Genomic DNA, 72,089 nt, shown 5'->3' with positions numbered 1-72,089 from the left:
TTTGGTCTGCCTTGTGACTATTTTGAGTCCCTTTGGCCCTTTGAGGCTTGGTTGGCATGGTCATGGCTTGAGCCCCTTGGCTAGCCTTGAGCCTTGGACCTTGTTGCATGCTTTGCTTGATTTGTTTAGTTGGTTTGGCACCTTTTCTAACATGATTTCAGAGCTTACAATGTATGCCATTTGTCCATGTTTGTTCCTTTTAAGTGTGCTTAAAAGTTGCCTCTTTATGCTTAGGTATTGGACCATGTTTGCATGCATGTTTGTATGTGCATTTGCCTTCATTTCCTTGGCATATTGGCCACTGTTTTGGACCTAGTAGAGAGCTGTCCATCTTGCTGTAAGTCCATCCTTTGCATGTTGTTGCATGCTCGCCTTGCGTGTTGTTGCATGCTTGGCCTATCGCATGTCGTTGCATGCTTAAATCACTTTGCATTTGGCATGCATTTTCTTTGTTAAGTTGCTTTACATTTTTCTATGCTAAGTCCCCTTCACATGTTGTTGCATGTTTGTCATTAGCATTGTTGTTACGTGCTTCGCATGCTTGTTTGCTTAGGTTGTGTGCCTAGTGCACATTGCTTGTTTGCTTGTTCATGTTGCATACTTAGCTTGCATGCTTAGGACGCATAACATTGTGCATATCATGCATGCCTTGCCTCTTGATCAAGCATGATAGAGGTTGGGTCCTTTATGTGTTTTTGTGTGCATTCCATTTGACATCGAAATTGCACACTTTGGCCTTTTGGGCCATCATGCATTGACATGCGTGATTGGTAGCCCGAGGGTCGAAGACCAAACTCCCTTAAGTCCATGACATGATAGGGAGGCTGGTTGTGCAAACATTGGACATGAAATGCATTGCCATGTCCTGTCCGCCCTCTGCTGCTGTCAAAACAGGGTTCTGCAGGAAGATATGGTCGACCGACCATTTTTAGTGCCGATCGACCAATAATGGATGGCCGAGAGCATCATAGATGGTCGATGACCACTTTACCATGGCAGGTGACCATTCCTCTTGGTCGGTGACCTTCCACAGTGATCAGGGAGTGATGCTGAAGCATCCTTGGGACTTGTGCAGTCTTCAGAGATGCAGAGCAGTATAAATAGAGGCAGCTTGTGCATGGTGGTGGATTTCCCAGCGGAGCCGAGCACGCATGCATGGGACCCTCTTCCCGAGGCTGTTTTACTGCTTTATTAGCTTAGTTAATTTGCTTAACTAGTTAAATGGTCTGTAACTATTTAATTAGCTTGTTAGTTAGTTAAATTTGTATTATTCTTTTGGTCCCTCCGAGAGAGGGCGAATTGTGTAATAAGTGTGCGTGTGTGAGATGCATGTCTTCCAACTCCCACTTCTTTCTCCCCTTTACTTACTTGCTTTTGATGGTTAGTATTAGGACATGTTTTGATTAGCATACTTATGATAGCATGTTTGCATCCATTCATTTGTATTGCATGCACCGGGCTCGGCGCATCATACTAATTGTATAGTATTTCAAATCTAACTTGAATACATGTTATCTGTTGCATTTCACATGCCATCCATAGATTAGCCGTGCCTATTCTAGCTGCATTTTGCCTGTGATGCATTAGCCATCTTAACATGGACTTGGATCATACATTTGATTACTAACATGTTCCTTGTTTTGGCTTGGAGTACTAGGTGAGTGTTTATGCTTTAGCATCTCGCATGAGTGTGAATGTTAACATGAAAGCATGCTTTCCATGAGGCTAACCGCTTAGTTGATTTACTGCCTGAATGCCTGTGGGTGAAGGTTGGATTGTTTGAATTGGAATAATTCATTGAAATCCGTATTTTAGCCTACTTGCGAGTGGCAAACCTCAAATCATTTCCAAACAACGGATATGCGATGCTTTGTTCCAAATTAGGCAATATAGTCTATACTTTTGTGTTGTGCGCATCACATAGTAAGATTAGCTAATTAATCGGATTAGGAATGCATAATGTTTTCAAAACTAGATATCATGGTTAGTAGAGGCCGATCTTTGATCGGGTGAGCAGGGGTGCTCATAGCTGACCTTCCCCAATCGTACCCAAGTTCCCGAGCCGAGGCAACTTTAGTGATGACGGACACGTGGCCTTAGGCAAACAAGTCGGGGTTTCCTAAATTCCCCTATAAAAATATTTTGGTGGCGACTCTGTATCTAGCAAAGCAGTCCATGTTTGGCACTTCTTTCTAAAAATCAATTTTCCAAAATGATTTGCCGGATTTGGACTATTTGGTGATTTATCAGTCTTGCATTGCACTTTGCAAGATCAGATTAAGAACCGTGACAAAACGAGTCTGAACTATAGAAGAGCAACAGAGCCCGAGGGCGCGTCTACAGCCAGCAACGAAGAGGTCGATTTATCATCTAGTTTCCCTAGTTAAGGCCTCTCTCGTAAAGAAGGCAGTGATCCTCTAAACGAGGATATAGAGCAAGAAGTGAGGTAGGGGCTTCTTTGAAGATAGGTCCAAGGATGTATTCTCCTTAAGCATTGTGACGAGGAACGAAGATGCGTCCATCAATGGCACTGGGTCCACCAGTTTTGTATTTGTCTATCTCTTCATTGATACACCTTCTTAAAGCCAGAAAAGGGCTTATACGCTCAATAACTGGTACTTTCGAAGAATAAGAAGCCATTTAGCGAAAGGTTGAAAGAAGGGTGTAAAAAGTGAAGTTGAGAAGGGTAAGAACTTGAAATTGACAGCAATAGGAGTGAAAGGGAAATACTGGACAAGCGAGTAAGTAAGATCGCGAGAAATTGGAGTTTTAAACCTTTCTATCCAAAGATTACCCATTTAACATAACGGGTCATATAATAAAACTCCTAAAAACACAAGAAAGAGAGCTACCTTCAAAACAGTATGTGGATACCTTATGAAGGAGGGAAACACATTTCAAATACTCAGCTTGGCTTCAAAAATAGGTTGTTGGCTTTGATGCAAGTATTTTGAATACTCAGTTTAGCTTCGAAAATAGGTAGTTGGCTTCGAAGCCAGTTTTATATCTTAGACTCAAGTATATTTGGGATTTATTTACTTCGAAGGTTTTGAGGGTATGCTCTTAGGCTTTCCATAAAAAGATAGTTTCCTTCGAAGGAGTCTTTGTAGTATTCTGTGTTTAGAATATGGTTCTTGCCTAATTTTTTGGATTTCGAAATAAGTAAGCACTAATAGTGTGAAAATTTCAAAGGCCAGAGGACTAACCCATACATTAAAGTACTTTCTTGGACTTTCTGTTGAGGCAAATCCCTTCAAAGACAAATATTGTCACTCTTAAGAGAAACTCCATGCTTTGAAATACCTAAACTAGGCTTCAAAGCAAAATTGGTTAATTCGAAGTTGTTATTTACACAGATTATATGAACAGATAGCTGGCAGAAATTGGACAACTGGCTTTGTTTGAAGATATTTCCAACCAAATTGACTCAAATTCTATAAATAGGACCGCCCACTTCAGATTTTAAGGTTAGAAAAACCTTCCAAGAGGCTTAGACATTTATGAGAGCTTTTGGACCTTCAAGTTTCCTTTGATTCTTCAAATCAATTCCCACCCTCCATACACCATTAAAGCTTGGTTTTGAAGCTTTCTTGTAGAGAATTCAAGGCATATTTTCATAACCTAGAGGTTAAAGAATTGTTCTAGGAGATATTTGTAGGAGCTTAGACATAACTTCCATATAAAAGCTTTCTTCATCTTCAAACCTTTTTGAACAAATACATACACAATACATACATATTAGAGCTTGTTCTTGGAGCCTTTTGTTAATTTCCAAAACTTAAGGGTGTTTAGAATCAAGTTTGTTTAACTACAAGCATCCTCCCTTTTCAAGAGGTACAACTTTGCACCTTTTCCCTTACTTCTCTTTTACTCTTTTCCTCTATTTTTATTTTCTTTATATACTGATTTTTAGTGTTTGAAAAGGCTGAAAAATGTGATTTAAATGTTCCAAAAGTGGAGGCGTTAGCCACCCCTCCTTAGTCTTGCTTGCTAGTTTTGTATCTCTTTGTTTTTCCCTATCTTTTGTGCTCTTTTAACATGATTTTGGCCACTTTTTTTGGGCTGTTCTTGTACTATTTTTGGACTATTTTCAGAGGCTAAAATATGTGATTTGAAGTTGTAAAAAGTGGAGGGGTTAGCTACCCTTCCTTAGGCTTGCTTACTAGCTTTGTTCTCTTTAATCTTTGCTTACTTTTTCTAGCTTTTCAAACTATTTTTAGCTTGTTTTTGGGGTAGTTTTGTCACTATTTTTCTTTTATTATTTTAGGGGCTGTTTGACTTATTTAATTAATTGATGCTTTGAATATCATGTTTGTAGTGCAAGCTTGCTTGTCTATCTTGTCCTTTCCTATTTGTGTTCACTTTCTTCCCCTTTTTGAAGTAGTTTTGTCACTGTTTTTACACTTTAGCACCTATTTAAGGGCTGTTTTAAGTTATTTAAATAGCTTATGCTTTGAATATCTAGCTTGTTGTGTTGTAAGTCCTCATAACTTCGGTTGTTTAGGCCTTAGACACTGTGTCATTTGAGTTGATGGCTTTTCTTTACTTAGTTTTGATATCAAGAGTCTCATCCTAATAATCAAGTTTGCATGATCATCTCTGCAACCTCCCTCTTTTCTTCTTTTGTTTGAGAGTTATTTTAAACGATCGATGGTTATTCAAAGCATGAAAAAGAAACCTATGCTCAATGGCTTAATCTCTAGGGAGGTTCATCGTCAAGGCATAGGCACTCTTTTATGCTTAGGATCACCTCTTGTTTGACGTTCCTTCTCGTTTAGTGGACTTAACCATCACCTTGGACCAATGGATTAAAGAATGGAAAGGACTAATAGAATTGACCTAAAATCAACGAAACCAACATAAAGAAAATATTTAGAGTTGGTTAGATTCGGCCGGACATTATGCCGAGTCCATTGTTTCGAGAATCGTCACTTATCAATCCATTATACGATGATAAGACTTGGTGCGCGTCTACTTTCCTCTTTGAGCCATCATGATATGAGGGAATGGTCGTTTATTTTCATTCCATTTATTAAGTTTTGTCCAAATGTGCTCGAAATCATCAAGCCATCAAACTGTGCTTATTGGTGGTTTCGGACTCGAAATTGTTCTTCTCTTGAATTCCCCATGACAGAGAAGTGTAAAAGGGACAAACAGGGCCTAGAAAGGCTCTATCTGCATTGTTCTCACCTCAGAGCACAAAAACACTTTTGGTATGAAATTAGGGTACAGCTGGCTCTTTGTGGATCCGGCCGAATCTTATTAGGGGCCGGCCAACTCCCAATGTTGGGTAAGCAGTGAACTTTTTGCAGAAATAGAGGGCAGTGGCTGAAGGTGAGGCAGAGCAATCTGGGCAGATGGAGCAGCTTCCGGTCACTGTGCATGCAATCATTGTGCCTTATCGATTGGTTGTATTAAATATTATTGTTGTAATTATTATTGGTGTAATTATCATTGTTGTAATTATTCTTGTTGTAATTGTTGTTGTTCATATTACCTTGATGTAATTGTTGTAGTACCCTTGTTGTAATAACTTAGAAAGCTACTTGATAGTTAGTACAATTAATTCATTCATTTGGTGCTGTAATAGTTAGTTTAATCCGGACATTTGGACACTTATTCGGACACTCTTGCACGAGGGTAAAATATGTAATAAGGGTGTATGTCTTCCAACCCCCATTTCTTTCTCCCTTTTACTTACCCACTTAAAATGGTAGTGTAGAGCATCATATTTACTTAGCATTCCCATGTTTGTATACACTCGTCGCATGCATTAGGGTTCGGCTCATCACACTAACCAATGTCAATTTCAAATTCATTACTTGAATACGTGATTTATCGCATGCCTTGAATTGGTTCATATACCATGCTCATAGCCGAGCCTATGAATTGCATAAATGTGTGCGTTGTATTAGTCACATTGCATTGTTTAGGAACATGCATATTTCTCTAATCATTTTGCTTTATTTTGACTTGCCTTTGAGTACTAGGTGGGCCCTTTTTGTTTTAGCATACCATATAAGTGTGATTGTTTCCATGCCAAGCATAACACCATGAGGCTAAATGCTTAATTGATATAATTGTTTGAATGCCAGTGGATGAAGGCTAAGTGCGAAAATTTGGATGCTTTGATTAATGTCTATACAAACTCATCTTTTCAAGTGACGCGTATTTAGAAAAAAATTTCAACACAAACATGAAGTCAAAGTGTTCCAACTTTTGTATAATTAGTCTATACTTGTGTGTACAATAGATAGTAAATTAGTTAATAACCGGAACAAGAGCTTATAATGTAAATAAAAATCACGTCATGATTAGTAGAGGCCGATCTTTGATCGGGCGAGTGGGGTGCTCAATTCATGACCTTCCCCTCTCGTACCCTAGTTCCCGAGTCGAGACACTTTGGTGATGACGGATAAATGGCCTTTGGCATGAGTCACGAGTTTCCTAAATTTTCCAAAAATATTTAGGTGGTGACTTTGTATTCTGGCAAAGCAGTCCATTTTTGGCATTTGATTCAAACATCAATTTTCTAAAAGAATTGCCGGATATGAACTCTTTTTGTGGTTTCACTGTTTCACATTGCACTTGTGAAATCAGATTCAGAACCACGGGAGTCCGAACTGTAGGGATAATCATGTCCGAAAGGAGCACAAAAAGCCAGCGACAGTTTCTAGCGACTTCGTTGGGGATTTAGAGAACTTGACTTGAAATTCATGATGTGAAATTTTATCTACACTTGTATATTCTTTGCATTGCATTTGCCTTGGTGCTTATAAGTCACTGTGTTTTCCATCTGTTATTCCTAGACGGTTTGCCGGAGGCTTGCCTAAAAAGCTTGCCAAAAGGCTGGCTAGTCATAGGCTCTGCCATGTTGGAAACACAACCATTGGATCTGGATTATCGCCGTACCGATTGATCCTCCTTTGACTTCTCGGTGTTAGGTGTGAGAGGTATATTACGTAATCTTGTCAAGGTACCCTTTTGGACCAATTGGCCTAACTGCATATAGTAAAACTCTAGTGACTATTTCAACTTAAGATAGGATGCTCCCCTATATGCAGGATGATGTGATATCGCGTGTTTGAAATAGTAAAGCTATAGTCCACTCCAAAAGTTTGGACAGGGAAACCCTAACCTCTCATAGGGTGTTTTGAATACTTTTGTGCAAAATGTGAAATCTTTGGAAATGTGTGATATGACCCTTGGAGAGTCTTAATCTTGAGGTGATTTCTTTCAAACTTGAGGGTCATATAAGAATTAGAATTTTGGTCAAAATTCAGGGGTTTGTGTTTGATATGGGTGAATTTTCAATAAAACCAGAACCAGGGCCAAATATTGTATCTTGCTTTGTTTTTGACGAGCATACCCGTTATCCCGATCTGATAGGGCATTTGTGTTTAAAATACAAGGTTTGCTTGAGCCAAAGAAGAAGCAGTACCCAACTCAGTAAAGGCCAAACCCAATCCAACCTGGAAAACCTTAACCCATCACAGTCCATCCAATCCCAAAAAAAAAAAAAAAAAAAAAAAAAACCCACTCAACAAAGGTCCAGTCTATCTGATCCCCAAAGGTCAACTCAGAAAAGATCCATCCAATACCAAAAGACCCATTCTAAAAAAGTCCAATCCAGCCGAACCTGTCTAGGCTAATCCAGTTCAGATACATCAAGTATGAACCGGGTCAAGATCCTTGTTAGTCAGCTCTCAACTTATATCCATCCATTTCCCCAATTGCCAACTCAGCAGATCGGTGATGGCTTAGAGTCCAAAAGAAGTTGTGGCCATGATAACGGCCCTAAACCAGGGAATTGCTATGCAAGATTAGACCAATACTGAAATCCAACGCCCATCTTGGGCATCTACCACACATCCAGTCTCGGGCACCCTATCGAACTTTGACCCACCTCCACCAGCTGAAGATTTGCAAGGTCCAGACCCTCGAGAAGGGTTGGCTCAAGCTCAATTTTTCAGACCCTTGGTGCAGCCTGATGAAGGCTTTTTCCCCTTGATATTAATAATCTCGACCAACCATGTTGAAAATTACTAACCTTGAAAAGCAATTAAAAAAGGCACAGGAAATTAACTCCATTCCCGACATTGAGGATGGGTATATCAAGGCTGCCATAAGGCTCCCAGATAGATTCAAAATGCCACACATTGACCATTTCGACGGGTCTGGAGATCCTATGGTACTTATCTAGCTTTTCTTGGACGTCTTAAAACTGATGGGTCTGACTAAGCCTCAAAATCTCTCTCTGTATATAAGAACTCTATCGAGTATAGCCGCCACTTGCTACGCCAAGTTAGAGGATAAAGTGAAGCAGAACTGGGAAGATTTGGCTGAGGCGTTTGTTATTCAGTATTTTTACAATACCCAAATTGAAATGACCACCCAAGAGCTTGAAGCAACCCACCAGAATCCTAAAGAACCTTCTGTGGAATTTGTTGCAAGGTGGAGAGCAAAGGTAGCGCAAATGACAGATCGACTTTCTGAGATAGAAGTGTGGATAGTGGCGTAGAACCTTAAGCCTGATATGTTACAAAAGTTAATAATGGCTCCACTGTTCACTTTCAAAAAATTTCATGAATTAGGGATTTAAATTGAGAGCGCATTTAACAAAGGGATTATGCTTAGAACAAGCAAACCAAGAAGGAAGGTGTTTTATGGGAGTACCAATGTTAAAAGTAGCACTATTCCCAAATTCACTGAAATCAATACCGTCGTCACTTCTAAAATTGCCGACCTTTTGTCGATACCAACCCACAAACAGCCGGTCCAACCCGAGCTCAAGGCAGAACTTTCACTCCCCTCCATATGAGCTTAGCCGACACACTAAAAGTCCTGATGGAAAGAGGGTATCTCAAACCCCTTGATTCCCAACCTTTTCCTAAACCACTCCCTACTAGACAAAACCCCACCAAATACTGTGTTTACCATCAACAGCGCGGTCATGACACCGATCGTTGCTATTGCCTTCGTTATGAGGTTTAGAATCTCATCGACAACCAGACAATAGCTCCACCTCAAGAACCCAATGTTACCACTAACCACTTTCATCCGTAACCAAGTACCTCCTCATCACCTTAACATCATCCACACGCTGCCTCCTTCCTTCGACCTCAGTACATATATCATTCCATCCCATCTGCCCAAGCCAAAGGTGTTCATTGTTAAAAGTATTGATTTGGGCATGATGGATACACCCACCCCAGTTCGAATACACCAAGAGCGCCAAATGGCGGAACCCACTGCTGCTAAGATGTTGAGAATGATTGAAGACCTTCAAGGAACGGTGGCAGATTTAACCTTTGGGGTCCTTACCCTGCCAAAGGATTCTTTAATCTTGGGACAAGTTAAAAGTGGAACGAGCCAATCAAAAAAAAACAAGCCTTGCCCAGCTATAGTCATCCGACTCTGTGACAAGGCTGAAACAAGTAGCAAAAATGAGTCTGGGGTGACTATTGACCCTTGGGCACATCTTCGATGGGTTGTTGAAGTTCTGAAAACCAAAGGCCTGAACAAATGTCAAGTCCTTGCAATTGTTGAAAGGGTTGTGGATGAAACTTTTGCCACTCAACACACTAATGCCCAAGTGGGGGTTACTACGCATGAATTCAATGAGAAAAGCCAAGTTGAGGGTACTTTGAATCACATGTTGGCAAACAATGGAAGGTCAAACAAAGAGGAGAGATGCTTACCAAAAACATCCCTCCTGACTCCAATCCCAAGCTCATAAATACCCAGCCAACACCCGCCAACCCATTTGCCAATGTTTCTAACACTAATGCTTCCTCTTCCCAAAAACAAACCTTCACCCATCTCCATATGAGCCCAACCCTCGCCTTGAAGGCACTGATAGAGAAAGGGTATCTCAAACCGCTCAATCCTCGACCTCTCCCTAATCCTCTCCCACCTAGACATGACCCTACCCAATATTGCACATTCCATCAACAGTACAGTCACCATACTGACCGTTGCTTTCACCTTCGCCATGAAATTCAAGACTTTATTGACAATAAGGTCATCATCCCACCTGCAAATCCCAAAGCTATCAATAAACCTCTCATTGATCGTAATAGATTGCCACTCCATAACATAAATCCCATCCATGGCTTGCCAACAACCAACCTTGACTCCAACCAGCACAATCAAGGAGATGTATGTGGACAACTAGGGGAATTGTGAGGCTCAATCTGTGAGACCCAATTTTAAAGTCCGAAATCAATCCTATTGGGTGTGGATGTTAGTATTGCTAAATTGAAGGCAGATTTGGACCCTTTTGTGGGCTACTTGAAGTTGTTTTTGAAATCTGTAGATGGACTTGGAGAGTGAAAACCCCTTTTTTGTCTCAAGGATGCTGATTTTGTTTCGAGTCGTGTCTTGTAAATAGTTGAGTTTAGAGTTTTATTTTCTTTGTCTTTTCTTGCGTTGTTGTGTCAGTTGAGTCTCTTCCCTTGAGTTGCTCTCATGTACCCTTAGGTCTTCATTTTTTTCAAATAAGAAAGCGGGAGTCAAGTTTCTGATCATTTTGTTGTGCCAACAGTAATGCATGTGTGACCTTTTAAAAAATAGAAAAAGCTTTGAATTTTTTTTTTTTTTTTTTGAATAAGATTCTGTTAATAAGCTCGAGTATTGAGAAGGATCCCCCAAATGGTTTGAGTGGATTCTGGATTATCAGTGCAAAGTCCTTCATGATTTCCAAAAGTTTAAAGTTGTTTCTTTTGCAAACTTACGAAGATAGATTCAGAATTGTGCGTGGTATTCTACACTGTCTTGGGGATTCTCTTCACCTTTGGGTGATCATTTTGGCGAGTACAAGGCGACTTTCAGACCTCACAATTATAGAATGTCTTCCCCCTGATGTGTTCATTGCTTTAACATGAAACGAATGAAAGAAGCCAAAAAAGAGAAAGGAAAAAGAAAAGAAACCAAAAGAGAAACCAAAAAGAAAAAGAAAAAAGAAAAAAGAAGAAAAGGAAAAAAGAGAGAAAAGAAAAGAAGTCAACCATCAAGCCAGGGGTATCCATTGGATTGAAATCCAATCAACTGTGAAGAAATGAACTGTTGTCTAAATTCGGGGAAGCCAATGCGAGGAAGTACCACATTGCAAGAAGAGCCAACTCTAAAAATGGAGCGGAAGAAAGAAAGAAAACATGCATAAGAGAATGGAGAACCAAGCTCAAATCAAGGTGAACCCAGTTTCAGTATTTAGGCAAGGATTACTATTGATCAAATTCACTACAAATGTTGTAACACTATCCTTGAGAGGCTCGCTAGGCCAAAAACACGACAGGGAGACCTAGGCAAAAGTTAGAGCATGAAAAATGAGAAATCAAATAAATAGAGCTCGCAGGGTTGAAAACCCTAAAGGGACGACTTTGGCAAAAGTTAAAGCGCAAAAGGAGAGTGTCAATACCCGAGTGAACCTTAGCTATGAACTATGTTGACCTAATTCCTATTCTTAGGATACGTAGGCAACTTCATCATGAAGTTTGGTCTCAACCATATCTATCTCATCCATCTCGACTCAATCACCTTATTCAATCCACGTCGTTAGCTTCACATAAATCCATGAGCTACACCGACTGTTATGCATATCATATACTTGCGTTGGGTAAGGAAGAACTAGCTTGAATCAACAAGTGGAGCAATTTTCAATACTCGAACTTATCAGTAGAATCTCTAACTTGAACAAAAAAGTGAATCAAAACTCGAGTTTTGCGAAATTGAGTTCTAAAGGGAACAAAAGTAATACTAAGGACACTATGAATGATTAGTTACCTTGAGTCTTTTTCTGCTTTTGGATCAATTGTGAGTTCTGTTGTGTCGTGCCTGGTGTTTGTCTTAGTTTGTGCTATTCATCGAGTCACCATAGCATATCTGTCGCTATTCATCAAGTCACCATAGCGTGTCTGTTGCACAAAGTTCAACAGAATGGCACGGTCAAAATTCCATATACAAATCTTCACTCCGAACTCAAAAACAAGTCTATGTGTGGAACTCATAAACAAACTAAGAGTGTCTATACAAGGGGCATCGCATTCATGATCAGTGTATGTGAGGAGGAATCTGTCACTACTTTGGAGAGGATTGGAGTAGATTCTCAACATACTAAGATAGAAGAGAAGCAGGAGTTTGAATGGTTGGCAACTGTTCCAGGATCTGATGATCGCCATCACACGTGCCTTGCCTGGATGATGTTGAAAAAGGGTGGCCAGTGACTGGACACTAGGGGTAATTTTCAGTACATCTGATTGGGCCATCCATCGAACAAGGGGCATGAACCCAAACGGTGGCCAGTGACTAGACACTAGGGGCAATTTTTAGTGCATCTAATCAAGTCATCAATTGAACAAAGGGCATGAATCCAACCTTTCTCTCAATCTGCTCAGAGCTATTGGTTGGGCACTTTTCCCTAAATTAGGATAGCTTACCCTCAAGATGATTTTGATATGATTCAGCTTTTGAAAGTTATCTTCGACCATTTTCAAAACTCTCTTAGGATTGCTATCTTTCCTCTGATTAATACATGTGTTTTGGATTATGCATGCATGCTCATACACTTTGATTGATTTAAACTGCATGATTGGGTGATCTTGCTTTTAACTCTGTTCTGTGGTCGAGTTACCTCCTTTGGTGTTTTTCAGTTATATTTCAGTAAGTTATAGCAAGTTTCCTTACATTTCATAAAGTACATGATGCGCTACTTTACATATTGCTCATTACCTTTGCACCTCGCACTGTTTTGTGCATCCTGTATCGCATTGTTTTGTGCATTCACTTTGTATCGCACTGTTTTGTGTACTTGCATCGCACTGTTTTGTGCATTCATCTTGTATCGCATTGTTTTGTGTACTTGCATCGCACTATTTTGTGCATTCACCCATATTGCACTATTTTGTGCACCTCGGATTGTACTATTGTGTGCATTAACCTTGTTTCGCACTGTTTTGTGCACCTTGCATTGCACTGTTTTGTGCATTCATCCTGTATTGCACTGTTTTGTGCATTCACTTGAGTTCGCACTGTTCTGTGCACCTTGAGTTCACACTATTTTGTGCACTTACATCACACTGTTTTGTGCATTAACCTTGTTCGCACTGTTTTGTGCATTCCCTTGTATCACACTGTTTTGTGCACTTTGTATCGCACTGTTTTGTGCATTCACTTGAGTTCGCACTGTTTTGTGCACCCTGTCTTGCACTGTTTCGTGCATTCATCTTGTATCGCACTGTTTTGTGCATTCACTCGAGTTCACATTGTTTTGTGCACCCTGTCTCGCACTGTTTTGTGCACCTTGCATCGCACTATTTTGTGCACCCTGTCTCGCACTGTTTTGTGCACCTTGCATCGCACTATTTTGTGCATTCACCTTGTATCACACTATTGCATTGCACTATTTTGTGCATTCACTTTGTATCATGCTGTTTTGTGCACTTCACCTCGCACTGTTTTGTGCATCTTGTATCGCACTGTTTTGTGCATTCACCTTGAGTTCGCACTGTTTTGCACATTCACCCTGTATCGCATTGTTTTGTGCACCTTGCATCGCACTATTTTGTGCATTCACCTTGTATTGCAGTATTTTATGTACCCGCACTGCACTGTTTTGTGCACCTACATAGCACTATTTTATGCAATCCCCCCATCGCACTGTTTTGTACATTCCCTCTATCGCACTGTCTTGTGTATCTAAATAGTATTATTTTTTGCATTCACCTCACCCGCACTGTTTTGTGAACCTCACCCGCACTGTCTTGTGCACTCACGGGGTCTAGGAGACTTTAAATCCTCTAAAGGCACAATTTCTTTGGTATTTGTCGTGTCCAAACGACTTCAGGCGGCCTGGTATTGCCACCTAGCTATGTTTGTAGTGAGTTCCTAAGAGATCAACTAAGACGCTGGAAACTAGAGTTCGAATGGCGATGCCTAGAACACAAGGGTTTGGAATTTCTGAGACTAAAGTCTGGTTTGAATATCTAGGGGTGTATCCTTGGCTTAAAATCTGTATAGCAGCCCTATAGGTTGAGGTAGCTTGTGTGCGCCTCAATTTTGGATACTGAACCAACCTAGTCTATCACCCTGTTGGAGAATAGGGAAAGTTGCAAACATAGCCAGGGAGAAAAATAGTACCCGTGGTTTGGAAGCGCAAAATGAAAAAAGAAAAAAGAAGAGGAAGATCCCTAGCAGCATGATGTGAGTCATCGTCAATTGCCCTTGTAAGGTACTTTCACTTCCCAACTGCTACATCATATTATCATTTATCACATGCATCCACTGCATTATCCATTACACCCATTACATCATACCATTTTATTGTTTGCATCTTTTCCATGTTAAGCTTAGTTTGGCATGTGCTCATACCTTTCTCTCGTTGAAACATGGTTCTGTCATGTGTGAGTACCCATACTGTGTTAAGGCCAGTATTAAGGATGTCAGCACATTTTCTGTGTTAGATGTGGCCTGTTTTGTGTCCATGCCTTTTCTAAGTAAGACATGGTTCGGCCTTCACCTCTTATTCACTTCATCCATTGCATTCATTACATCATATTTTGTCTTGTTGCATTCAGCATTTAGGATCATTATCTTTTCCCAGTAGATCATTCCTTACTTATATCATACCACCTAATTACTTGTACTCTTTCTCCTTCTACGAAAAATATAGTTTTGCATGTGCTTGCACCCCTTTCACGTTAAAACATGGTTCTGTTATATGTAAGCACCCATGCTGCGTTAAGGCCAGTATTGAGGGTATAGGCACTTAGCCTGTGTTAAGCGTCGTTTGGTTGTGGCCGCTTTCGTCATATGTAAGCACCCATGCTGTGCTGAGGCCAATATTGAGGGTGTAGGCACTTGGCCTATGTTAAGTGTTGTTCGGTTGTCCCCATTCCTTTATGATATGTGTGTTTTGTACTGCTTGTGGTTTGATTATTTCGTTACATTATGTATCATTTGCATCTTGGCCCTGAACTACGCTAGTTTGATTCCTTGTAAAGGGATACGTAGGCAACCCTTGGGTTCAATCAACTGCATCTGTATTTTGTTTGTTTGCCCAAGTCTTACGGCCTTGTCAAAATGGGTCGTCTTCGGGCTTTAACATTCACTCACGTCATTTCATGACTATTAGAGCTCTGTCAAAGAGGGACAACTGTAGACATCCCATTTTTGACCGCTCTTAAGACTTGGGCACTTCATTTTGATCACTCGATGATGAAAGTTACACTGTGCAATCTTTTAAATTCTCAGCAAAAAAATTTAGATTCAAGCTCTAATCCAAAACCTTATACCCCATTTTGGCCAAACTATTTTAGACCTTCAAACCCTCCCTTCAAAATATTTTTCCAAATGTTTCTACAATATTTCGAGACTCGCATTTCATTTAAAATATTGTACTTTTCGGTAAACTGAGTAAGGACAAAATGGAAATAAATGGAAGGGAGGTGAAGTCTTTCAAAAATATTTAAAACATCTTATTTATAGGTTTTGAGTTAAAGGAAATAGGAGGGGAGGGAAGAAAACTAGTTTAGGAAAAAGTTAAGCATCAAACCGTTGAGAAATAATGAGCAGCCTTTACTAAATTAGGCATATCTCTTTGCACACTTAGAATTTGGATGTGAGCCAGCACCATTGGAAAGTAAACTTCTGGGACTTTAATTTAGGCCTAAGAATCACCTAAAACTGAGTCCGGATAAGGGAGATATGCCCGTTTGAAGTCGGGCAGGAAATGCAGATTTTTGGAGCCAGCTGGGTCCACTTAGATTCGGCTGTGGCCCATTTAGAGCTGGTCGGTTTTCAATGAAAATTTGTCCAAAGTGCCTCTTTAGACCTGGCCTTGCATTTTTGGAGCCGGCCGGCACCCAATGGCGATAAATAGACAGCTGGCGGAAATTGGACAACTGGCTTTGTTTGAAGATATTTCCAACCAAATTGGCTCAAATTTTATAAATAGGACCTCCCACTTCAGATTTTAAGGTTAGAAAAACCTTCCAAGAGGCTTAGACATTTATGAGAGCTTTTGGACCTTCAAGCTTCCTTTGATTCTTCAAATCAATTCCCACCATCCACACACCATTAAAGCTTGGATTTGAAGCTTTCTTGTAGAGAATTCAAGGCATATTTTCATAACCTAGAGGTTAGAGAATTGTTCTAGGAGATATTTGTAGGAGCTTAGACATAACTTCCTTACAAAAGCTTTCTTCATCTTCAAACCTTTTTGAACAATGCATACACAATACATACACCATTAGAGCTTGTTCTTGGAGCTTTTTGTTGAGATTTCAAACTAAATTTCAAAAATTTGAGTGTGTTTACAATCAAATTTGTTTAACTACAAGCATCCTCTCTTTTCAAGAGGTACAACTTTGCACCTTTTCCCTCACTTCTCTTTTACTCTTTTCCTCTATTTTTCTTGTCTATATATACTAATTTTCAGAGTTTGAAAAGGATGAAAAATGTGATTTAAAAGTTCCAAAAGTGGAGGGGTTAGCCACCCCTCCTTAGTCTTGCTTATTAGTTTTGTATCTCTTTGTTTTTCCCTGTCTTTTGTGCTCTTTTAACATGATTTAACCACTATTTTTGGACTGTTTTTGGACTATTTTCATAGGCTAAAATATGTGATTTGATGTTATAAAAAGTGGAGGGGTTAGCCACCTTTCCTTAGGCTTGCTTACTAGCTTTGTTCTCTTTAATCTTTGCTTACTTTTTTTAGCTTTTCAAATTATTTTCAGCTTGTTTTTGGGGTAGTTTTGTCACTATCTTTCTCTTATTATTTTAGGGGCGGTTTGACTTATTTAATTAATTGATGCTTTGAATATCATGTTTGTAGTGCAAGCTTGCTTGTCTATCTTGTCCTTTCCTATTTGTGTTCACTTTCTTCCCCTTTTTGAAGTAGTTTTGTCACTGTTTTTACACTTTAGCACCTGTTTAGGGGCTGTTTTAATTTATTTAAATAGGTTATGCTTTGACTATCTAGCTTGTTGTGTTGTAAGTCCTCATAACTTCGGTTGTTTAGGCCTTAGATACCGAGTCATTTGAGTTGATGGCTTTTCTTTACTTAGTTTTCATATAAAGAGTCTCATCCTAATAATCAAGTTTACATGATCATTTCTGCAACCTCCCTCTTTTCTTCTTTTATTTTGTTTGAGAGTTATTTTAAACGATCGATGGTTATTCAAAGCATGAAAAAGAAACCTATGCTCAAAGGCTTAATCACTACGGAGGTTTATCGTCAAGACATAGGCACTCTTTTATGCTTAGGATCACCTCTTGTTTGACGTTCCTTCTCGTTTAGTGGACTTAACCATCACCTTGGACAAATGGATTAAAGAATGGCAAGGACTAATAAAATTGGCCTAAAATCAACAAAACCAATATAAAGAAAATATTTAGAGTTGGTTGGATTCAGCCAGACGTTATGCTGAGTCTATCGTTCCGAGAATCATCACTTATCAATCCATGATACGTTGATAAGACTTGGTGCGTGTCTACTATCCTATTTAAGCCTTCACGATAGGAGGGAATGGTGGTTTTTTTTTTATTGCATTTATTAAGTTTTGTCCAAACGTGCTCGAAATCATCAAGTCATAAAATTCTGCTTATTGGTGATTTCGGACTCGAAATTGTTCTTCTCTTAATTTCTCCATGACAAAGAAGTGTAAAAGGCACAAACAGGGCCTAAAAAGGCTTTGTCTACACTGTTTTCACCTCAGAGCACAAAAACACTTTTGGTATGAAATTAGGGTACGGCCGGCTCTTTGTGGATCTGGCTGGATCTCATTAAGGGCCGACTGACTCCTAATGTTGGGTAAGTAGTGAGCTTTTTGCAAAAATAAAGGGCAGTGGCTGAAGGTGAGGCAAAGCAATCTAGGCAGACAGAGCAGCTTCCAGTCACTGTGCGTGCGATCATTGTGCCCCATTGATTGTTTGTATTAAATATTATCGTTGTAATTATTATTGGTGTAATTATCATTGTTGTAATTATTCTTGTTGTAATTGTTGTTGTTCATATTACCTTGATGTAATTGTTGTCGTACCCTTGTTGTAATAACTTAGAAAGCTACTTGATAGTTAGTTCAATTAATTCATTCATTTGGTGCTGTAATAGTTAGTTTAATCCGGACATTTGGACACTTATTCGGACACTCTTGCACGAGGGTAAAATATGTAATAAGGGTGTATGTCTTCCAACCCCCATTTCTTTCTCCCTTTTACTTACCCACTTAAAATGGTAGTGTAGAGCATCATATTTACTTAGCATTCCCATGTTTGTATACACTCGTCGCATGCATTAGGGTTCGGCTCATCACACTAACCAATGTCAATTTCAAATTCATTACTTGAATACCTGATTTATCGCATGCCTTAAATTGGTTCATATACAATGCTCATACTCGAGCCTACAAATTGCATAAATGTGTGCGTTGCATTAGTCACATTGCATTGTTTAGTAACATGCATATTTCTCTAATCATTTTGCTTTATTTTGACTTCCTTTGGAGTACTAGGTGAGCCCTTATTGTTTTAGCATACCGCATAAGTGTGATTGTTGCCATGCCAAGCATAATACCATGAGGCTAAGTGCTTAATTGATATAATATTTTGAATTCCGGTGGATGAAGGCTATGTGCAAAAATTGGGATACATTGATTAATGTATATAGAAACTCATCTTTTCAAGTGATGTATATTTAAAAACAATTTTCAACACAAACATGAAATCAAAGTGTTCCAACTTTTGCAAAATTAGTCTATATTTGTGTGCAACACATAATAAATTAGCTAATAACCAGAACAAGAGAAAATAATGTAAATAAAAATCACATCATGATTAGTAGAGGCCAATCTTTGATCGGGTGAGTAAGGTGCTCAATTCATGACTTTTTTTCTATCCTATCTAAATTTGGTGTATCTAATTGATGAGCCTTTGTTTGGAAGAAAAGTTCCTGGGCCTTCATTTCGAACTCTGTTTGCTTGAGAGCTCTCTCCGCTTCATCTATCTCTCTTTTCCCATGCGCATCACCTATAATGGCATCTTCTCCATACTCTGAGTCCTGGTTCTTGAAGTCCTCATACTCTTCAAGAAGATTCTCTGCCTCATATTGGGTTTGAATACAAGTAGCAGAAATTTCCTCCAGTGACTCACTGCTAGTAGAATCATTTTTGTGCCAGATGAGTAGTAAAGGAAGTTGATCCAGGAAAGTGTGAAGCTCTACCTAGGCCACAGGGTTGAGGATGTGGCTTCGAGAGACAATATCACAGCCTCACAGGCCCATAAAAGGTTCTTGTGAGGAATGTCATCTTGAAGGACCTCGAAAGATAAATGAGAGAAAGCAGCAAGCAAAGTCTGGGCTCTATACTGCTAATAAGCAGTTGGAGGAACTAGAGCCTGGTAGGGAGCAAAATGTTGGCTCTCGAAGAGGGTGAGCTTCAATTCCTCAATCCAATTAGGATTAGGAAGCACGAAGAGAGCAATTGGGTCCCCTTCAAATGAAGGTAAAAATTGGGGCTCGTTCACACACTCTAGCCAGTCAGAGGAGCAGAGTTTTGCTTTCTTAGCTAAGAGTGCAGGGCTGATTCCCAAAGCTTCAATGGGGCGCGGTGTCTTTCGCACTATTTTGGACAACAAGGTAGAAGTATACCGTGCCAAAAGTAAGTTGTCTTCGAGGCTGCAAAGACAGTCAAAGGGGACATATGGATACACTATAGAGCTGTGCATAGAGGGATGGATTGCAATGGGGTCATCGAATTCAGGAAATCGAAGGTGGATTCGCTCCCTTGTTTGAGGTTGGGTGGGTGTGGGCCAAGCATCCCAGCCAGTATTTCCAGAAGAGGAGGAAGCAGCTTTGTCCCATACAGAAGGTTTTGAAGCAGAGGAAGAGTTTCCAAGATCAATTTTTGCAAGTTCTTGGTCCAGAGGCTCGTATTTTGCAAAAGCTTCCATAACAAGTATAAATGGAGGTGAATGCATGAAGGTTTTTTCGAGATTGATCATCATTGTCCAAAAACTCTTCATATTCTTGATTAAAGAGGGAGATGGTTTGGTAGCCATCGGAAGAGGTATTAGTCCTTTCGTTTACACAGAGAATGGATGTCATGACGCAAACCCACCCCTATGGGTTAAGGAGATAACCGTCCAGTAATCAAGAGATTACCTACGGCCTCAAACCATATAAGACATAACACATCAGAGTAAAGGGGGCCAAACGGAAGTAAAAATTTAAAACTTTGTCCATAGAGCTGTGCTTATATGCACATCATAACATTTAACATAAGTATTCATTAATAACTCACATCAAAGGGAAGTTAACATACAAACTGTACATACAGGATCATTCAAGTCTAAGTCAGTCAAACCCAAAGTTTATATACAAAAGTGATCCAATGTTTTCGCTAACATAACAAAACTATAACAAAAGAACAAAAGAGGCAAAGACAAGTCTCGTGCGTAAGACGTTGGGCTGACTCTTCCAAACCTTGACTGTTTCCCACATATTTCACCGAGGCTAGGTTTCGACATCCCTTGGCTCACTTACATACACATGAATGAGTGTGAGTGAAAGCCCAGTGAATAATATCAAATAAAGAAGATACACTATAACAATGTACAACAGACGGCCTTGGGCCTAATCGTTCCTGTCCGACCTTCTTTGGCCCAATCATTTGTGTCAAACGGCCTTTGGCCCATTCGTTCATGTCATACGGCCTCTAGCCCATTCGTTCATGTCATACGGCCTCTGGCCCATTCTTTCGTGTCATACAACCTCTGGCCCATTCATTCATGTCATACGGCCTCTGGCCCATTCATTTATGTCATACGGCCTCTGGCCCATTCATTCATATCCAACGGCCTCTAGCTCATTCATTGATATGTCAGACTATCATTCGAGTCAGACTATCGTTCATGTCAGACCATCATTCGAGTCAGACTATCATTCATGTCAGATGGCCTTAGGCCCAACCATATGGCATAGCAAACATTTGTCCACAATTCAAATTAACAAACTTATAAGACTTATAGGGAAATAAGTAATTGGACAAATAACATACTTCAAAATATCTTTATTAAGATATTACTCACAGTGTTCTGCCGGTGGATTCACCCTTGAGCTCTACCCTACACATTACATAACACAGATAGGTCACAAACGATTCATTTCGTTCTTAATTCTTACATCCCTCGTAGGCTTCCTTCTTATCCTTTTAATTCATTCATAATGCTCAATGCATGCCTAAGAGTACTGAGAAGTGAAAGAGAACGGAAAATGAAACACAAAACACTTTTACAAAATTTCTGAAACAGAGGTCCCTGCTCGAGCGTGGGTTCCGCCGCTCGAACGGACCCTCGTGGTCTGCAAAAGTACTGGTTACCTCATATTTACGCTCGAGCGTGAACTCGGACGCTCGAGCTGAAGGTCACACTACAAGGCTCCTCGCTCGAGCATGAATGTCCCCAGAACTGTTCTTGAGGCTCAACATATTTTGCATATTATGACTCAACTTCTCATATACAATTACTAACATGATATAACACCAAATTTATCACATTATGAAGCTCAATTTCATGAATTAACCACATGCATGTCCCAAATTACACCAAACTTATTTCCAACATAACAATTTCATGTATTCAAAACTCATACTCTTATGAATTGTGCATGCATGTGAGATACAGCTCTCATTCCCAATTTAAATGATGGAGAGATGATCAAAAGCATGAACTTCAATCAAAGATTCAACATGGATCATGTCTTTCAAGCTCAAACATACAAATTCATGGCAATTTCCTATATGCATGTGTATATTGACTTTCAATTTATTAAAACAAACTCATTTTCATCATAATCAATTCAATTCATGTTCTTGATCACCATTTAATCTTGAATTCACAAAATCACAAGCTCAAACTCATGAATTTACTCACCTAGGAGCTTTAATCTTCACAAATTCTAGTTAAATCTTGAGTGTATCTTCAAGATTCTCAAGCCTCTTGATCAAACCTTCAATTTGAGCTCTCTCTCTCTCTCTCTCTCTCTAAGCCGGCCTCACTCTCTCTCTAAGGTATAAAATCTGATTCGAGCCTCAAAAAAATGAATATAAGCATATAATGGCCCCTTTTATATAAACTCCCTTAATTACACTTATTAATACTAATTAATTGAGCACTATAGCATCAATTTAATCTATTTAATTTGATCTGAATCAATTTTCAATTAAATTTTACCGTAGGCTCTAAAAATTACGCCAATCATAATGGCGTAGTCAATTTCGGTTTCTGTGGCCGATAGGGCCTTCAAATTAAATTTCAAAGCAGAAAGTCAAACAGATTTTCCTACGGTGAACAGATAGAAATTCAAAACCACATATATTCATGTAAATGTCACTCAAAATCATACCAAACACATAATCATATTCATAATAAAGATCAATTAGCATAATATTGAACATGGTTATCACAGTCTTCTCCTATTTAGGAAGTTTGGTCCTCCAAACTTATTTTACCTTCATCGGGAAACAAATGTAGATATCATAGTCGTATTTCCTCCTCTTTTTCCCATGTGGCATCTACCCCATAGTGTTCTTTCCATTCCATTTTCACCATTGGGATGGACTTGCTTCTCAATTGTTTCACTTGCCGGTCAACGATTCGTTCCAAGCATTCGGCGTACTCCATATTTTCATCAAGAGCTACCCGGTGATAATCAATCACATGAAACGAGTCTTGAAGATAACCCCTCAACATCTACACATGAAACAAATTATGGATTTGCTCGAATCCCGATGAAAAAGCGACTCGATAAGCAACTGGGCCAAGCCTTTCTAGAACTTGAAACGGCCCAATGTAACGGAGCGACAACTTACCCTTTTTTCCAAACCTGACTTGGCCTTTTATCGGAGTCACACGGATAAACACATGGTCACCAACCTCATACTCGAAAGGTCTTCTTCGAATATCTACATAATTCTTTTGTCGGTCCTGAGCTGTTTTGAGCCTTTGCTGAATAGTTTTGATCTTCTCAGAAGTGTCTTGCACAATTTCAGGCCCAATGAGAGCTCTATCCCTGACTTTTGTCCAACAAATTGGTGATCTACACCTTCTACCATACAAAGCCTCGTATGGTGCCGTACCGATGCTGGAGTGGAAGCTGTTATTGTATGCAAACTCTGCGAGTGGCAAATAATCTTCCCAACTCCCTTGGAAATCTAATGCACACATTCGAAGCATATCTTCCAAGGTCTGAATTATCCATTCTGATTGCCCATCTATCTGTGGGTGGAATACGGTACTAAACCTCAGTTCTGTCCCCATGGCTTTCTGCAAACTCTTCCACAATCTATATACAAATTTTGGATCTCTATCCGACACAATAGATACCGGAACTCCGTGCAAACGAACAATCTCATCAACATATATAGTAGCCAGTCTATAAGCATCAAACGTAGTTCTAATAGATAGAAAATGCGTAGATTTAGTCAGTCTATCAACTACAACCCAAATAGAATCCATACCTCGAGGAGTCCGAGGTAGACCAACAACGAAATCCATAGTCACATCCTCCCACTTCCATTTAGAAATAGGGCAAGGTTGAAGTAGACCACCCGGTTTCCGATGTTCAGCTTTAACTTGCTGACATTGAAGATATTTGGACACATACTCTACAATTTCTTTCTTCATTTTATGCCACCAATAGCTTTGTTTTAAATCCCGATACATTTTATTGTTACCCGGATGCATAGCAAACACTGATTTATGGGCTTCATCTAAAACCCTTTTCTTTAGTTCCGGAATATTTGGGATACACATTCGGTTTCGAAATCTCAACACTTCGCCTTCAATGCTGAACTCTACTTTCGGACTTGTCTCAAATTCATCAATCACTTTCTTGAGAAATTCATCCCCTTTCTGTTTCTGTTTAATCTCATCAATGATTGCCGGTTCGGCTGAGATAGTGGCTATTAATCCGCCCTGTTCACACAATACCATTTCAATTTCAGACTTCTCAAAATCTTGCAAGATCTCTTTCTGTTCAGTAAGCAAATAAGCCATACTCCCTATCGACTTTCTTCTTAGGGCATCAGCAACTGTATTAGCTTTCCCGGGGTGATACTGAATTTCAAGATCATAATCCTTTATCAATTCAAGCCATCTCCTTTGTCGCATGTTCAACTCCTTCTGCATAAAGAAGCATTTCAGACTTTTGTGATCTGTGTAGACTTCACACTTTGCCCATACAAATAATGCCGCCAGATTTTCAAAGCAAAAACAACTGCGGCCAATTCTAAATCATGTGTCGGGTAGTTCTTCTTATATGGCCTCAACTGTCGAGAGGCGTAGGCAATTACCCTTTCGTTCTGTATTAGCACACAACCCAAACCTTTATAAGATGCATCACTGAAAATTACGAAGTTTTCCGTACCTGTGGGCAATGTCAATATTGGTGCAGTGGTCAGTCTTGTTTTTAGTTCATGAAAGGTAGATTCTCTTTCGTCATTCCATTCAAATGGTTGCCCTTTGCGTGTCAGTTGGGTAAGAGGTACAACTATCCTTGAAAAGTCTTTCACAAACCTCCTGTAATACCCGGCTAAGCTCATGAAACTGCGGACCTCTGTTACATTGTCGGTGTAGGCCAATTCACAATTGCTTCTATTTTCTGTGGGTCCACTGAAATCCCCTCTTTGTTGATAACATGCCCTAAGAAAATAACTTCATCCAACCAAAACTCATACTTCTTTAGTTTAGCAAATAATTTCTTTTCACTAAGTGTTTGCGAGACAGTTCTCAAATGATGTTCATGTTCAAGTCTATTCTTAGAGTAAATCAAAATGTCATCAATAAAAAGCACAACAAATTCGTCGAGGTAGGTTTTAAAAATTCGATTCATTAAGTCCATGAACGTTGCCGGAGCATTAGTTACCCCAAATGGCATAACAAGAAATTCATAGTGGCCATACCTTGTTCGAAACGCAATTTTCTCAACATCTTCTGCTTTCACTTTCAACTGATGATACCCAGATCTCAAATCAATTTTGGAAAATACTTGTGATCCCTGCAACTGGTCAAACAGGTCTTGCAACTGTTCTTTCAGTTCTTTCATTTCAGCAGTAGCCATTCTGTAGGGAGTTTTAGAAATAGGCTGGGTGCCTGGCACAATTTCAATAGTAAACTCTATCTCCCTATCTACCAATTCCCCTGGTGATTCGTTTGGAAACACATCTAGAAATTCTCTAACAATAGGGATACTGTTCAATTCAACATTCACAGATCGTTCAGACAACACATAACACAAATAACCCTGGCACCCTTTCCTGATCAGTTTACATGCCTTCATTACAGATATTAAATAAGGTGGAGGTACTACCCCGTTACCCACAAACACAATTTCTTCCTATTCTGGTGGTCTAAACACAACCCGTTTTGTCACACAATCAATGGTGGCACAATATTTAGTTAACCAATCCATGCCCAGAATTATATCAAAGTGCCTAATGTTCAAGGGCAACAAATCCATATAAAAAATAACATTCCCAATTCGCATGTCACAAAAAAGATATATAGATTCACACAATACAGATTCCCCAGATGGAGCAGATACACATAGTAGATATGGTAATAATTCTAGAGGTCTACTCAGTCTAGATGCAAATGCACATGTTACGAAAGAGTGTGTTGATCCGGAGTCAATTAACACAAAAGCATCCTGATTACATATAGAAATAGTACCTGAGACAACTGTGTTAGCATTCCGTGTATCGCCCGGAACAAGCGCGAAAACTCTCCCTTGCCTCACGGTATCCCCAGTGGTAGCAGATCTCATAGTATTTTCCGGCTTCGGGATTGATGCAGTTGAGCTAGCAGCTAGCTTCCCACTGTTCTGGTTACAATCTCTGGCCATATGCCCTTGTTTACCACATTTAAAACAAGCTCCTGACACACGGTAACAAACCCCATGATGCCTTTTACTGCAAATATTACACATTGGGGATGTGTCTCGAGAAGGGTTAAAAGTACTCGAGGAGCCTGTATTCTGCTTCTTCAAAAATTTCTTCTTTGAAAAGAAGCCTTGTCTCTTACTGCCTTTCCAGTCTGTTGTTGGTTTAGTTTGTCTAGCTACATTAGCTTCTGATATTATGGCCCGGTCTAGCACCCCAATATAGGTTTCCAGCTTCAGGACATTTACCCTTTCTAAAATATCACTTCGAAGCCCACCTTCAAAATGCCTTGCTTTCTTGGAGTCGGTATCGATCACATGTGGTGCAAACCTGGCCAACTCAGTGAATTTGGCCTCATATTCAGCCACTGTCCTGCTGTCTTGTTTAAGTTCCATGAACTCCGATACTTTCCTGTCACAGACACATTGAGGGAAGTACTTATCATAGAAAACTTCCAGGAATTTTGCCCAGTCAATGTCTTTATGATTCTCACGCATTAACATCCACCATCTTCTTGCTTCGTCTTCTAGCGTAAAGGTGGCTAGGAGTATTTTCTGTGTCTCCGAACAAAGAAACACCTCAAACAGCTTTTCAATGCCGAGAACCCACGCTTCGGCCTTTAATGGATCTAATCCCCCATGAAACTGTGGCGGTTTCATTTTCTTAAACTCCTTGGTGAGAGCTATTATTCGGTCATCATGCTGTAAGTCTGGCACAGGTGGTGCCGGAGGAGGAGGTGGAGGATGTGGTTGCTGCCACTATTGTTGCCTCAATGTTTCTGCCATTTCCTGGATTAATCTTTCCATCCTATCCATTCTGGCAGTAGAGGACTCCTCTATCTCATCACCTCTTATTCTCACCATCTGATTAGACTTGCATTATACTTTATACAAAAGATTCACAAGTATGCATATACTAAAGAGCATACATATTCAAATAATTTGCAATGCAAGCAAATCACAACTTATAACACGTAATCGTTCACATTGAATATTTAAGCGTATTCTTGATGCTTTCAGATTCATACTTATCACATGAATGCATCCTAGATCTTTTCTACACGCTTATTGCTCATCTGGACAAGTGTGTGAGTTATTAACTCGTGCTCTGATATCACTCTGTCATGACCCGAACCCGCCCCTATGGGTTAAGGACATAACCAGCCATAATCAAGAGATTACCTACGGCCTTAAACCATATAAGACATAACACATCAGAGTAAATGGGCCAAACGGAAGCAAAAATTTAAAACTTTGTCCATAGAGCTGTGCTTATATGCACATCATAACATTTCACATAAGTATTCATTAATAACTTACATCAAAGGGAAGTTAACATACAAATTGTACATACAAGATCATTCAAGTCTAAGTCAGTCAAACCCAAAGTTTATATACAAAAGTGATCCAATGTTTTCGCCAACATAACAAAACAATAACAAAAGAACAAAAGAGGCGAAGACAAGTCTCGTGCGTGAGACGTTGGGCTGACACTTCAAAACCTTGACTGTTTCCCACATATTTCACCGAGGCTGCGTTTCGACATCCCTTGGCTCACCTACATACACATGAATGAGTGTGAGCGAAAGCCCAGTGAATAATATCGAATAAAGAAGATACACTATAACAATGTACAACAGACGGCCTTGGGCCTAATCATTCCTGTCCGACGGCCTTTGGCCCAATCATTTGTGTCAAACGGCCTTCGGCCCATTCGTTCATGTCATACGGCCTCTGGCCCATTCTTTCGTGTCATACGGCCTCTGGCCCATTCATTCGTGTCATACAGCCTCTGGCCCATTCATTCATGTCATACCGCCTCTGACCCATTCATTCATGTCATACGGCCTCTGGCCCATTCATTCATATCCAACGACCTCTGGCTCATTCATTGATATGTCAGATTATCATTCGTGTCATACTATCATTCGAGTCAAACTATCATTCCTGTCAGACTATCATTCCTGTCAGACTATCATTCGAGTCAGACTATCATTCATGTCAGACGGCCTTAGGCCCAACCATATGGCATGGCAAACATTTGTCCACAATTCAAATTAACAAACTTATAAGACTTATAAGGAAATAAGTAATTGGACAAATAACATACTTCAAAATATCTTTATTAAGATATTACTCACAGTGTTCTGCCGGTGGATTCACCCTTGAGCTCGACCCTACACATTACATAACACAGATGGGTCACAAACGATTCATTCCGTTCTTAATTCATACATCCCTCGTAGGCTTCCTTCTTATCCTTTTAATTCATTCATAATGCTCAATGCATACCTAAGAGTACTTAGAAGTGAAAGAGAACGGAAAATGAAACACAAAACACTTTAACAAAATTTCTGAAACAGGGGTCCTTGCTCGAATGTGGGTTCCGCTGCTCGAACGGACCCTCGAGGTCTGCAAAAGTACTGGTTATCTCATATTTACGCTCGAGCGTGAACTCGGACGCTCGAGCTGAAGGTCACACTACAAGGCTCCCCGCTCGAGCGTGAATGTCTCCAGAACTGTTCTTGAGGCTCAAACTTAAGGCTCAAGCGTGAACTCGGACGCTCAAGCTGAAGGTCACACTACAAGGCTCCCCGCTCGAGCGTGAATGTCCCCAGAACTGTTCTTGAGGCTCAAACTTGAGGCTCCCCGCTCGAGCGTTAATGTCCCCAAAACTGTTCTTGAGGCTCAACATATTTTGCATATTATGACTCAACTTCACATATACAATTACTAACATGATATAACACCAAGTTTATCACATTATGAAGCTCAATTTCATGAATTAACCACATGCATGTCCCAAATTACACCAAACTTATTTCCAACATAACAATTTCATGTATTCAAAACTCATACTCTTATGAATTGTGCATACATGTGAGATATAGCTCTCATTCCCAATTTAAATGATGGAGAGATGATCAAAAGCATGAACTTCAATCAAAGATTCAACATGGATCATGTCTTTCAAGCTCAAACATACAAATTCATGGCAATTTCCTACATGCATGTGTATATTGACTTCCAATTTATCAAAACAAACTCATTTTCATCATAATCAATTCAATTCATGTTCTTGATCACCATTTAATCTTGAATTGACAAAATCACAAGCTCAAACTCATGAATTTACTCACCTAGGAGCTTTAATCTTCACAAATTCTAGTTAAATCTTGAGTGTATCTTCAAGATTCTCAGGCCTCTTGATCAAACCTTCAATTTGAGCTCCCTGTCTCTCTCTAAGCCGGCCTCACTCTCTCCCTAAGGTGTAAAATCTGATTTGAGCCTCAAAAAAATGAATATAAGCGTATAATGGCCCCTTTTATACAAACTCTCTTAATTACACTTATTAATACTAATTAATTGAGTACTATAGCATCAATTTAATCTATTTAATTTGATCCGAATCAATTTTCAATTAAATTTCACCGTAGGCTCTAAAAATTACGCCAATCACAATGGCATAGTCAATTTCGGTTTCTGTGGCCGATAGGGCCTTCAATTTAAATTCCAAAGCTGAAAGTCAAATAGATTTTCCTACGGTGTACAGATAGAAATTCAAAACCACATATATTCATGTAAATGGCACTCAAAATCATACCAAACACATAATCATATTCATAATAAAGATCAATTAGCATAATACTGAACAAGTTTATCACAATGGAGGTTCAAAGCACAAGAATTTAATGAAGTTCAGTGTTTCACTGCTCGAGAAACAGTTACACTTCCAAAATAAGCAAAGTCCATGCATGTCCTAGAACATGGGCGAAGTGCACAAGTTCACTAATATCACTTAGTATATTAGTGCGGAGGGGTAATGTTGGCTGTATATTTTGTATAAGCCAATCACAGCTTGATGTGTGGCTCGTAAAGAGTAATTTGAGGACCTAATGCAAATCCCCAATCAACGAGAGGCACATGGCAGTTCATATTGGTAACAATGGATCTGCGTAGCATTGAAGCCGTTAGGAGACGCGAGATGACATGGCCCAACGGTTATTCACAATTCAAATTCAAATTCTTGAGGGAAGCCTAATTGCAGGAAAGGCATAGTGGAAGCTAACTGTGCGAGGCTATGACCAGAGATCGTGGAAGGGCATTTTGACGGTTAGAAGCCTACTTCTACGGTTACCATTAGAGAGTATGAATATAAGAGAAGGTCAACAGAAGAGGACCCAGACTCAGATCCAGAAGCCAGTTATTTACTTCTTTTCAGTTTTTACATTTCCAATTCTTCAATTCCTGTACTGCACTTCATTTCTTAAGAGTAGTTTCAAGTAGTTTGTTACTGTGAATCTCTTCGAGGCTGGGTCATTGTAAGTTTATTATAAGTTTTCATTTACTTAATGAAATTTAGCTTCTGAACTGTTTTGTACTTGTTATCATTTATAAGTTTCTCCTAAGCAAAGTCACTAGTAAAAGCCCTCTTCATTGAGGCTGAAAGAACTTCAACACAATCGTCTAATAATTGGTTGACAATTAAACTTTCTGTAAGGACTTATTGATCCTTGCTGGCACCCTTAAATTTACATTATTAACCTTCGAAAGTCAAAAAAGCCAATATATATGTAATTAATCTTCTATTGACTAGATTATTTGTGTCAATTTGGTAGAAAGCGACTCTAATCTAAATCATGTATTATTTGTGTTGATGTGGCGCGCCATAATTAAATCTGAATTAGAAAAAATGATCCATTTTAATTTACTAATGCTTCAGGTTAGCATACTCTAAACTATATAATTGCAACGTGTCCCTTTTCTTCATTTTTAAAGAGTTTTTAATGTGTTATGGTTTGACACATTAATGTAAGCCATTTTACACACATGTAGAACATAAGCCATTCATATATTTATACAATTTTACACTGATCTAGAATCTTAAAGTAATTTTAACATAGTTTGCTAAGTTTTGAACTCTAAATTTGTCCAATAAATAGATTTCTTGAAGAGAAAATAACAGTTAACTTATTTTACTATTTATATAAAATAATTCATAAATACATAATATTTTTGTAACAAATTAATGTATACTACCCGTGCATAGCAGAGATGGAAAACTAGTTCAAAGGTATATTTTTCATAGTATTAATATGAAAAATTAATGTATACTACCCGTGTGGAAAATTAAGGGTTGTGTTTGGTAGAATTTTCTAAATATGATTTGAGGATAGAATTGTATGTTGAGTTTGTGAATTTTGGAATTATGATTTGAGTGTGGAAAATTTGTTTGGTGAATGAGTTTTAAAAAGAGTTTTGAATTGAGTGAGAAATTTTTGATGTGACATATGATATTTGATACAAAAACTTACAACTCATAACCAAACACACAATTCAAAATTTTATTCAAAACTCATAAAAAATTTTAAAAATTTCGAATTTTTTTTTTATTGAATATATAAAAATTAACATGTGTTAATTGGGAAAAAAAATAAAAAAATTCATTATTCCAGTCAACTGACCAGACGTCTGGTTAATCCAAATTTTCCTGTCTTGAACAGAGTTTTTAAAAAGTGAGTGTGTAATTAATTTTCGAAAATTGTAAACAAATGCCATGTCCAAATCAAAGTTAGGAACTAACGTTTCAGAGTTGTACCAAACAGAGCCACAATCATTATAATGAAGTTCAACAATTGATTTGCATGTGTGTGGTATGTGCATTCGTGTTGTGTGGTACTCCGTCTGTCTTAAATTGATAACCGTTTTTGAAAATTCAATTTTTTTAACGTAACCCAATCATTACATTTTGAATTCAAATTTTAAAGGATAAAATTTTAAAAATACATTTCTATTCTTACTTTTAAATACATTTATAATTACAAGGGATAATTCAAAAAAAAAAAAATTTAAAGTTTTGATTTTTCAAAATAGATATATATTTTGAAATAATAAAAAATAAAATAATAAACTAATAAAATGGAACGGAAAGAGTATGTATTTATCAGTTTGTGATATTTTTCATTTATTACATTGAATATTATTCAAGGATTTCATTTTTATTCTTGTACAAGCATAGTATTGAAAAATAAAGAGTCAAACATATTGTAGAGACTAGTTGCGGTCAATTATGACAACTAGGAATCTCAAAACTTCTTCTACCTAAACATTTTAACATCGGGAGAGGGAAATGTTTATAAATATAAGAAATAGCATAAATTATAAATATATTTTTTGAGATTTGATTAAAATATGAATTTTGAGATTTGACACTAATAGTTTCTATAGTTTGGGACTTGTGTCATTTTCGTCCCTGACTTTTCAATTGTGACACATTTGACCATAAATTTTGAATTTTATTCCAAATAAGGACAATTGAACATACAATTGCTTAATTTGTAGGGTAAAATCGTTAATTTGATAAAATATAAACTAATTTAACAAAAATAAATGTCAAAAAATATTTTAAAATTTTTAAAAAATTATTTATACCCACCAAAAATAAAATTATGTAAAATTGATAAAAATTAATAAAAATTACATGATTAATTTTTAAAAATTAATTTTACATGATCATCATCCAAATACATAATAAAAATTAATTTGGTAAAAAAATATATATATATCTAAAAGATTTATCACTTTTTTATAATTTTATCTTTAGTAGCTACAAATAATTTTTAAAAATTCAAAAATAATTGTTTAACATTTATTTTTGTCAAATTAATTTATATTTTATCAAATTGATGATTTTGCCCTTGAAAAATCCAATAGTATCTACATTTATCCTTATTTGGAACAAGATTCAAAATTCAGGATTAAATGTATCACAATTGAAAAGTCAGGGACCAAAATGACACAAGTCCCAAACTATGGGGACCACTAGTGTAATTCACCATTTTGAAAATTATATTTCACTCCTTGAGGTTTCTAATTTCATAATAAATTGTTCCTTTTATTAATAAATTATCAAGTCAATTAACAATTTTTATTGATATTAGAAATATGTTTTAATTAATAATTTAGGTAATTTTATTACTCTATAGTAAAGTAATTATGAATTTCATTTTTTTTATAGTTAATTCTATTAAATAAAAAATTCTAATAAGAGAGTATTTATAATTTTCTAAACCATAAAGGACAATTTATATTTTAAACAAATTTCAAGGTGTTTTTGTAATTTACCTAAGAAATGTATATAAAACTTAGAAACTACAGAGTTAAAAAAAAAAAAAAAAACACACACACATGGCTTTGCAGAAAAACTTCTCCTCCTCCCTCTTCCCCCTCCGCCTCCTGGCGCTGCAGTTGTTGCTATGGCTGACAAAAACATCGGCACTTTCTTATGCGAAGCCCGGTTGTCCAGAATACTGCGGAGATGTTAGAATTCAATATCCTTTTGGAATAGGCCCCAATTGTTACTTAGATGAATGGTTCTCCATAGGGTGCAAGAACTCAAGCAGCGGAGTCGCAGCTTACTTGATAAGGATCGATCTTGAGGTGCTGGAAATTTCATTGAATGGAAGCTACCTTCGAGTCAACAATCCAGTAACATCTCCCAACTGCCCCATCAACAACAACGCAACCTCGGATTCAAGCGTTGACTTGAGATCTAGCCCTTTTCGCTTCTCAGAAATAAACAACGTGTTCATGGCCACAGGCATAAATTGCAACCAGAAGGCTTATTTACGTGGTCTATTCTACAATGGGATTACCCACTGCTCGCCTACTTGCGATTCTGCTAATACTAGTACTTGCACGGTGGAAATCTCTATTTTGGGTGGGAATCAGGCGGAAATTTCACCGTCCGTGACGTTTCTGCAAGGCTACAAAGTGTCTTTAGATCCAGGAAACCAAACATCATGTGTGTATGCGTTCGTGGTAGATAAGAATAAGAATTCCACCGACTACTCCTCTGCTGTGCAAACTCATCATGTCCCTGCTGTTCTCAATTGGGTTGTACACAATATCACACAGCTTGGATTGGTTCCCGACAACAGCTATAAAAGTAACTACTCCTGTCTTCAGGGGTCCATCGCTTATTATTCCTGGATCCGCGAGTGTGATGTTGTTCAAAGCCTCCAGTGCGTTTGCAATTTTCCCTACGCTGGAAATCCTTATTTTTCCAATGGATGTGTAGGTACGTCTTATGCTCCCTCAACAATATTTCTATTCCCTTATTTATTTATTTATGTTCGAAAGGAATTTCGAAAGGGAAAGAAAAGATAGGTGAAATGAAAATAAAATATAATTATATTTTACTTAGTTTCACACACTTTTTTCCTTTCCATTTTTAAATTTCTTCCCAAATCCCTAACCAAATACAGTATTAGGAGGTAATTAATCAAATCAAATCAAATGGTTAATTTTTTTTGACAACGGGTATGTTTGAAGTCATTCGATAGTGAGAGTGGTGATGGTGCTGGTTGTTGGGAAAGGAACGGATGATCAAAATTTATTTTAAATGACTCATATCATATTTAAAATTAATTTCAACTACACAATATAATTTTTTGTGCATATTGGGTTTATTTGATTACAAGGATTGTAATATAGGATTATGATGGTTAATCTATAAATTCACAATCTCATGTTTGATTATAATTTTATTAATCGGATTATATGTATGGTTGATATTCAATCTAATGAAATTGGCTAATTTTTAATATTGAGAGGGATTGAAGATCATAATTTCAATGGTTATCTCACTAATTTAATTAAATAACTAATGTTGTACTAATGCATGAGATTATTAATCCGTCCCCTATTAATCCGGTTAATCAAGCAAGGCTATTTTTGGCGTGATTATTGTCCAGTAATTTGTAAAGTTTGTTTTTTGGTTGATAACTGCTTTAAATTTCTGATATTGCAATTGTATGCAGATACGTTCATTAAACCTCGCAAGTCAAATGCAGGTATTATCATTGGTAAGTTCATTTTTCTCCCAAGTGTTTAAAAACATAGAAATGGAGTGATTGTTTGGTGTAATTTATGAAGCTGTTTATAAATTATTTTATTTTATTTGTAAAATTTTATGATGGAGTATTCGGTATAGTTTCTATATATAATCTATGAAACAAAAATAATTTAAGCAAATTAAAAAAAAAAATTGATTACAAAGAAACGAGAACATAAATGTTTAGAGGTAGATCCCTTCCGGTTCGGATTGTAGGATGTTGTTCGGGTCCGTAGGGCTCATCACGAGTTCCGTTTCAATAACCCGAACTATTCATTGTGTCATGCATTTTGTGTGTTTCATCCATACAAAAATTAAGTGAATCTGATAATCACATTCTATTTAATTTATCACGTTGGTTACCCAAAAAATATACTACAATTATGTTTTTGAAAATAGGCCTTGTTTTTTTTTGGCGTAACAAATGCAATAAATTGAATAGGTTATAATTATCAGATCGATCAAATTTTTTATGTGGATGATATACACGAATTATGCAACAAAATAAACAGTTCAAATCATTTGAACGAGATCGGTGGTGACCTCCATGGGCCAGAACAACACCCTCCAATAAAAATTCCAAATTCAAATATTTATTTTTGATTAGTGTAGAGGGTCAGAAATTAAGCTTCAAATTAAGTATGGGCCTAAATGCTGGGGTCACCCTTCTAAGCCGACCAGGAATGAAAAAGAAGCAGGGGCTAAAGCCCAAGGGAAGTGGACCAACAGTGGGTCGAAGCAAGTCCAACTCACCAAGGGTCCAAACAGACTCCACAAAGGAAAATGCCCAAGTCAAGTTGCAGAGACAACACTTACAGCGGCCAAGTTGTAGAGGGAACACCTGCAGCGGTCAAATTGCTGAGGCACTTTGCCTCAGCGCTGCCATTCCCCAATAATGTCTGTTCCGTCGCCATCTGAAGTTGCTGAGGGAAAAAGAAAGCCGAAGCAACTAAGTTGCAAAGGCGACACTTGCGACGGCCAAGTTACAGAGGCACTTTGTCTCAATGACGCCATTCCAAGTATTGTCACTATCGCCGCCACTTGGAGTTGTTGAGGGAAGGAGAAAACCGAAGCAACTAAGTTGCAAAGGTAGTACTTGCAGCACCCAAATTGCAGAGGCATTTTGTCGCTGTTGCCATCTCTAATATTGTCGGTTTTACCATTTGAACTTGCCGCGGAAAATGACTACCACAGCAACTATAGCCACTGCAACTAACTTGCAGAGGGAATATCCTACCAAGGTGATAGTAGCCTTTGGGAAAAGCTTCCCCTCTACAAATAGAGGCTAATACTTGGCGCTGATAGCAGGCCCCAAGGCATTACTAGCTCAGGGCTGATAACAAGTCCCAAAGTTCATTAACTTGCCACTGATAGCAGGCCCCAAGGCATTACTAGCTCAGGGCTGATAACAAGTCCCAAAGTTCATTAACTTGGCACTGATAGCAGGCCCCAAGGCATTACTAGCTCAGGGCTGATAACAAGTCCCAAAGTTCATTAACTTGACACTGATAGCAGGCTCTAAGATTTATTGGTGGGAGCTGATAGCAGGCCCAGAGATACTAGTTTACCGAGTCAATCCCGAAAAGGTTGGAGTAAGGTAGCCTGAGCGCAAGGGACTATCTTTCTATTCTCCCAGGTTGTGGACCTGCCTTGGTTGCATGGGCAGGACCAAGGAAGCCCCCTTGGTCTTGGTGCTAAGGTAGAGCATGGCTCATAGTAGGCTTGGCTGTGGCCTTCGCCCTGGGAAGATGGGGAGTTTGTAGTTAGGTGGCTAAAGATGGAGGCTTCACTGAGGTGAACACGAATATAGCTGATAATAGGCTAATGGAGTCCTGGGAATGCACGTACTGGCTAAATAGAATTGAGAAGGCGAGTGCAGCAGCAAGGTTTACCACTGCAAGTACACTTGCTGAGGTTCGAGCTGAGAAGGCAAGTGCAGCGGCAAACACTCCCACTGCAACTGTACATGCTAAGGCTCAAAAGGGAGTTGCAGCACCAAACACTCCCATCGTAACTACACTTGTTGAGGCTCGAAAATGTAGTTGCGAAGGCAAATAGATAGTACATAGCACATGTAGAGGGACACGTGGCACTTTTAGCCTGGTGGCTCAAGGCAGAATATTCTATATGATCCTTAAAGACACCTGTCTTCTCTCTATTTGGTCATTTGGTGTCCTCTTGGTGCCAAGGAAAAGCCTATAAATAGGACCCATTTCCCAAGGTCCAAGAGAAGGAATTTTGGAGATTTAGAGGAGATGCTGCCCATTCGTGCACTATCATACATTTCTTCTCAAGCTACTTGCTCCACCCTCACCCAGCTGCACACTTTCCAACTCTTAGACAGTTGCTACTGCTCATTCTCCAGCTACTTCCACCATTGTTGGACCATTAGCATAATTTTGCCTCTCTAACTACCGTCCTAACCTTGAACCCCCCTACATTTCTGTGGACTTTGCTGGGGAGGCTGCTTTGTTGATGGTTCATACCCGCAGTGGCTTACACATTTCACTAGAAAGAATGGTAGAGGATGAAGTTCAGCAACCCCCATGGTAGCAAGGCTCTTCCAATGGCAGAGCAGCACATGCTGAGGACCATGACCACAATGTTATGGTTGAGGCAGTCCAATCACTCCAGGATACGCAGAGGAAGATCCTAACAGCTTTCCAAACTCTCACCGAGGCTATTATGGCCATGGCGTCCAAACCAGCTCCAGCACAGGCACCTCCGCCTGTAGCTGTCCCAAATCCAGTGCCTAACCTGTTCCCTGAGGTTCTAGCTCTGATCCAGGTGCCTCCAGTGGTACCTCAGGTGAATGGTACGACTGCTAGTTCAGCTATCCAAGAACAGACTGGTCCATTCCAACCTACTCACTTCGTTACTTTAGCCGACGTACAAGCTATGCTCGAGCAAGAGCATAACAAGAAGCAACTATCATCTCTCTCTGACCCAGATGTGAAGCCCTCATACTCTCAGGAGATATTGACCATGCCATACCCAACTGGGTATACAGTGCCCAAGTTTATTAAGTTTGATGAGAACCAAGGCAATGCCAGAGAACACGTTGTGAGGTTCATTGAAACTCTTGGTGTTTATGGTAGTGACCACTCTCTGAGCCTTCGAGAGTTCTTCAAATCACTTACTAAAAGGGCTTATAGCTGGTATGTGAACCTGGTCCCTAACTCGATCAAGAGTTGAGAGGAGATGGTGAACAAGCTCCACACAAAGTTATTCCCAGTCCAAGAGAAAGTTACAACCCTCGCACTTGGGCGAGATGTCCAAAAGGAATGAGAAGATATATTGGACTATGTCAAGCGGTTCCAGGATAAGGCTATTGACTGTCATGAACCAGTGGATGAAGCCCATTTAGTTAGCATCTGTGTGGAGGGTGCCATATGCAACTATAAAATCTTCTTGGTGAATCATTATATGCCTACCTTTTCAGCCTTGATTGAGGCAACTAGGAACCTCAGTACCACCGGTCCTTTGCATAAATCTCGTGACAGTCACCGCTACTCCCGCAGTAGTAGAGTTGTTGCGGTAACCTCTGTAGGAGGGAGCCGCTCGCAAGGAGAGGCATCGTCCTCTCGGAAGAGGAAGAGTTATGAAGACATAAATCCATATCCTTGCATCCTTGAGAATGTTAAAGCCTTGGTTAAAGAATGTGTAACCAATGGTGAACTTACTTTACCTCCGGTTGATGTTCCCCCAACCAAGAAGGACAAAAAAAGCTCGGATTATTGTATTTATCACAGAGCCACTAGACACCCTACTAGGGACTGTTGGACTTTGAAAAGTATCTTTAAAAAGAAAGTTGTTGCAAATGAGCTGAAGTTCAAAGATGCCAGTAATCGTGATGTAAGGAAGGACCTTTATCCTAACCACAAAAGAAGGGAAAGAATGTACATATGATTGGGTATCTTGGGCCTGTGCGTGATCAAGTGCACATGGCATCCTACTATGATGAGTTAGAAGAAATCGCTACTAGCCAACTCCCTGAGATGGTACCTGCAAAGGCAAAGTTTACAAAGGATACTCATGCTCAGGTCTTGCAAAACTCTGTTAAGTTTCGCACCTTCTTTGACCAGCTGGGGCTGAGCTAAGCCGCCAAGTTGGAAGCAACAAAGGCCCTCATCAACATCTCTGAAGTGCACCATACTGAAGTTGTTGAGGCTAATGAGCATGTGCCTCAACGTATCCAGGAAGATTATGGGGCCATTACTTTTTCAGAAATAGACAGAGCATACCCATTTCCTCCTAACTGTCCTCTTTTTGTCATAGCTTACATCAACGGTGTAGAGTTCAAGCGTGCTTTCCTTGATGGTGGGGTGTCCATAAACATCATCACTACTGACACCTTTTGTGAAAGCGAGTATCCTAGAGTCCAGGATGGTCCGTCAACCAATTACTGTGACGGGTTTTGGTGGTGAGAAAAAAGTTACTAAGGGCCATGTTGTAGTGAACTTAGCAGTTGGCGAGATCCATTCCGCAACTAAGTTCCATGTGATTAAAATAGACACAAATTACCACATGATACGTGGCAGAGCTTGGATGTATTGATATGGGGCTATTCCATCGAGTTACCACCAATGTGTGAAGGTAAAGTTGGAAAAGCGCATAGTGACCATAAATGCATCTGACAAGCCATTTGTAGTAGAGGAGGCCCACTATTCTGATGCAGTTTTCTTTACTGAGCTGTCAATGGATGAAACTCCAAGGACTGATAAGGTTGCAGGGGTAAAATTGGCGAAATGGGAAGACATTCGAGATGCAGAGGCTGCTCCGGAAGGTAGTAGGCAAAAGAGGAGCAGCAAGTCCACAAGTCCTCCACCCAAGATTGTTAAGGTGCATGAGGGCAGCAAGACAGTTTACTACCTATGACGATCTTAGGGGCTAGACTTCATACCTTAGGAGGATGGCCTCGAGACAAATAAATGTGATAGTGATGAGTCCCAAGAAGGGTTGGTGGAGACGCCTAAGCCCGCCCCAGAATGCATGCAAGACAGACCCAAACTGCAGCAGGAAGTACTTGCTAAGGTCAACCTTAGCGACTTACCAGGGCAAAGCAAGCCCGTGTTTATCAGCGATACAATGGCTCCAGCAGCTAAGGCCGAATTGATAACACTACTGAAGCGGTACAATCACGTCTTTGCTTGGACGTATGACGAGATGCCTGGTCTTGACCCATCCCTTGTCACTCATCACCTTGACACTTTTCCCAACTCTAAGCCAATAAAGCAGTATGCTTGAAAGTATCACCTTGATCTTGACACAAAGATCAAGGAAGAGGTAGAAAAGTTACAGAGGTCCAAATTCATTGAGCCTATATAGTACCCAACTTGGCTAGCAAATATTGTGCCTGTGAAGAAAAAGAATGACCATATCAGGGTCTGTGTAGACTTTCGCGACCTCAATAAGGCTTGCCCAAAAGAGGAGTTTCCATTGCCCCATGTTGACACACTTGTCGATTCTACTGTGGGCTATCAAATGTCCTCCTTCATGGACGGGTTCAGTGGTTATAACCAGATCAATATGGCACTAGAAGACGCAGAAAAAATAGTTTTAGAACGTCCTTGGGAAATTTTTTGTATACGGTGATGCCCTTCGGTTTGAAAAATGCGAAGGCAACCTATTAACAGGCTATGACTGCAGTGTTTCATGACATGTTACATCATGAAGTGGAAGTGTATGTGGATGATCTGGTGATAAAGTCTACTAAGGCAAACCGACACCTCTGCGACTTGGAAAAAGTTTTTCAGCGTTGTCGCAATTTCTGCTTAAAGATGAACCCTCTCAAGTGTGCCTTCGGGGTTACCGCAGGCAAGTTCCTTGGCTTTCTGGTACACCATAGGGGGATTGAAGTAGATGGGGATAAGATCAAGTCAATCATGGAGATGCCACTGCCACACTCTCAAAAGGCCTTGAAGAAATTCCTAAGCAAAGTATCATACCTCAGGAGGTTCATTCCAACCCTTGCTGAGATAACCTTTTCCTTTGGGACACTGCTGAAAGGGAATCACAAATTTGAATGGTTGCAAGAACACCAACAAGCATTTGATATGGTGAAGAATGCACTTACCTCTACACTTATAATGATTTCCCCATAACCTGCAAAGCCTCTACTACTGTACCTGACCTCTACATCTCGGTCTATTGGAGCTCTACTTGTCCAGGACATAGATGGTGTTGAGAAACTAGTCTATTACATCAATCGCAAAGTCAATGGCGCTAAATCACGGTACACCCCAATTGAGAGGCATCGTTTAGCCTTAATCTTCACAGTGCAAAAGTTGTGCCACTATTTTTTGGCATACCTGGTCCAGGTTGTGACCAGGATTGATCCAGTTCGCTACATACTGAGCAAGCCCGCTCCAACTAGAATAATGGCAAGATGGCTCTTGGCTCTCACAGAATATGGCATCACTTGCGTTACTCCCAAGGCTATTAAGAGCCAAGCACTTGCAGACTTACTGGCGTAATTCTCATCACCAAGTGAGGTCCATGTCTCAGCAGCTGCAGTTGAGACTTATTGGGATTTAAAATTTGATGGAGCTTCTGGAGCTGGGAAATGTGGAGCTAGCATAACACTATCTGGTCAAAAAGGAGAGAAATTTCATCTATCATATAAGCTTGACTTTGAATGTTCAAACAATGAGGTTAAATATGAGGCGTTGATACTAGGTCTAATTGCGGCCCAGAAGAAAGGCCTTCACAAGTTAAAAATCTGGGATGACTCCAAATTGGTTGTCAAGCAAACAATGGATATTACTGATAGATGCAGAAGCAGGGGTATTACTGGCCAAAGATGGAAAAAGGAAAGTACTGAGTTGCAGAAGCAATGTGCAAAATGTCAGTCCCATCCCAAAGAAGAGGAAGCCCATTTCTTAAGTAGTGAAGAATGGAGACAGCCATATATTGACTATCTTAGAAGTGGCACACTGCCCGAGAACAAAGTCGATGCAATTAGAATCAAGAGGCGGGCCCTCCACTTTTTCCTTGACCAAGGTAAGCTGTACCGTAAAAGCATTGAAGGGGAACCTTTGGCATGTTTATCAAAAGATAAGGCAAATGAAATGTTGAGGGAAGCCCACAAGGCAGAGCATCGAGGAGCGCAGCAATTAGATGGACATCTTATTCACCTCAGCTACTACTGGCTGACAATGGAAGAAGATGCTAAAAACTTTGTAAAGAGATGCCAATCTTGCCAGAAGTTTGGGAACTTGATACATGCACCAGCGGTCAAACTGCACAACATCAAGACTCCTTACCTGTTTCATACTTGCGCATTCGACCTAGTAGGTCCTATTGCGCAACAATCCAAAGGCCATGGATAGATACTTGCAGCAACTAAAGTTAACACTAAGTGGGCAAAGACTATACCGATGAGGAAAGCAGATGGGGCAGGAGTGGCCAACTTCATCAAGGAAAACATAATCTGTAGGTTTGGCATACCCAAACTAATGTTGTCTGACAATGGAACTCCCTTCGTAAATCACCATGTGGGAAGATTGCTGGGCACCTACCAGATTAAGCACCACAAGTCTACTTCATACTATCTTCAAGGGAACGGACAAGTTGAGGCAACCAACAAAATTGTCATCCGCATATTGAGTAAAATGATGGATGAAGCAAGGGGCATATGGTCTGAACAACCCCCCGTAGGACTGTGGACGTATGGAACGTCAAAGGGGAAGCCAACTCAGGCAACCCCATTTTCCATAGTATACGGGTCCGAAGCTGTGTCACCAGTTAAGTTGGCAGTACCCTCAGTAAGAATGGCTATGTCAGCACACTTAGTTCCAGACAGTAGAAAGAACGACATAGAGGCAGCCGAAGAAAGAAGAGACTGGGCCTCGTGGGCAATGGAAAGGTATCATCAGTCATAGCTCGCGCCTATAATCGGTCTGTTCACCATAAGGAGTTCAATAAGGGGGACTTGGTATGGAAGATAGTGAATGCAATCATGTGGGGGCAACCAATTCCCAAGTTCTCACCCAGATTGGAAGGCCCCTACAAAGTTGTTGAGGCAAGCAGCAGCGGGTATTACAAGTTGACAACAATAGATGATGGGTTCAGAACTGGCCCTATCAACGCTAAGTATGTAAAGGAGTATTTTCCTTAATTTCTTTTGTTTAGGAAAAGAGTTGTAAGTTTCTTTGTTAGTACTTCCAAAGCAAAGTGTAAAGAACGTGTCATACACTTAGTAAACCTGTTGCTCTTGTAAACAATTAGTGTGAGGAAAATTTTCCATACTTAGTGAAATTTTATCATTGTAAAAAAAAAGAAAAGAAAAAAAAGAAAACCCTACTTAGACATGGTGAAGTTCTATTCATAGCAAGAGTTTTGCTCATCCTTAGAAGCTATGTAAAGACAATGAAAGGAAGGCAATGAAATAAGATCCAACTAATCAATATATTTGCTCTTCATAAACATCAAAGTTTTCCACAGCATGATTACAATATTCAAAAGAAAAAAGAAGAAAGAAAAAGATAACAAAAGTACAAAGAAAGAGCCATAACAAAGTCATAATAAATCAAATCAAACCCTTCATGAGAGAGTCCATTAGGGTCAAATCACGAGGTAACTGAGCAACCAACACAAAGTCCTTCTCTTTGAACCGAGCCAGGTTCTGTCGATACTGCTCCAAGATACCTTTACACTCTGTGATAGTCTCCTCCGAAGATGCAATCATTACCACATTATCTGCTTGCTCAAGGAAGCCATCGGTTGCCTAAAACCTGGCCTTCATCCACGATAGGTCCAAACCATTCCTCTCAAAGCTGCTCAAATTAGCCTCAGCACTCTCCACAAACTTACTAGGGGTTGGCAGAATCTTCTTTGTAGCAAGGTCGCGAATGAAACCGGCAAGTGACTCCAACAGTGCTGTCTGCACCATTAAGCTCGGAATGTTAAAAGCAGTAAAGGTGCCAGGGTGCAGTGCCTAGATGTGGGCAAGAGTGGAAGCAGCTTCGGAGGAGATCCAATAACTTAGAAAAGTAACTTTCCCTAAGGATTGAAGGGACTTTCTCACACCACCGCTAGCTTCAATTACTGGAGAGAGACTGGCAAAGCAACAAAAGGTCTGAGGACGACTCACTTCCCCTGAAGATGACTACCCAGCGACATTGGAATGGGTAGACGCAGGGTGGCAACAGGGCGAACTAACCTCACAAGAAAGGCCAAAGCTGCCTGCATCATCATGTCGCTCTGAAAAGAGGTTGTCCATATGGTAGTCCTCAACATTCAGATATGGCACAACAGTGGTGTCCATGCCCACATAAAAGTCTCATGATCACCCGAGATTAGTAGGCACCTCATGGAAATGAGTTGGGTACAGATCAACGAGCTGCTCAGAAGTTGCTGAGGCAGCTGGGTCAGAAGCATCAGCAATAGTAGTAGTACCATGAGTGGCCAGGTTGACAGTTGCCTCTGCAAGTTGAGCCAAACTTGGGGGGTCCACAATAGGAACAGCCGCTACATTTGCACCCCTCTCAGGAACTTGGACATTGGAAAGTGTGGTCTGTTGAACTAGTGGAGACTCAGTGGATTGGGGAGAACCCCCAAATATAGATTCCAAAGGAGGTGGTGGACTTCTAGTGGCTCTCTTACGCCAGACGCTTTTCTTGAAGTCTCAAGAACAAAATCCTCCCCACCAATGACGGAACGGTCAGAATGAACAGAATCAATGAGGTCTGGGGGCTCAACGCCCTTAGTAGCTACACCACCCTCGACAACTTCCGCAGCAGGGAAAACTCGTTCGCTTTCAACAAAGGGGGCATCAAAACCTCCTTCCATATCTGTAACCTCAGTAACTGGCTCAACCTTAGTAACTGGGTCAGCCTCAGCACTTGGTTCTTCTTTAACATCTGGAAGTACCATTCTGAGTCTAGTGACCCTTGAAGCAATGGGAAGGTCATCATCGTCATCTGAATCTGAGAAAAATTCCGATGGAGTCGAGGGACCTCCAGGGCGTGAAGGTGGTACAACCGAAACATTACCACGCTCTGAAACCAGTAGGCCCTGAAAAAGGAAAAGATCGTGTGACTACTAAAATAAATATAAAAAGCCCAAGGAAGTATGGAAAAATGCAGAATATTTTCTAAGTATGGGTACCTTCTGGAGTCTCTTCCTACTTGGTAAGGCACGAGCCTCAGCGATTGATGTTGCTGCCTCTTGGGCTGCCCTCAATTGGGAACGGGTTATACGTACTATTACACTGATTGAGGGGGAGAGAAACTTGCAGAGGTTAGACGGACATTGCCCTAGACGAATGAGGCTCATTTACTGCAGGCAAGGACAAAAGCTTGAAACGAAAAAGTACACTAGTCTGTTTTCTGTGACTAGAAGAGAGACGAAGGGTTAAGTCAGGCTGCAGAATGGGTTCAACCATAGAGGCAACCAGGTCACTATTGCAAAAATTGAAAAAAGAGTTGAGGTTACGGTGCCAGAATAGCCTGTTAGTGGGAGTGAAGGCATTTTCTCTTCTAACTGAGGGCAACTCCATGAGGCCTAAGCCCTCCACAAGTAAGGCGGTGTAATCACAGGCAAACCGCTGGAAGCTTTGTTGGAAGTCTGCCTGAGACAGAGGGGCATGTGGGATACCTTGGTCTATGCTGAATTGCCTAAGGATCCTATCCGGTCGATACACAACTCTGGACATGCCCTCCTCGTTCCATACGGGCAGGAACCCTGGGCATATCATGGCGGCCACAAAAAGAGAGTTGGCCTGGACACTGTCAAGACGGAATCAACATGATGAACCTCTAAGAAATAAAATGGAACAACAGAGATGCCTAGACAAGCTGGGTAAAAGGGCGAAGCACACTATCCTCCATGCGATCAACGTAATCCACAAAGGGTCTGCTGGTGCCAACACTAGAACACCTGGAGATACGAGGAAGGGATGGCGTACTTGTCTTGTGACGGGTTGTCTCTTTGCATCTAGGATAGGACGATCTTTTGCATCAAGGACTTTGTCGGTGAAGAAGGGCGCATGCTCTTTAGGAACGGGGCCCATAGCAGGGAACTGCTCGTAGAAGAAGGCGGTTAGGAACTGAGTATGTACAAAGCTCTACACATCGTAGTGGCCCATGGATCTCTCCATGTCCGAGTGAATGAGGTCAAGACGGAAGTATAAATTCCCCAAGAAGAGAAGAGCCAGAGGGATCTGACTGGCGCTGCAGAGTTTAACAGCTAGAGGGAACACCAGAGGATTAATACTCTCAGCAGGGTTGCTGGGGAGAACAAAAAAGGAGATGAAATAACTAACAAAGGTGGCCAAGTACAAGTTGTTGCGGTAGCCCGACCCAACTATGGAGTTGCGGCTATCCTGTGTAATGTCGCCACAACCGATTACAAGTCCTTGAAGAAATGTTTCATCCAAGAGAGGTAGGTCGTCTTGTCCCTCTTGGGCCTCTCTTGAAGCAAATTCCCAGTCTTGAGATCGTACCAAGAGCCATACTTCCATGCCTCCCAAAAGGCACCCTAGAGAGCAATGACAGTAGTCTGTTCTGTAGCAATTAGGGATGCGGGATCAAAATGGTAGTCCCCACGGGTGCTCAGGCACAAAAGAACAACAACATCTTTGAGAGTTAAGGTTATCTCTCCTCAGGCCAGAACGAAGGTGTGAGTGTCGCGACTCCAGCGGGAAATGACCATATCAGTATTGGTCTGTACCTTGTGCACGAACAACTCCCTCGAAATCAAAACAGTATTGAAGAGACGAGCATCCCTCAAGCGCTGCTCAAAGTCATTGTCCACAATAACATCATCGACCCAAAGGGACCAGTTTGCCAAAAAGGCCCAAGTGAGTGCGGTAATAGATGTATGAATGGGGAAATTCACCACGCTTCACGCGAAACCACAACACAGAGACTGTGTTCACCTTGTCAGTGTCATCCAAAGAGGCCTCACCAAAAGGGAATAGAGGCTCCTCTAGAGAGGGGGCATCAGGGACAAAGGAGTCAATTGCCTTCCAGAATGGGTCGGCAAGCCCCCCAAAGTATGGGTGTGACGCCCCAAAAATCAGGAACATCAGAGAATATATTAACAAATAAATACAGGGTTTATCTAAGGTTAGGATTCTAGGAAACGTCATTAACGAGTCCTATGATCAATAACCAAGTAAGATCCCAGATCGCGGGAGGAGTCAAGTTAGCCTCTCTTTTAAGTCCAGCTTTCTTAGGTAGCGCACTACCCTTTTGACAGATCTTAAAAGGCATTGACACAAGGTCTCATAAGCAACGCAGAGATAGGCATAGGATTACAAAGTAAATAATAATTGCGGTGTCTCAAATTTTAAATTTACAAAATGAGTTCCATTACTATTACAATCCAAAAAGAATAAATAAAAGCACAATTAGACTAATGAGCGAAATGGTTCCAAACCTTCTCTAAGGCAAAATTAAGTCTTCAAATGTCTTTGACTCTTCATTGGCTTCGTATGTTTCTTCGATACCTGGCATGAAACGCCATGAGCTTTGAATGCCCAATAAGTGCACACACACCCCATCCCTTTTTTCCCAATCCAATACACCATCACAATTATAACAAACAAGTAATGAAGCATGATTATCATTCAATAATAAAGGATTACAAGGTTAGATGTTAGAAATTTAGAAATCCCCCAAAGAGACTTTGTTCTCCCAACGACAAGAATTGGACGCAGATTATTTGGTATGCCCCATCTTTTGTTGCTTTGTTGCAGAACTAACCTCGGATGCCTACCAACAGTTATATACTGCATAGCGCCAACCGCAGGGCCTTCAAAGAGATGGTAATAATGGGCCTTGTCCAAATCCCTCCTCATACCAAATACCTAGGGTCCGAATACAACCGCTCCATTCAAGGGTTCTGAAAACCACTTGCGCAAGACTTTAACTTCTAAATAGGGAACACATCTCGTCAACCAATCAATATCTTAATAACTTGTCCAAAATTTCGCAAACCCATTACCACCCATTAAGTTTCTCGTTTGAGTTAGATAATTCAAGTTAGAGTTAGGACATGCTCTTGAAACAACATCTATTGCACAAGTATGAACAACTACATAGCACAAATAGAAAGAAATAAAATTACAACACATGAGATTCACATATCAAGATAGACACAAGTAGCTCTAGGCATATTCAAGTAGTTAAGGGAATAATTTCACACAAGAATATAAATTTCCAGATTTGCGTAAGTGTGAGCACCATTGAAGGACTAAAATAAAAGGTACATAACCATTACATATGTAATCTTATACCAATACATGATCAGGTACAAATAAACATATTCATGAACACAAGAGCATAAAACACTCACGGAAAACTAAATTTCAGATTCAGTACCAATTAAGGATTAAAATAAAAAAGTCTATTTCAGATTTTTCCCGAACCTAGCCTTCTTATGGTTCGTAGAGAATTTAATCTAGTTTTCAAACAATGTTTTGGAAATGGAATAGCTTTTCCAGATTTTTACTCATTTTAGAAATACTCCAGCTTTGTCCAAATTCGTCGACTGTTACGAAAATCAGATTTGCTCACAAACCACTCACTCTTTTACAATGAAACCAATTTTCCTTGAAAGAAAACTCCTTAAGGAAGAGTTTGAAATAAAATGGAGGTCCAGAAGATTTTTCTACATTTTTCTGAAATTTTTGAAAGTTGGCTGTAAAACAGATTTTTCTAACATAGTTTTTGAAAATAGAAATTTGGTGAGAAAAGAGGTCAACTAGGAGAAATTTTCCACTTCTCTTGTGATGAAAACATGCTAAATAATATGTATTAAACTCAAAAATTGAAGGTGAAGGTGTGCCTTTGGAATTTTTGGGAGTTTGATATGGAAAAAGGTAGTCTCATACCAATAAAAAGAAATACAAGAAAGGTAGAATCAAGGCTCAACTTCTTTCATTTTTAACACAAGAATACCATAAAAATAAATATGAAATGAATGTTTAAAACTTCTAAGAGCATGCATTTGAAAGGAAAAATAAGAGACAGTTGTGTTGTGGCTTACTTGAGGGTTGTTGGAATTGCTAGCAAACTTCTTCTCCTATCTTCCACCAAGCTCACCCTCCTTCCTCTCTTGTCTCACCTGAATATAGTGTGGGTGTGGGTGTGGGTGTGGGTGTGGGTGTGTGCTCAATAAATGGGGATGAGTGATATATTTATAGAGAATTTGGTGTGAAAAGTCCCACCAAATTAAAAAACAATTAAAATTTTTGCTAGATCTGATATTCAATTATTAATTTTTTTTTTTTAATTTTGGTTCTATATATATTGATTCTAGAGTTGAGTTCCCTACAGGTGTTTGTGCTGGATCAGCAGGATTATTATTTTTACTTATTGCTTCTGGGTGGCTGTACAAAGTAATGAAGAAAATAAATGACAAGAAACGCAAGGAAAATTTCTTCAAGCGAAATGGTGGATTCTTGTTACAACACAAGTTATCTTCAAGTGATGGCAGTAAAAAAATCAAATTGTTTAATTCGAAGGAGTTGGAGAAAGCCACCGATCATTACCATGAAGATCGTATTCTTGGCCAAGGAGGCCAAGGTACAATTTTGTTATCTTTTCATTATCTAAAGCTTACAATTAATTTCTTATCTTGCGTTGATTTCTTACCAAACATCTTGAGACGTTTTATACATGGATCCTTCTTTGGGTTGGATAAGGGTAAAAAAATATCAACGCACTATGAATGTTTTATGCCAAAAGTCAGCACAACACGTATATAATATATATATATATATATACATACAAACACATGTATTGGACTTGTTTATAGTGTGGTGAACGCATATGAGCTAATATGTGTCATAATATGTTTATTAAAAAATCAAATACAATCTTTCCTAATTAATTTAACCATAATTAAGTAGTTATGCTATTTCATAAATCCAGGATTTGATTTCAAGCAAAATTTATGATTTTTGTTTTCTCTAATTTGAATAAGATTCGTTCATTGTTTATTTTTTTTAATTTTTTAATCAACCACTTACTTTCAATTAATTTTTCGACAAGTACTGTTTACAAAGGCATGTTGTCAGATGGAAGAATCATCGCTGTTAAAAAGTCTAAGGTTGTCGACGAGGGACAAGTTGAGCAATTCATTAATGAGGTCGTCATTCTTTCACAAATTGTCCATAGGAATATAGTCAAGCTCTTGGGTTGTTGTTTAGAGACAGACGTTCCTCTACTAATATATGAGTTCATCCCCAATGGAACACTCTCTCAACATATTCATGGTCCAAACGAGGAGTTCCCACTATCATGGGAGATGCGCTTTCGAATTGCCACAGAAGTTGCCGGAGCTTTTTCCTACTTACACTATGCGGCGTCCATACCCATCTATCATCGAGACATTAAGTCAACCAACATACTCTTAGACGAAAAATACAAAGCAAAAGTTTCTGACTTTGGAACTTCAACATCAATTGATGTTGATAATACTCATTTGACCACACGAGTACAGGGGACTTTTGGGTACTTAGATCCAGAGTACTTTCAGTCGAGCCAATTTACTGATAAAAGTGATGTTTACAGCTTCGGAGTTGTTATTGTTGAGCTTTTAACTGGGCAAAAACCAATCTCTTCCACTAGAACCCAAGAAAGTAGAAGTTTAGTCAGTTATTTTATGCAATCAATAGAGGAAAATCGTCTACTTGAGATTCTTGATCCCCAGATTCTCAAAGAGGGTTGGAGAGAAGAGATGATTGTTGTTGCTCACCTCGCAAGAAGATGCCTAAATTTGAATGGGAAGAAGAGGCCTACAATGAAAGAGGTTGCAATTGAGTTGGAAGGAATTAGAATGTCACATGGAAGTCCAATAATTCACCAACACTATGAAGAGGTTGAATACAATGCAACTGACCTTAATGAGGCTTGGGATGTTGCTTCAACCTCGACTGGAACTAATTTAGATAGTGGTATAGCTTCAACATTTGAAGTGCAATCATTATTACATAGCAAGTCGTGAAGTATATGTGAGGGCCCTAAAAATTTTATTTTCTTAAAAGTCTATACTTTTAAATTATTTCTTTGAAGTCCCTTAGTTTCTTAATTAATTGCAATTCTAACCCTTGGACCAATGTGCATGCGCCAACTAAAACTACACAAACCCTAATCGATTTTGGTAACTTAGGAATAAATTCTAATACCCTAATACTGATTAATTGACTCCCTAAATGTGGAATTACCATTCGAAAACCATAGATTTTCCGGTTTTCATTTTGTTCATCGGTAGATAGCCTTTTTATTTGAAATAAGAAATCCAGACCAAATTAGACTCTCTAACTCTAATTTAATTTAATTCTACACTAAAATAAATATTCCAATTCATAATTAAACCCAAAACCCTCACATTTTTATTAAATAACACAAAGACCCCAAACAAGTACCATTGTATACTAATATATACACTTGTACCCTAAAATATTTTTTTTTAAACATTTCATTTTACAAATTCCAACAATTGTACACAAATATATATATATATAAAGTCTCGTAAATCTCTAGCTATGGCTAGCCATCACATTGTAAATGATATGAGTGTACTTTTGGAGGCAAGCTTGCATAATTCAAGGAAAAAATCTTTGACTTGGTACAACTTATATATATATATATATATATGTATATATGCAACTAGGTTGGTTTGATTAGGAGGAAAATCCTAACTAGATCATGTTTAGGAACCTAATTAAGGCCTCTAATCCTCTACTATTCCATTGAATTCAAACTAGATCCAAACTATCCAATCCAATTCCAACCAATGGGCATTTATGACCTTTTGCACCAAATTCATTATAAAAACAACCCCTCCCATAGCATTTTACATGCAACAACACACATATACACACTATATTCAGCTGAGAGAGAAGAGAAGAAGAAGGATGAGCTTGGTAAAAGAGAGGAGAGGAAGAAAAAGTTGCTAGCAATTCCAACAACCCTCAAGTAAACCACAACACAACTCTCTCTTATTTCTTTTCCTTTCAGATACATACTCTTAGAACTTTTAAATATTCATTTCAGAAGTGTTTTGATGGCATTTTTGTGTTAAAAATGAAAGGAGTTGAGTTTTGATTCTACCCTTCTTGTATTTCTCTTAATTGGTATAAGACTACCCTTTTTCCATATCAAACTCTCAAAATTTCCAAAGGCACACCTTCACCTTAAATTTTTGAGTTTATTACATATTATTTAGCATGTTTTCATCACAAAAGAAGTAGAAAAATTTTCCCTAGTTAACTTCGTTTCTCACCAAAATTCTATTTTCAAGAACTGTGCCAAAAAAATTTGTTTTACAACAAACTTACGAAAATTCTAGAAATATGTATAAAAATCTTCTAAACCTCCATTTTATGTCAAAATCTTCCTTAAGGAGTTAGATTTCAAGGAAAATTGGTTTTATGGAAAAGGAGTGAGTGGTTTGTGAGAAATCTGATTTTCGTAACGGTTAACGAATCTGGACAGAGCTGGAGTATTTCTGAAATAACTAAGAATCTGGAAAAGCTTTTCCATTTCCGAAAATGTTCTGAAAACTAGATAAAATTCTCTATGAACCATAGGGTAGCTAGATTTGGGAAAAATCTGAAATAGTTCTTTTAATCTTGATCTCTAAGTGACTCTGAATTTGGAAATTCTATTTGCATTGATGTTTTGTGCTCTTGACTTTATGAATGTGCTTACTTATATATAATCATGTCTTGATATGATATTATACATGTCATGGTTATGTATTTTTTTTTTCTTGGTCCTTTAATGATGCTTCCACTTATACAAATTTATTTTCCTTCTCGCATGTACTAACTAATTACAATGATTAATCTAATGGAAAACTTAATGGGGGTGGCTAATGGGGTTTCAATGACCCGATTATTATTATGAGAAGAAGTTATTAGTTAGTGGGATATGTTCCCTTTGGTAAGTTAAATCTTGCACAAGTGGTTGTTTCAAAACCCTTGAATGGAGCGGTTGTATTCGAACCCTAGGTAGTTCGGTGTAAGGAGGGATTTGGGCAAGGCCAATCATTACCGTCTCTTTTGAGGCCCTACGGTTGGCGCTACGCGGTATATAATTGTTGGTAGGCATCCGAGGTAAGGTCTGCAACAAAGCAGCAAAAGAGGGGGCATACCGAATAATTCGTGTCCAATTCTTGGTGTTGGGAGAACAAAATCTCTTTGGGGGATTTCTTGACAACTAACAATCAACCATATAATCTGTTCTATGAACTTAAATGCCATGATCCTTTCCTCTGTTTTTTTTTTCTCGATGCTATTGTGCATTGAACTAGGAAAAATGGATGGGATGTGTGTGCATTTACTGGGCATCCAAAGCTCACTGCGTATCATGCCAAGTGTCGAAGAGGAAAGCGCAGCAGAAGACGACGAATCGGAAACCTTCGAGGACTTTTGGCTATCCTAGAAAGTTAGGATTTTCTTTTGTCATTTTGTAAAGTCCATATGAAACGTGCATCTTAGATTTTTTTCTTGAGAATATACCAATAAGTTACCACAAATATTTGTTATTGAAATGTTGGTTAGAATAATTAAGTACTAGTATGCAAAGCCACAAACTTGTACGACTTATGCTTTGGATTGGCAATATTAGTAGTTTCCTATATACGTAATTCATTTGATAAAGGTGATCATATATATGTATTTTAATGTAAGTATGAGTGATTAATAATGATATATCCATTAATAATGATCATATATAGTTTTGGAGTTGTTATTTTTGATGAGGTTTTAAATGGGCAAAAACCAATCTTTAGAACCTAAGAAAATAGGAGTTTAGTCAGTCAATTTATGCAATGAATAGAGGAAAACTGTCTGCTTGAGATTCTTGATCCCCCAATTCTTAAAAAGGGTCAGAGAGAGGAGATTATTGTTGTTGCTCACCTTGTAAGAAGATGCCTAAACTTGAATGGGAAGAAGAGGCCTACAATGAAAGATTTTGCAGTTGAGTTGGAAGGAATTAGAATATCACAAGGAGATTCGATGATTCACCAACACTGTGAAGAGGTTGAATACAATACAACAAATCTTATCGAGGCTTGGGATGCTGCTTCAACGTCAACAGAACATCTTTAGATAGCAATACAACTTTAACATTTGATGTGCTACCACTATTACATAACAAGCATTGAAGTATACACATAATATATATAATTCTCGTCCATCTTAGATTTTTTGTTGAAAACACCAGTAGTTATCATAGAGCTTGTTATTCAAAATGTTTATTAGAATAATTAAGTACTAGTATGTAATGTTACAAACATGTATGACTTATGCTTTGAAGTGGCAATAATAGTAGTTTCCTCTATTGGAATAAATAGTTTTATGGTGACTTTATTATGAAATTAAAGTGGATTCCAACCACCAGTTGAGGTGGGATCAAGTGGATTTAGATTCTTTTTAATAAGACCTTTACACCACAAAAAGAATGACAAAAAACTATTAAGAATTGAATGAGAAATTGTTCCATAAAGTTGGTCTCATGAATGAGGTATTGAGAATGGTGTGTAAACCACCTATTCCACATTGATTATAGATGAAAGAATTGATGGGTATTTAAATCCTAAGTTTTTGATAAGGGTGTGAGCCACTTGGAGAATCCAATTTTTTTGAAAGAATGGAGTTATGGATGCTTCAATAACTTTTCAAACATAGGGTGTGAGCCACTTTTTCACTTCTCGCTCTCTCTAAACTTTTCAAAACCCTAGATCTACACACACGCTCTCTCTTTCTCTCTCTAACACTCTACTTCTCTCGACAGATACACCTAACTCCATTGAGTTCTTCACCCATGCCCCATTGTTAAAAAGGTAGAGTATGCTGTGGGCTTTCTTTTGATCCAAATGAAGTTGGGTTTGGGCGTTGTTGGACTCTTTCTCTCATCTTTTAAGCTCGAGGTAGGGATTTTTCCACACTCTAGTATGATTTTTAACTTAGATATTTGCTATTTCGAGAATAACATTATGATTTTGAGATATTTGGATAAAACTTAGGGTTTGGGTTAAAAATCAAAAGAGTGGTTTTCAAATAGATTCTTGGAAATGATTGTGGTGTTGAAAATAAAGTTGAGTTGTGATGAAATGGTTGATTTTGTTACTTGGGATCGATTTTGGAAGAAAAATAGATTTTGCCCTAAATGTCTCAAATGTTGACTTTATATAAATAGTGAAAATGATGTTAAAAATGTGGAATTGGGTTGTTATTGATTAGGATGGTGGAGTTTGATATGTATTATCACTCATATCTTAAAATTTGGAAAGTGTATCTTTATTGATTGTTTATCTGTTTAGAAATATCTATTTAGACTATTGGTGGAGGATAGCTATGATTGTTGCAGAAATTACATTAGAATTAGGAGAATTAAAACCAATTTCTCATCCTTTTACATTGAGCATTGTTACATATTTACTACATTGAAAATGTGCATTGTTCTGAGAAAAATGGTAAATCTAGGAAGTATGTATTGTCTCGTAGAAATAAGTTGGCCTGAGTGTCCATGGTGAAAGTCCTAAAAACCATGCGTATATGTGGGTGCCAATCCCGCAGATGAAATTTTCATGAAATGGCAATAGTAGTGCTTGTATAGCCCACATTTACATGGGTACCGATTTACGGTTTCCCGAAGACGAAATTTTCGTGAAAGGTTATATTTGTATTGGGATTCCAGAGTGTGATTCGCTGTCTTATTTTCTATGATAAAGAAGATGATTTATGAATTATGATGTTAATCTGGCATTGCATGATTTTTAGAAAGAGATATAAAAAGTTATGGTGCGAGCATTACATATACATATCACCATATATCTTTGTTAAGATTCATATATGTTAGGTTTTTATTCTTGGCAACCCCGTTTGACAAAACTCCTTTAAGGTGTATTTGTTTTTGCATTTTTTATTTTAGTGAGGTTATGAGTGTTTAGATGCGAATCCAACCCTAATTGTGCCTTGCAGAGAAGTTTTGTGATGTTAATTCTTTCAAGATTGCCACTTCGCTGATTATTACGGGGATCGAGCGAAGCCACTTATGGAAAACACGCGTTTATGGTTCCTCGCTCGAGCGAGAGAGTCTTCGCTGGAGCGAGCATCACGATTCAGATTTCTATAAGTGCGGGTTTCTGTCAGATTTTAGGATTACTTCTCCAAATCTTCTTATTGGGTTCTAGGGTTTATATCTGGGGATATTTTGCTAGTTTTCTTTGATGTTTTGATTGAGTATTCAACTCATGGTTTAAAGAGTATACATCAAAAGATTATTTCTTTGTTCTACACAAAAGAGAGAGTCGTTCTTCGGTAGATTCTGAAGAATTCGAGCCTGAAGCTTTGGTGGATTCCGGAGTAGCTCATCGTCAAGACAATTCCGAGGTGAAGACGGGGTTAGAAGAGGCACATAGAGGTTGGTTCAATTCGGGCGTGGATTCGCTAGGTAATTGAGAATATACCTGTGTAATTCCTTTATATCTTCTTAGTGGATTGTTTTGTGGCTGTTGCCCGTGGTTTTTTTTTATCACGATTGGAGGTGTCCAATTGTGGTTTTTTCATGTAAAATCGTTGTGTCGATTTGCCTTGATTGTTTGATTGGGATTGTTATATACTGCTTAAAATTGATACATAATCACAAATCAACATCTAGGGGACTTCTAGATTTTTCAATTGGTATCAGAGCAGGTTGCTCGTTTGTTTTTTAAAACTTTTGAGCGAGATCTTGTTTGATTTGTGATAATGGATTCAATTCGTGAGGGAAATTCTATGGTTCGACCACCTCTACTTGACAGATCCAATTATTCTTTTTGGAAAGCTCGGATGAGATCGTTTTTGAAATCTATAGATGAAAAAGTTTGGCAATCTGTCATGAATGAGTGGACTGAACCAACAATTACCGTTGATGGAGTAACTTTCCCCAAACCAATTGATAAGTGAGACACAATTGATTACCAAAATAGTAGCTGGAATAGTAAAGCTATCAATTCTCTCTTTTGCGCTGTCACACCTGAAGAGTTTAGTCATATTTGTAATTGTGAAGTCGCAAAAGAGGCTTGGGCTATCTTACAAACTATTCATGAGGGCACTCCTTCTGTTAAATGCTTAAAACTTCAAAGGCTCACGTCTAGTTGCGAAAACCTTTCAATGAAAGATAGTGAGACCTTTGATGAATTTTATGCGAAGTTGAGTGACATTGTAAATTCCAGCTTCAATTTAGGTGAAAAAAATACCAGAATCCAAAGTTGTGGGAAAAATTTTGAGATCCTTGCCCGATCGGTTCCAACCAAAAGTTACGGCTATTGAGGAGGCTCAAGATGTTGACAACCTCAAGCTAGATCACTTGGTTAGAAATCTCCAAACTTATGAGACACATAGGAATTTCAAAAAGAAACAAAAAGATATTGCTTTTAGTAGTGCTCATAGAGTTGGAGAGGATTCTAATGAGGATTGTGAGATAGATTCCAAGATTACGGCTGCTTTTGTTAAACAATTTAAAAAATCTTTTTTGAAAAAGAATCCTAATCTTTTGGAATCTACTCATACCCATAAATCTAAAGGCAAAGATAAACTCAAAATTAATTCTATAGTCAAGAAGGAGAAAGGAAAGATACAAGGGAACTCTGAAAGAGTCCAATGCTATGAATGCCAAGGATTTGGCCACTTTACTTCAGAATGCCCTACTCGTTTGAAGAAGAAGAAAGCCCTCGCCATCACTTGGGATGATGAATCAGAATCTGATGAAGATGAAAGTGACAACGAAGATCAAGGCGAAGAGGGACATAAACAATTCCTTGCTTTCATGGCGGCTTCCGAAACTGAAGGACGAACAGAGTATCCGAAGAGCCTGGTTGAGAATGCCATTGATGATGAATCCTCGGCAAGTGATGATGAAGAGAGCTTGAGCAAGCTTATGAAAAGTTATATAAGGAATCTCTTAAGTTATCCAAATTGAATGAGAAACTCACAGCATGTGAAAGTGAGAATGTCAAACTAAATGAGGAGATTTCCGAGGCTAGGATTGATGCCGTCAAGATAACTAATGATCGACAAGCTCTTTGTGCAAAACTCTTGACTTGTGAGACAGAGAGGAATGAGCTACAACAAATCTATGCAACATATGAAGAAAAAATTGAAACTCTCGAGATGTCTCAAGTTGCTTTGGAAGAACTAATGATCAAGAAAGAGGAAGAACTCAAGTGTGCTATGGCAACCATTAGTCTTTGGAACAGAGGATCAAAGACTTTGGACAATATCATTGGGTCTCAACAAATTTGTTCTGACAAGAGTGGCATTGGCTTTGGTGATAACAAAGAGCAAAAACAGAGTGCATCTACATCTCATGATACAAGAACTCAAGGAAAGAGAGAACAAAAAATTCAACATAAGGATGGACTTCTCAAACTTCCTAGAGTTGGTAAGGTAAAAGAAAAGAAGGTACACCCTGTACACCCTGTTTTTATTTGTCATCATTGTGGTATGCATGGTCATATTCGCCCTTATTGTTATAAGTTGCATGGGAGAGTGTCTCATAAAGATGTAAGAAATTCTAACATCTCATGGGGTAAGAGACACTTCATTGGTCATAAGGAGGTTAAGGGTCATAATAAACCTTGCTATTTTGATTTGCTTGAAACTAAACATGAACAAAGGTTGTGGTTACCTAGACCTAGAAACAGGAAGTTAGAAACCATGTCGAGACAGGTTCCCATTGAAAGGGAAGGGAACCACAATGTCAAGACACCACCCAAGAATCGCAATTCTCACAACTTTGTTCGTACTAAAGCAGTTTGGGTGAGAAAACTTGACTTGTGTTAATTTGTTTTGTCATTTGCTTTTTGTTCACTATTTTCAGTATTTGTGGTTGCTTTTAGTGAGGGGGAGTTTGGTTTATCATTGCAAGAGTTTGTTAGCATGAACACTTTGATCATCATGTCCGGTACATGTGTCTTAGGATTTCATGTATTCATGTCTTAGGATTGCAAGTTTGCATGCCATGGGTCGGTCGGGTGCATGTGTCTTAGTTTTCATCTATTCATGCTACATGTTTTTAAAATCTCCAAGTGTCATTTATTCATATTTTCCATCTCATGCTTCAAATGCTTCAAGATAATCTAGCCATATGTTTATTGTTTTTTCATATACTCTTGTGGGACTAATAATTGTTTTGGAGATTATGGCACTAATAGCTGTTTTGCAGATCATGACCTTGAGAAAAAAGTTTGTTTTTGTTGGATGTAATGGGCTGGGGTGATTAGGATTTTATTTGTTAGGTGTGTTTTGTCACGGCATTGCCAAAGGGGGAGATTGTTAGGTTTTTATTCTTGGCAACCTCGTTTGACAAAACTCCTTTCAGTTGTATTTGTTTTTGCATTTTTTATTTCAGTGAGCCTATGAGTGTTTAGATGCGAATCCAACCCGAATTGTGCCTTGCAGAGAAGTTTTGTGATGTTAATTCTTTTAAGATTGCCACTTCGCTGATTATGACGGGGATCGAGCTGCCTAGTCAGCTCACGGGGGTCTAGCGGGCAGCGTCCCTTGGCGGGTCCGGGGCAGCGCCACGGCGGGGTCGAGGGGCAGCGCCCCCGAAGCAAAATGAAAAATTGCATTCGAAGTTGCATGTCTGCCCTTGCTCGCTCGAGCGAAAGAGTGCTCGCTCGAGCGAAGGACTGCGTCTGCATAAAGACCTGAAAGAGGTGTTTCCTCGCTCGAGCAAAGGATGCCTGGCTCAAGCAAAGCCCCTTATGGAAAACACACATTTTTGGTTCCTCGCTCGAGCGAGAGAGTCTTCACTCGAGCGATCATCGCGATTCAGATTTCTATAAATACGGGTTTCTGTCAGATTTTAGGATTACTTCTCCAGATCTTCTTCTTGGGTTCTAGGGTTTATATCTGGGGATATTTTGCTAGTTTTCTTTGATGTTTTGATTGAGTATTCAACTCATGGTTTAAAGAGTATACATCAAAGGATTATTTGTTTGTTCTACACAAAAGAAAGAGTTGTTCTTCGGTGGATTCTGAAGAATTCGAGCCTGAAGCTTTGGTGGATTACGGAGTGGCTCATCGTCAAGACAATTCTGAGGTGAAGAAGGGGTTGGAAGAGGCACATAGAGGGTGGTTCAATTCGGGCGTGGATTCGCTAGGTAATTGAGAGCATACCTGTGTAATTCCTTTATATCTTCTTAGTGGATTGTTTTGTGGCTGTTACTCGTGGTTTTTTTTTATCACAATTGGAGGTGTCCAATTGTGGTTTTTCCACGTAAAATCGTTGTGTCGATTTGTCTTGATTGTTTGATTGGGATTGTTATATACTGCTTAAAATTGATACATAATCACAAATCAACATCTAGGGGATTTCTAGATTTTTCAATATACTATGTTAGATTATTTCTACTGGGCTTTGGCTCACTCTGTGTGGCAAAAACAATATCAGGTGCTAATGATATGCCTCCGCCAAGGCAATAGCTTAGGAAGACTTCAAGCAAGAGTTTCATTTTTGTTGATTATTTTATATGTTTTGTACAGGCCAAGGGCATTTAACTGTATTGGATTTAAATCCACTTTTGTTGTAATCAAGAATTACCTTGGAAAGTTGTAAGCCTATGGGACATTTCGTAATTGCTTGATGTTCATTCTATTATATAACATATGCTATAAATTCAGGGATAGACTTGTGAATATATATCTGCATACGTTACTCTTTTGTAAACTTAATTGGAAACTAACAAAATATAATTACTTTATCACTGTTTTTATTTATGTTGTGGATGGATTATTATATTTATTTTCAGGGCGTTACATGTTTCCTCGATTTGATATACGCACAGACTGCTCGAGCGACCAAACCACCACTCGAGCATCAGACACAAAAAAAAGTGACACCGCTCAAGCAACTAAAGCATGGCTCGAGCACACAATAACCCCCTTCTAGAAGTTCAGACCTGTAAGGAACTGCTCGAGCAAAGAAAACACCGCTCGAGCGAAGATCACCCTACTCTCTGCAATTTTACAGACTTGCAAAAATACTGAGAGATCTCAAAACCCGCTCGAGCGAACAAGAAATGAAATGGATAGCAACTCTTTTGAAAAACTAATTCCCAACCTGTTTCAAACATTACCAACAACTCTACACAACCAAACTCAACTAACAACAAGATGATAAGGGTATAAACAACAATTAAAGGTACGGAATTCCAAATCTAAGAGTATGAAAAGGGTTGGGTTTAAACTGGAACCGTTATAGTGAAGTTGGAATAAGCCTTATGTCTTGTGTCAAGTGATAAAGAACTATCAAAAGCTATCACAAATGAAGAGGTTGAAAGCTTAATTTTTCTCAATAACACATGATACGAAGGGGATGTGGGCTAGTAAGGAAAGGTAGAAATCCTACTAACAAAACAAAATAAAACAAAACAAAAAGCAAAAAGTCAGGACTAAATTAAGAAAAATAAAGAAATTTTGTGCCCAAACCCGCCCGCCCACCCACCCTAGCATCAAGCTTAAAAGTTTTGAAAAAAAATATATTAAAAATTCCTATAATTTGACCTTGGTAACAAAATAAGTCCTAAGTTTTTAATTTTATCAATTTAAATCTTAATCTTTTTATCAATTTTTAATTTAAATCATTCATCTATTTTTGTTAAGTAAAATAAATAGAAAAAGAATATTTTAGTCATTAAAATCAATATATTTACATATAAAATGTCTACAATATCCTTTTCATTAAGTTTAATGACTAAAATATCATATTTTATGTAGGTTTTATCTAACGAAAATATGCAGTTGTTTTGATTAAAAACAAATTGAAAAAATTAAAAATTAAAAATTAAAGATCTATTTTGTTACAAACGTTACCCTAAGGGTTTTTGTAATTTCCCCGAAGTTTTTTGTCAAACTCTTCCTTAAAAATTAAAGATAAATTACAGCTAATCTTATATGATGAATTTAATTATCTATAAATCTTGTACACTAATGCACCACTAAGTCTTGAAATTCTTATTTTGTCCCAATATTTTTTGTTCCCATTATTATTTATGATATGCATATATAATAACGTAAAATCTTTTCTGTATGCATAATTATATACAACAATATATGTAATAATACATAGAATAATGTGATTTTATCTTTTCTCAAGCTCAAGCTTGATTAATATTTAATGATCCAAGCTCAAACTCATTTGATTATCTATTCAAACCAAACTCAAGCCTGAATCTGAGTTTAGTTAATAAAATAATCGAACTTAAACAGTGAACTACTGAACTTAATTACTTTTTTGCTCTAATAAAGCTAGCATAGCATTTGCACAAGTCTTAATGCCATTAATCACCTAATTGTATTAGCTTAAACAACTCCATTTCGCTACATCTCTTAATTGTGACCCTTCAATTTCACTTCTAATGATAAGACCTATATGAAGTGATTTCACACTTCTCTCTCTATCATCTTTATATCCTTCTAATTTTATATAATTGGGAGTAAAATTGAGAGGACAAAATTAGGGAATGAATCATTTTTCTAAACTGTAGGGGTAATTACCTTATTGATTCATAACCATTGGGCTTATCCGAGCAAATTCTTCTTCCTATTTCTATTTGTACACATCATACATGTTAAAGTAACTTTTCAGTTAGATTGCACAATCTTTCCTTCTTTCTTTCTTCTTTTTCATTTATTTTATTTTTTTAATCGCAATATGAAATTTAACTTCAAAAGTAGGAGAGAAAACTCACACATAGGGACTGTGTAGGGTAGAAATTTATTCTACATCACCTTATGAAGTATACCATACCTACAAACTTTTGAGAGACTTTTTTCAGTTAAGGAAGAATAAAATTGTGCATCTCAGTATAAAGCAGACAATATTTTGGTGTGTGCTTGGGCAGTGAGGTAGTCTGCACAAATGACGTCATCTGTGGAATACTTAGCTCCACCACGTGAATCCGCATGCCCAACAGGCTAACGTGCAAGGTAGAAATTAGTTCCACATCGATTTTCCATACTTTATAAAGTATGTCATATTTACAAACCTACAAGTAGGAGTGCAACTTGGGCGGGTTCGGTCGGGTTTGGAGGTTGTCCAAGCCCAGCCCAAGTTGTACTGAGATCTACCCAAGCCCGAATTGTAACCCGAGGTTGCCTGCCCAAGCCCGACTCAAGTTAAACCCGAGTTGCTCGAATTGCCCTAATTGTAAATAAATTTCTTTTTTTTTTTTTGCAGCTACGTTATTAAATTATTCAAATTTGACTCTATTTACATTTTTTTTTATATATATAGAAAATCATTAATACCATCAAAACAAATAATTTATATAATGTAAGAGAGATGTCGTTGTAGTAATCTTTACAATTTATGCGTGAAAATAAAAAATAAAAAATAAAAAGAGAGTAAGATTTTATGTTATATGGTCAATATGATTTAATAATCTAAATTACTTTAATATCATGTAATGGCTAATAATTTATATATATTTAATATTTTTATATATCTATATATGTATAATTCGGGTTTCGGATTACTCAGATTGTTTGACGTCTTTGCCCAAACCTGCCCAAATTTAATTTGGGCTTCTGAATTTTTGCCTAAGCCAGTACCGAATTTAAAAATATCTTGTCCAAGTCCTAAAAAAATTTGATCTAGGTTCGGGTTGCTCAAGTTAAGCCTGCCTAAGGTGCACTCCTATCTACAAGAGGTCTGTTTTCCAATCAAGGAAGAACAAAACACAAAATCATGTGTACCTCGTGGTACAAAGTGAATAATATCTTAGTGCGTACTCTGGCATTGGGTCCTAGTGGACCAAATATCAAGTGTATTTGTAATATCATCTTATATTGTATGTGATTAATTGACCCATTATTTATTGGATTTTTTTTTTTTTTTTTTTTTTGAGGAACTAAATTTTAACTTTCTCTAAAATGGGAAGAGTAGGAAATAAAACTTGGACTGTGGGCATGTAAACATTTGGCATTTCACATTAGAGGCAGATTATATTCATAATATTAAATTTATATGAGGCCACAAGATATTCCTACCTTAAAAAGTGCTTTTGTGCTTAGAGTCTAAAAAACAAACTCATGTTAGGTTGAACCATAAGAGACAGTATTTTTAGGCGAGATAGAGACGTAGGTCTAACATCAACCTTGTCAATGCGTAGATATTATGCCGGGAGGCACTACAATAGTCACTACAAGATGATTGTTGGTGATCTGTTCAGAGAATTGATAGAAAGTTCACTTATTGGTTGTGACACATTAAGCACTTCAATAATTGTTTTAGTTTTTGTATTCATCGTGCCTTCCAAAGAAGTAGAGATTCAAATAAAAAAAACATGGATATAGACCACATTTGTTTGGTAGAATTTATTGTAATGTAAAATTTAATTATTAAAAAGTAGAAGATAAAAGCATTCATTTTTTTAGATTTCTGATGAGGAGGAGGATTCACTCCAATCTAAAATCTGGACTGAATGGGGCAGTTTAGGCCTGTGGAGTTCACCACGGGCCCCATTGATCCGAACTGTTCATTTTGTTGGATACTTCGTATATTTCATTAACAACAAAATTAGATCGACCTGATAACTGTAACTTGTTCAATTTATCGTGTTTTGCACTAAAAAAATGGACGACAATTGTGTTTTTAAAAAATGAACTATACTCTTTTTTATGACAAAAATAATAAATTGAACAACCTGCAATTATCATATCGATTTATTTTTTTGTAGATAAAATACACAAAGTGTCAAATAAAATGAACAATTTAGATCATCGAAACAAGACCCGTGATAGACCCCACAGGCCCAAACAACCCCCTCCAGTGCCGTGATAATTAGTTTTTTTTTTTTTCAACTTATTTAAATTATTTCTATCTAACGAGTTGTAAGCAAAAATTGCATCAAACAATCTAGTATAGATTCTTAGAATTAATTAAACTGCACCAAACAAACCTACCGACTGTGTTTTCAATTTACACTAATGCTGCTTTTGGTTCATTAGATAAAATGATTATTCATTAGTCTCCCAATGAAATGATCATTTTCTTATAATAATAAATAATAAATTCAATTGTAATACATTTATTATTATTTTAATAAATTAAATGTGAAAATCAGCATTAAAGTGATCATTTCATTCTACATTTTCATTCATAAACTTTCCTTTATTTGGAGCACAAACTCAATCATAGATACTAAAATGAAAACTAAATTTGTTTACATTAAATTTGTTTAGAGTCTATTTTTGTTTTCAAAAAAATACAAATAGTTTCAAAAAAATTATTAAATTTTATAAATATAAAAATATATTTTCACTTATTTTTAAAACAAAATTTCATTTATTCATTCTCTCTCACGTTTCTTTGGTCACAATCACTACTAATTGTTAAAATTGTCATTGTTATACTTTGAACGATCAAATTGGACATTTAGTAATGAATTATTATTATTATGTAAGCCATTATTTATTTCTCAACTACTTAATAAAGATAAGTCACCAATTTTTTCCCCTAAATAATTTATTTAGAATACCAAGTAACCATTACCACTTGATATCATGATCCTCACAAAGAGTTGTTAAGTGTGAATTGGTCGGCAATGAAATGAATGTTTTGCTGCTTTGTTTGGTTTTGGAAATTTTAAGATAATATTTGAGTTTTCAATTTTATTTTTTTATTTTTAGTGAATTTTAAAAATATTTTAATTATTTTTTTTACTCTTTAAAACCACTTAATCTAAATACATTTAAAAAATATAAAATTTGTGCAGAAAATTTAAAAGGTTATTGCATACTAATAAATAAAAAATACAAAATGTATTATTTTTTATATTTTTTGTATTTATTGAATTTTTTTAAGGATTTATTCATAAATATTTTATATTTTAAGTAAATCTAAATTAAGTATATTTAAAAATTTAAACAAAATATTAAAAAAATTACTAAAAATATAAAATTAAAAATCATTTTTTTAAAAATTCAAAACCAAACAATCGTAAGGACGGAACTGATTAAGTTATGGCCAGTGGTAGCTAGGTGGGCCTCAAAGGTTGGGCCGAAATTGACTTGACTCGGTGTCTTGACATGCATTTCACCTTCCACAAGCTCCAATTATTGACGGTGTTTGGCGGGAATTATGGAAGTAAATTATACCTTATTTTAATATGGGAGTTTGTGATAGATTATTGGTATAGTTTTTGTTTATAATTTATTAAGCAGAAATAACTTAAATAAGTTGAGAAAAAAAATTAATTTTTCAAAAGTGGGTTAAAGGGTAGTTTTAGTTTTTACTTTTTAATTATCAATTTTTAATTTAAAATAATCTCTATTTAAAAGAAATAGTTGCTCAAGAGTCAAAACTCAAAGGTAATCTTAATTTTATTTTCATCCTATAAATTTAAGATTCAAATATAACTTTAATTGTAAAACAAAAAATATATCACATAACATGGGAATGCACACATGAACCAATAAAATGGATGTCGACTAATCTAGACTCTATTTATACTTCAAGGAGGGATTTTAAGTCTCTTAGGTTGGCATTTTAATTTAAGACGTTTGAGTTTAGTAGATTCATTTTAGAATTAATTTTGGTAATTCAAATCGTTTACTTTTTTGGATTCGTTAAGTACAATTAGGGGTGTGCATAATACCGCCGAAACCGTCGAAACTGCCCAAACCGCACCGAATCGCACCGCCAAGGCAAATTCGTTATTATTTGTCAATCGAACCGCCGGTTTTTGGTAAGAAAAATGGTAAATTCTAGTGACACTTTCATCAATCTGCCGGTTTCTATTTTTCTTCCAAACCGCACCGACCCGCACCGCTATTAAATCATGTTTTATAGGATTCTAAAAATTCTTTTTTACTTAAGTTTGCTTGTTGTTCTATACCTTAGAATATAGTATTATATTACTGCTCGAGGGGAATTTTGTGTATTGTATTTGATTATTGTACCTTCCACAGATGCTTGTAATGAACTGATGGCATAGTCGTTGATATTATCATATTGTTGCTACACTTGCTGCATCAGAAGAAACCTTCGCAAGATGCTTAACATCATGATATCTCTCGTCTTTTTTTTACTCTTTGATTTAAGTTTTGTAATTTGAATTATATTTTTTATAAACCGTCAATCCGCCCGAACCGCCAAGGCAAATTCGCCATTATTTGCCAACTGAACCGCCGGTTTTTGATAAAGAAAATGGCAAATTCTAGTGACACTTTTATCAATCCGCCACCCGCCATACGGTTTCTATTTTTCTCCCAAACCGCACCGACCCGCACCGCGCACACCCCTAAGTACAATATTGATGTAAAAAATCAAAATGATTAGACGTTGGTAGTTGTATATTTGAATCATATTTGTTTTTAAAAAAATGGATGAGAAATAAATTGCAAAAATAATCATCTATTTTTTATAATACAAATTTGATTCAAACATATCGCTAGTGATATTCAATTATTTTGATTTTTTGCATAAATATTTTACTCGACGAGTCCTAAAAAGTAAACGGTTTGAATCGTCGAAACGAGATCTATGGTGGGATCTACAACTCCCTCAAATTCTCTCCTATTGAGATGTGAATATGAGAAAAACCTAATCCTTCAAGAAATGATAAATTACATAGACACCCCTAAGATTTGAGTTTAATACAGACTTTTCCTTCACTTTTCAAAAATTACATTGCACTCTTGTCATTTTTAAATTAATTAATAAAAAAAATATATAAAATTACCATGTTACACTTATATCCTAAAATTAAATTACAAAATTATCATTACCGCTCCCATTGAACTACTGCCCCATTTGTACCACTCCCACCAAACCATCACCACCAAATTAATGTCCAAATCCCACCACACCACCGTACTTGTCTCTCTCCAACCACCAAATTCGTCCAAAATCTCGAACTCTAAATCCGTAATCGATGGCAAACTCCAAGTTAGAGAAGGTAAAGAGCAGGTCATAGACCATTTTCACTTTTATTATAGAAAACCTACAATGATCTTGTTGTGTGTTTTATCATAACAAAATAGGTTAGTAAAACACATAATTCAAAAGCTTAAGTTTAAAATTTAAATAAAATGTCATCAAAACACTGCATATATATATTTTAAACCCACGCCCTAAAACAAAGCTATTTTATTTCAATTTTAAACTTAATTTGTTAGATTATTACACCGAAATCATTACAAAGAAATTCATGGCAAAATATTTCAACTTCATTGTATATTTGTCTACACACTTAAAGTATTTGTAGATAGAAAAAAGAAACAAAAATATATATAATGGTTAAAAAGTACTTATTGATGAAACAATTCTTAGTTGTCAAAAGTATTATTGTTATTTTTTTAACGATAAAATTAGATTTTTAGTGATTAATTAATATACTTCTAAAATTTTTGTCTAAAGTAATAAATTTATTAGCGACATTTTAAAAATTTTGTCATTTAAAGTTCATTTTTTCACTTTTTTGAGCCAATATGTTAGTGACGGCTCTCATGACTGTAAAAATTGATCTCCTATAATATTTTTTTTACAACAAAATTTTAATTTTAGAGTTAAAAAAATTTAATCCCTAAAATCTTTATATATTGTAATGGTGGCTCGCATGATACTAAATTTAAATTTACACTATAATCTTTATATAATTCGACTCATATTAAATTTAAATTTACATCACTCGTTTTTGAATTATTTATCGAAATTATGGTTCTAGAAGTTTATTAAACAATATTACCAAACATTCTTAGGTGTCAGGTAATGTTTACACAAAACAAGATCATTCTTAGTTGTCAGTTGGCATCTTCTTCTTATTGGTAAATGTTTATATTAAACAAAGATTAATCTTATGATGTCATAGACCTGTCATTTAAATAAAGAATTTGATCTGACCTTCCCTTCAATTAAACTATATGTTATTGACAACTAAACTGTCCAGACTCCCACATGGCAGCAACTGTTTTTTAATTTATTAATTTATCGAGAATCTGTTTAAATAATGCAGCTAACTACCAAAATAAATAAATAAATAAATTTTTAGTGACAAAATTCTTGTGGCGACATCACTAAAAAAATTGGCAAAATTAAATTTCGCTTTTAAGGTAGAGGTAGATGTTGATTAAGTCGGGCCTAAATTAAGAAAAGTAGAGAAATAAAAATTAATGAATAGAAGGAAACAGGCCTTTGGGTCGATGCCTACCCTTACTCCAAAGTCATGGTAGATATAACTTGACTAGAAAGGAATTGTTAATACATGTTTTCTATGTTCGTCAAATGTTAGAATTAGCAATGTTGGAATAATTTTTTGTATATATAAAATAACTTAAAATAAATTCAAACAAAATAAATAAATAACATATCAGATTTATTTATCGAACCGAATTAAAATTAAGACCAAGTCGAGTGTGTGACACTCTATCCTTAAGACAGATTCACCCCGCTATAGTACCTACGGTTGAGTGGCGTCTATCTCCCAGGATACAATGATCTTCACAAATTGTAGTAATACTCCAAACAATTTGTTCGGCGAACCAAACCTGTGTTCTAACTCTCTGAATATTTTTTCCTAAAATTATATATGAAGAATATATGTACTTTGAGCAAAGAGGACAGCAATATCAAAAAATACAGACTGAATTTCCGGGGTGTATCAACTGCTGGAAATGTATCTATATTTATAGGCAAAAAATTAGACCCGAAAAGGTGCTTCCTTGAAGTGAACAGGTGCACAACAAAATTGAATAGGTTTAGTTAAAATCTTTTTTTTTTTTTTTTAAACAAAACTGCAACCTGTTAAAATACAAACAATTCCGGACCGTTTGCACAACCAACACTAATTATTCAAACTTTGAACCGTAGTGGACTAAGTCAACATGAAGGAACTTTAATTTATTTAAACTATTGATTAATATATATATATATATATATATATATATATAACTATTTGAATAGTTTAATTAATTTTAGGAAACCACTTAAGGAAACCAAAAAATAAATTTAGAATCAAATTAAATTCCCACAATATTTTTTATTGAAAAAATTCAAATGAATTTTATCTAAAAAAAAATTAATGTTAGACTCGAAAACGACGTCAACTTCCCATTCACTCATAAATGGTTTTGACGTTCCGTATTCACCGTGTGACTTGCCACGTGGCAAGGAACACTTCACCTCTTCGGACCCGCCCCAAAATACGTTCGGGGCCCACTCAAAATTGAGCTAAAAAATATGCCTATATTAAACCATTTTTTCCAACAATCCCCCACATGAATAGAATTTGACGGAGAGAAAATGCAACAATATGATCTAATTTCAGAGAGTACAGAAATTGAAAATATTCTGCAAAGGATAGGTAGCTTTTGGCTTTGAACCTTCCCTTGTGAGACACTATCGGATTTACTAGCTAACCAGTGAACATGATGTCTTGAACTGTTCAGCCACTTGTGTAAACCAACACAATAGAACTCACACAGTATATCTCCAGGCATAGTTTAGTTCTCATTATTGTATTCATTTTGGCCCTGAACAACCTGGTATTTCATGAGTGCTCTAGAGAATTGTAGCCCTTCACAAATCTCACAGAACCGGCCCAGTTCACACTCACATAGGTAATTCTTATGAAGAGTATCCTGCTATACTCCACTAGGTTAACCTAGATATAAGAATCATTAAAAGTTTTACTTAACCTAAAACGTTGCAGACATCACTATTTCATCATAGAAATGGGTAGGAGTTAGACTCCCCAGTGATCCTTCTGAGTCATTCACAACTCGGTTGTCCTTTTGAACCTAGATCTTGGGATCTCCAGTCAACTAGGTTGGATTGCCGTTATGGTAACTCTTATTTAATAGGCTTAAGTCCCATTCCCCTCAATGAATTCTCAACTAACTCTCTTGCTAACCCTTTGGTTAGTGGATCCGCTATATTGTCTTTAGACTTAACATATTCTATGGAAATAATTCCATTAGAGAGTAGTTATCGCACGGTGTTATGTCGACGACGAATGTGTCGTGACTTACCGTTATACATATGACTCTGTGCTCTACCAATTGCTGATTGACTATCACAATGTATGCATATAGCAGGCACCGGTTTTGGCCATATTGGAATATCTTCAAGGAAGTGGCGAAGCCATTCTGCTTCTTCCCCTGCTTTGTCTAAAGCTATGAATTCTGATTCCATAGTAGACCTAACAATATAAGTCTGTTTGGAAGATTTCCAAGATACAGCCGCCCCACCAAGAGTAAAGACATACCCACTGGTGGACTTTGAGTCTCTTGTATCCGATATCCAATTTGCATCACAGTATCCTTCAAGTACTGCTGGATATCTAGTATAATTCAGCCCAATGTTACGAGTAAATCGGAGATATCTAAGAACCCTAATAATAGCCTTCCAGTGTTCTACTCCCGGATTACTCGTATACCTACTTAATTTACTTACTGCATAAGCTATATCCGGGCGAGTGCAGTTCATCAAGTACATTAAGCTTCCAATAATTTGGGCATACTCTAATTGAGAAATACTTTCCTGTACATTCTTAGAAAGATACAAATTAACATCTACAGGAGTTCTAGCAAGATGATCATCATCTTTGCTGAATTTGTCAAGTATTTTCTCAATGTAATGAGATTGTGACAAAGCATATCCTTCTGATATTTTGGTAATTTTCATACCAAGTATTACATCAACAATGCCCATGTCCTTCATGTCAAAATGTTTATTCAACATTTTCTTGGTAGTTTTAATCATGTCATTATTACTACCAATGATGAGCATATCATCTACATAAAGACATACAATGACATAACATTTATCTGTGTTTTTAATATAAACACATTTGTCACACTCATTAATTTTAAATCCATTTGATATCATTACCTTGTCAAATTTCTCATGCCATTGCTTTGGCGCTTGTTTTAAACCATATAATGATTTAACTAATTTACACACTTTCTTTTCTTTCCCTGGAACAGAAAACCCTTCTGGTTGTTCCATGTAAATTTCTTCATTTAACTCACCATTTAAGAAAGCGGTTTTAACATCCATTTGATGAATTTCTAGATTGTATAGTGATGCAATGGCAATTAGCATTCTAATGGATGTGATTCTAGTAACCGGTGAGTATGTGTCAAAGTAATCTAGACCTTCTTTCTGTCTAAAACCTTTGACTACAAGTCTTGCCTTGTATTTGTCTATTGATCCATCCGCTTTCAATTTTCTTTTGAAAATCCACTAGTACCCAAGAGGTTTACAACCTGGTGACAAATCCACTAATTCCCAAGTGTAATTTTGTAAGATG

The 72,089-nt window shown here is 37.7% G+C and overlaps 1 protein-coding gene and 1 pseudogene across 1 annotated transcript; both read left to right on the top strand.

Moving 5' to 3' along the window:
* The first annotated feature begins 33,115 nt into the window (after positions 1 to 33,115).
* Positions 33,116 to 49,731, top strand: LOC145793392 (wall-associated receptor kinase-like 8). Its single transcript, XM_082876212.1, has 4 exons — positions 33,116 to 34,007; positions 34,750 to 34,794; positions 49,109 to 49,477; positions 49,706 to 49,731. Exons 1-4 carry the CDS (start codon positions 33,116 to 33,118, stop codon positions 49,729 to 49,731), a joined length of 1,332 nt encoding a protein of 443 aa, XP_082732338.1.
* A 94-nt stretch (positions 49,732 to 49,825) lies between these two features.
* On the top strand, positions 49,826 to 50,816 carry LOC114272542 (wall-associated receptor kinase-like 2 pseudogene; annotated as a pseudogene).
* Positions 50,817 to 72,089: the final 21,273 nt, after the last annotated feature.

This window comes from Camellia sinensis, chromosome 6, assembly GCF_055761805.1.
Source record: "Camellia sinensis isolate YWXY chromosome 6, ASM5576180v1, whole genome shotgun sequence".
Classification (NCBI taxonomy): domain Eukaryota; kingdom Viridiplantae; phylum Streptophyta; class Magnoliopsida; order Ericales; family Theaceae; genus Camellia; species Camellia sinensis.
This window is presented reverse-complemented; position numbering and strand designations above follow the sequence as displayed.

Bases quoted from the DNA above. Each gene is read 5' to 3' on its own strand.
- LOC145793392 (XM_082876212.1), top strand. From the start codon at position 33,116: ATGGCTTTGCAGAAAAACTTCTCCTCCTCCCTCTTCCCCCTCCGCCTC. The intron at 34,008-34,749 runs GTACGTCTTATG...AATTGTATGCAG, and splicing joins TTTTTCCAATGGATGTGTAG to ATACGTTCATTAAACCTCGC. The intron at 49,478-49,705 runs GTAAAAAAATAT...TCATAAATCCAG, and splicing joins CTTCTTTGGGTTGGATAAGG to GATTTGATTTCAAGCAAAAT.